The sequence below is a fragment of the Apostichopus japonicus genome, chromosome 3 (genome assembly GCF_037975245.1).
Source record: "Apostichopus japonicus isolate 1M-3 chromosome 3, ASM3797524v1, whole genome shotgun sequence".
NCBI lineage: Eukaryota > Metazoa > Echinodermata > Holothuroidea > Aspidochirotida > Stichopodidae > Apostichopus > Apostichopus japonicus.
Window position 1 is genome coordinate 5,050,433 of NC_092563.1, and position 62,068 is coordinate 5,112,500.

The 62,068-nt window shown below is 36.6% G+C and overlaps 4 protein-coding genes across 6 annotated transcripts in view; 1 reads left to right on the plus strand and 3 right to left on the minus strand.

Annotated features, from left to right (window-relative positions):
* LOC139961133 (organic solute transporter subunit alpha-like) overlaps positions 1 to 6,357 on the plus strand; it is a 15,482-nt gene extending 9,125 nt beyond the window's left edge. The window contains exons 6-8 of the mRNA XM_071960053.1: positions 364 to 475; positions 1,497 to 1,752; positions 3,098 to 6,357. Coding sequence (XP_071816154.1) covers positions 364 to 475; positions 1,497 to 1,752; positions 3,098 to 3,321 — 592 coding nt within the window. The 3' untranslated portion in view covers positions 3,322 to 6,357. The remainder of the gene's footprint in view (positions 1 to 363; positions 476 to 1,496; positions 1,753 to 3,097) is intronic.
* Positions 6,358 to 11,313: 4,956 nt separating this feature from the next.
* LOC139965135 (protein O-linked-mannose beta-1,4-N-acetylglucosaminyltransferase 2-like) lies at positions 11,314 to 12,705 on the minus strand. The gene has a single exon (XM_071967351.1). The coding sequence runs from the start codon at positions 12,703 to 12,705 to the stop codon at positions 11,314 to 11,316; it is 1,392 nt and encodes a 463-aa protein (XP_071823452.1).
* A 5,789-nt stretch (positions 12,706 to 18,494) lies between these two features.
* LOC139958371 (uncharacterized) lies at positions 18,495 to 29,070 on the minus strand. 3 transcript variants are annotated; one of them, XM_071955406.1, is made up of 5 exons: positions 28,918 to 29,070; positions 23,229 to 23,419; positions 21,707 to 21,844; positions 20,209 to 20,253; positions 18,495 to 19,121 (listed from the first exon to the last, which is right to left on the minus strand). In XM_071955406.1, the coding sequence occupies exons 2-5, from the start codon at positions 23,293 to 23,295 to the stop codon at positions 19,042 to 19,044; spliced, it is 330 nt and encodes a 109-aa protein (XP_071811507.1). In that variant the 5' UTR covers positions 23,296 to 23,419; positions 28,918 to 29,070; the 3' UTR covers positions 18,495 to 19,041. The 3 variants fall into 3 exon arrangements, with proteins under 3 accessions (XP_071811507.1, XP_071811497.1, XP_071811489.1); XM_071955396.1 differs by lacking the exon at positions 28,918 to 29,070 and adding an exon at positions 28,543 to 28,891; XM_071955388.1 differs by lacking the exon at positions 28,918 to 29,070 and adding an exon at positions 28,649 to 28,890.
* Positions 29,071 to 34,659: 5,589 nt separating this feature from the next.
* LOC139961142 (uncharacterized) lies at positions 34,660 to 60,482 on the minus strand. Its single transcript, XM_071960064.1, has 18 exons — positions 59,583 to 60,482; positions 57,564 to 57,793; positions 56,810 to 56,954; positions 50,773 to 51,063; positions 49,799 to 49,950; positions 48,616 to 48,780; positions 47,380 to 47,621; positions 46,534 to 46,584; positions 46,061 to 46,215; positions 45,102 to 45,224; positions 43,863 to 44,004; positions 43,308 to 43,467; positions 42,606 to 42,703; positions 41,560 to 41,643; positions 40,531 to 40,649; positions 39,565 to 39,711; positions 38,866 to 39,164; positions 34,660 to 37,686 (listed from the first exon to the last, which is right to left on the minus strand). Exons 2-18 carry the CDS (start codon positions 57,778 to 57,780, stop codon positions 36,866 to 36,868), a joined length of 3,411 nt encoding a protein of 1,136 aa, XP_071816165.1. The 5' UTR covers positions 57,781 to 57,793; positions 59,583 to 60,482; the 3' UTR covers positions 34,660 to 36,865.
* Between the last annotated feature and the right edge of the window lie 1,586 nt (positions 60,483 to 62,068).

Consider the following 62,068-nt stretch of genomic DNA (forward strand, 5'->3'; position numbering starts at 1 on the left):
CTCAAGTCTCTGATATGTTGAATTCTATACAATTGAGTAAATAAAATTAATGGTCATTATGTTTGTAACAGAGAGAGAGAGAGGGGAGGAGGGGGAGGGGGTTCTAATGGTCCTCCCCTGTACAATAAATAAAGTTTTAGAGGTGAAATGGTGCAATCTGAGGTAAATTTAGGATGTAATTAGGTCTCTACAAGGTTGTGCTCATAACTACTTATATTTTTTGTTGGTTTAAAAAGTGGGTGAGTGGTGTGGGGGAGGGGGAGGGGTGTCAATGGATCCACGCCTGCTATTGGTCTAAAGAAACTCCGATTACACTGACATGATTTGAGATCCTTTTCTATTTTCTCAATATTTTGCCTTCAGAAAAAACTTTCGCCGACTTAAAGCTGGTATTCTTCAGGTAGCAACTCTCCAGCCCGTAGTTCTATTTATTGAGGATATATTATGGTTAAACGGGACATACAACAGTAGTAAGGTGAGTCTACTCACTGAATGCTTGCGGAGAGTGACAGCGGGTGTCATTGTATGTTTAGTAACTGTCGGGTGGGGTCAACTGAATATCGTGCTAAGGGTAGACTGACGGCACATACGGAGCTGTATTACGAACAGCGAGGTTCGGAGTGCATGCTATGTGGTATATGGACAAGTGGGTAGGGTGGGGGGGGGGGGTCGGGTGGGTGGGGAGGGAGGGAGGGAATGGGGGAGGAAGTATCATTACTTAGAAGAGTAGCAATGTGGTTGCACATAATTTTGTGGGTTAAATGGGGGTGGGTAACAAGGGAGGTACATGCAGTTTGGTGAGTGAAGTGTAGGAACACACATGCCTACATGATAAACTAGCGGTCAGGTGGGCTAATGTGTAGGATGGAGTGGTGGGTCACGGTAGGTCAGAGACGTATACCTACGACAGAAGCAAGTCTGGTAAAAGAATGGGATTAGTGAAGCTTGGTAGTAATTGATTCTTATAATTATAAAACATGTATTCAAGTGGTAACTGGATAGCTGTTTTCGTCGGACTATAGTTCTGCGAAAACTGCTTCAAGAGTTACTGACAAAACTGATAATAGTGCCCAAATCGCGTTCTTATGACAACAAAACTAATTGTCGCACAAAGGTTTCTGGGTCAAATCTGCTAACATGAGATCACTAAAACCGTTACCAAAGAAACTGATAGAAGCCGCCCAGCAAATCTCAAAATACCCTTTGATAAACGTTCTGTCTTGATTCGCCCTGTTTAGTGTTCAGATTTAGTAAATAAACTCGATTTTTGTTGGAAATACTTGGAAACTCCCAAAGATAGCTTTTTAGTAGGCTGTTGTTATGACAATTCATAATGACCACATTTCCTGCCGCTAAGCGACATTAGCATTGATCTTTTAATTCCCTATTACGTTAGTTTGAACCATTAAGTGATCAATTAACCTAAAACATCGTGGAACTGGATTATTACTGTTGCTTGATATAGAATAGGCCATGTGTTTTTCTTGACTTTACAGATCACGTGGGATGATGCATTTCTGTATCTTAACAGCGTTGGTCTTCTATCGAGTGCCGTAGCTCTAGTAGCTCTCACTATAACATTAAAAGCATCGAAATCACATCTGCAGTCCCAGTTCTACGTCACACAGAAGTATCTCATTATCATACTAGCACTGATATTCGCAAATATGCAAATTACTCTCCTGCATATTTTAACCTTTGCTAACGTCATACCCTGCCGTCCACCTTTCAAGACAGAGCAGAGAGCAAATCGTGAGTATTAGAACAATTTACTGCAGCCTTTCTTTTTGTTGGGGGGGGGGGGTCTATTGGGGGGAGGCAAGGCTGGGAGGAAGAGGGATGATTGGAGTGTTTGGTTTAGAAAACTGAATAGCACATTATAAATAAATTTTGAAAGATTAAAACGTTTTTTTTAGTAGAATGAGTCCACGAGGTTGTAATTATCTGTGCGCTGGATCCTGTCGAAATTTCGTCAATTTAATGTTATGAGGGCATTCTGGCCTATACAGTTCTACTAACACAATAAATTCCATATACATTCCTTTCCGCAGGGAATCGTTAAATGATCACATGGTCAAACTTCCTAATTTAAGGCACCTAGGGTTGTGAATGAATCAAGTGGTTCAATTGTCGTTCCTAGGCTTTGCCTTGAGTACATTTGTTTAAATAGTTACACATTTGAGTGTAAGCATATGCAGAGGGCTCTCTTCGTGTATAGGAGGGAATTGGGAGGTGTGGGGGTTTCAATTCAGTTTCAGACTTTCAGTTCTATGCACTGTTTCTTAATGCGGTATCACATGTTGTCATATGAAGGGAGGACAGGAGGTCGGGAGGTGTGTTTAGAGCCGGGGATTATACTGAGGGGAAAAGTTGTATAGCCCAGCTTTTTTGGGGTCAATGTACGAAAATTACCCCCAGCACCGCCGGTTTGAAATTTGAATCAAACCGTCATTCATTTTAATGCGGAATCTATATACAAAAGATCCTTTTGGATTTTTCAGAGGGATTTTTGTCGTCACAAAACCTTTTCCCTACAAAAAGAAAGAAATGACTGTGTAATTATTCTGCAGTAAAGTTGTGATGCAACAATTCTGAGAAATGTACTTCAAATAACGTCAATTGGAAAAAGAAATGTTTATTATTTGCAACATCCTTCAATGTTCAGATCATGACATGCAAACGTGATTGTGTGGAGAAACGCATTCCCCATCAGTTCTTAGCAATCTTTCTGAGCCAACGAATCTATTCTCACGAGTGTATGAAAAACGACACCAGAACTTAATACCTCGAGGCTCGAGTATGACCTTGATTCAAGCTTGCCAGAACCGTGAGCTTGCATACATATAAGAATATATATATATATATATATATATATATATATATATATATATATATTTATATATATATATATATATGCTCGTTGTTTTTTCTTTATTAACCTTTTATCACTGTTTCGTTTTCTCAAATTCGCTTTAACAAATTACATGAATATTTCTATGGACTATATACTTTACTAATTTTGCTCATAGTTTTTATATTGACTTTCAACGTCTTTCTGAAGTTCCCTTCTTATTCTGTCTTTTTTTTGCATCAATAGGCTACCAATCCCTCATTCTGCTGATTGAGTCATTCTTAGTTTATCCACTTGCATTACTATATATTCGAACCAGGAAAGGTAATATTGTGGGTATTCTTGATACCAGGGAGTCCATCTTCCAGTACGACGTCACATCGAATGGATACGTAAAGAGCAAAAAGAAGCCACCAAAACGAGTCACTGACCAGAGAACCTTGCACTTTAACACGTATACAAGTATTTAGTTCAATCTGTGTAGCTCGCATACGCCTAGCCAGCACTGTTTACATATATACGCGCATGCGTTCTTTGATTTATTGCATCATTTATAAGTAAAGGACACTCCATAAATTTCCCGTTTTCAGCTCCAAGAAAATGGTACGACTACAAACATGATGTACTCGCAAATATCATGGTTTGCACAAAAGAGTGTATAACATTTGACTGCCATTTTGAATGAAAGGTATAGGCTACGTGTTCAATATGTAAGATAATTTATCCCATCCCATATACATGCGCACAGTTACTTTATGATATAAATAATTAAGATCGTATGTTGTGGCGTCTTGACAAAAACTTTTCATAATTCATCAAATGTAAGAGTGTATTATTTGAAAGTCACTTAATGTTATTTAAGTCAGATATCAAGTATAATGGGTATATGAGTGACTAGAGCTCGAGTAATCTCAAGTATAGGCTACTTTATGATATAAATAATTAAGATCGTATGTTGTGGCGTCTTGACAAAATCTTTTCATAATTCATCAAATGTAAGAGTGTATTATTTGAAAGTCACTTAATGTTATTTAAGTCAGATATCAAGTATAATGGGTATATGAGTGACTAGAGCTCGAGTAATCTCAAGTATAGGCATAGGCATAGGCGTAGGAGGCGTGGGCGGGGGGCCTGGGGGCTGCAGCCAACCAAAAAAATTTGTGAAAATTCGGGCAATATGCTGAGAATTTTTCGGGCACCTACCGAAAGAAAAATAACTTGCAATGTGTTTTTCAATGGTTAAACTGATATTATTATGATCATTATTATTGTAATGACTTCGCCGGCCAATAATTATAACCAATACAGAAGAGTAATAACACGGCAAATGATTGTATGTTATTGGCAATAACCCATGCATGCCTATATGATATGCACATTAACATGTTGAACGCGCGCGGAGCGCGTGAAAAATTTTGGATATATTTTTCGGGCAAGTCGTTACAGCCCACCCAAATCAAATTGGGCTCCTACGCCTATGAGTATAGGATTATCCTTAGTATGAGTATACGTTAGGAATGAGAGTATATATACAAACGAGTAATCGCGTAATATATACCAGTGCTAATTATGGCACAAGATTTTGTACTTACATCGCCAAGATGCACCGAGTTCGAGAGTGTATACAAATCTTGATGAATAGGAGTACAGAAAATGATTCTATAATATAAAAGTACCCGTATATATGAACTCACAACACTTCTGATATATGACTAAGCAAACTGTCTACTTGATACATCTTTACTGCACGCGATACTTAAAATAGCAACTTACAGTTTTATCCGTTTTTGTCCTATGGGTGCAGCTTCGCGGCTTGGTGGGTAGCTGATACCTGCATGCACAACAGTTTATTGATTGAACGAGAGGTGAAGTGGGTTGGGGGGGGGGGGGAGATTGTGAGGTGGTGTACAATAAGCTCAAGACTATGAACAGATAATACAGAGAAGCAACTCGTTGCAAGATATACCAGGACGAATTGTTACATACATGGGGGTATTATTTGACAAAGTAAATCGATCAATCTCACCTTAAACGATCTCAATTTCGAAGAAAACTGACGATCTTTTCTAATTTATATATATGTATTCAGTTTTATACTCTTAGCTAACAAAATTATGGATTTACGCCTGGACACAATCAGAGTGCTTTACAGATGTAATATCCATCCCGGGGATATGGACGGGTAAATTTGACGGATACACTTTCAGCTAAAGCGAGAGAAAGTGTTCTCTTTATACCCTGAGGAGAAACGGTATATATATATGCACGCTATGGGTTTCATTACTATTCGAACGGGTATAGGGTATAATATATACACCTGAAAGACTGTAATAAATTGAATGAAATATATGCGACGGACTGAGGTAGACGATCGGATTGTGTAGCATATCCCTGGTTTTTACCAGGGTCCTGCCAGCTGGATTTACGCACGTGCGTACCTCGAGAGGGACGAAAAACCATAAGGGAAAAATCAATCAATGCACCGAGGAACCATTGCGCACTTCGCTGTCATTATCGTTACTTTACGTGTTATGTGTCAACACAGACTATATTCCAGCGGTGAGATAAGCCCATAATTCAGTTGTATTCCAGCGGACCGGTGGGGATGGGAAGGGGAGGGAGCAGGTGGGGTACGGGACCGTGTGAGGTGGCGTTATTTAACTGTCAATGTTCTCTGTTTTGACAATTTAATAAACATGCATATATTTGTAGAAACATTACTTTCCTCTGTTGATAAACGTTTGAAATATTATTCAGCAAAAACAAATCATTTTCAGCTCAAATGGCCAAAATGACATCTGTCATTCTACTGTTGCCAGATGCATTAACAAACTATCACCAAATGTGAAAAATGTTCGTATCTCACGGTGATGGAAAATGCAACGAAGGTGTGGTTTTGACCATCATATTCAGTTAACTTCCAGCAATATTACCAAGCAATTTGTCCTAACCACAAGCAGATCCTTATAAGACAATTGGATTTTTGGTTTATTAACAAATTTTTTTTTTTTTTATATTCCTGAAAGAAAGAGAGGGTTAATAAATTTGCTTGATTTCCAGCAATCACATCGATATATTTCTTCATACGGCTCATAATCACAGATTGGAAAAATTCAAGCTTGTGACTTGTCGATCTATAACTTGTCGATCTTTAATTGGATTTAGTATCGAATCAAACCAAGAAATTAATTAGAAAATCGGTTCAAAATTATTATTGTTTAAACTCGGCATTGTTGGTACTGTACATGAATGACGTAGGTATACCTATATATTGGGAGGGATCTCTGTTTATAGCTCCATGCTCTAACCAATACTATACAGTTTTTATCTTTCACGAATACAGTCAATATATTTTTATGTATAATCCTGATGTACTTCTCATCGAATAAAACTAATTTTGCAGTCACTTTAAGCAGATATTTAGTAACTATGCAAAAATTCTGACGTCATGAATACACTGAATTGTCAAGGTAACACATTACGTTATCTTCGACGTTCTTCTTATATATCATGTTTTCTTCTTCTTCTCTCTTTCTCTCTCTTCCTTTCTCTGCCTTTTTATGGACATACTTAACTGTTAGACTTTAAGTCCAATATGTCTGAAATAAATCTCTTTTAAAGCCAACATTACACGAAAGGATTCTTTAGGTCGCTGTCGTTACGAAACTGAGCTTCTTAGAATCATTCGCATATATACATTCAAAACAAACTGAACGTCGAAGAAAAATAATTGGGAGGTTCACATGCAAAGTTGTCCGCTAGTATTATAGTGTGATATTTAGTCCATATAGGAGTGGAAGTATACCGTGTAGTTGCTTATTGTTGCCATTATTTGTCCTCTTATCGTTCACCCCCCCTCCCCCTCATAAGGTCTATGACATTTTTCTGCTAACTTGGTTACCTTACTTTCATTCATAAATGTCATTTTGCCACCACTCTTCCCCTGTTTTTTTCCTTGTTCAAAGTCTATATACTATTGTCTCCCCCAAAACTTAGCCCCACCTCCCCCCCCCCCCATTACCTCCCTAAATCAACACTGTTAGTCACAAAACTAAAAAAAAATCAGTTAAAATAGGAATCTTGTACGGCAAGGCTATAGTATAGCTATGAAAACATAACCTCTCCTTCCCCCCCCCCCCTTGCTCCACCGGCCAGGCCCCGGCCATTTCTCATCTTCATGGTTTACCCACACCAATGCAACAAATTTAACGGGTAAAAAATGACTCGAAAAGCAGGATAAAAATTACTGAAAATGTCAGAAAAGCCTCGTGCGCGGGTTTTTTTGCGTTAACCAATTATGGAGATGTAAACACGTATATGTTTTGCTCGTAAACCAGTATGATTTATTGCAGACGATAATTCACGCTGCCTGTATTTCTAATTACACTCAATATTTTTCCGTATCGAGAGGGGAAAGGGGGGGGGGGGGTTCTTTCCAACGCGCTACATCTTACATGCTTTCTTCCTTTCTTCTTCATTGTTAATTTATCCCGTGTTATCCGTACATTTTTTTTTATTTAACTATACATTTTATTAATATATATTGCGGCATAAAACACTTATGATATGTTTATATATAAATGCATATATTATCATATGGTTTTTTTTTTTAAATATTCATTGATATATGACATTCATATATGCTACGACTTTAATCTCTCAAAGTTCGGTTTGAAGTGGCTATATTTATCACACTCCCTTGTCGCACAAAGAGGAGACATATTAATATGTCTTTTGGTCTTAAAAACATTGACAGGTTGGTATATAGAAGGGCTCTTAAATTTGCCTTGAGTCGACAAAAAACCACACACACATACACAAAACAGCCAGGGTTGACATTAAGTGATTGCTTGCCACGTGACCTTTTCGTCAAATCGTCTCTGTATATACTGAAGAGGAAGTCCCTTGGAATGATGTATTCCACAATTTGACATTTGGTGTTTCATATACCCAGTGTGTAAAATATATGATTTTATTCGAAACCGATCAGAGGGCAAAATCACCTCCTCACTATAGAAGAGTCACCGTAGAAAACCAACCCTCGTGTACATAAATTTGTACTTTGAAAAAAAAAACTGAAAAAAAAAAACGGTTTTATCTATATGTGCATACCGTATTGCAGTAAATCCATATTTCCCAAATGAGCATTTATTATTTAGAGAGAATCAGAGAAAAGGAAAGGGTATAGGGGGTGTGTGTGTGGGGGGGGGGGGATTGGGGGCTATAGTGGGGAGGTTAATCTCCAAAATGTAAGGGTACGAATGGAAAGATATAATGTATTTTCAACTGCATGTTATATAAAAAAGTGTTATATAGTATCTTATGGAATTCATTTTGCATCTGGTGAGCAAGTCTCATACATTTTGTCAACGCTGTACTACATCTTACTATCATTCTAAATAAGATTTTATTGATCAAGCTAAGAGTATCTTCCACATTTTTTTTCTCCACATGAGCAGTTTTAACAGTAGTTTTAGCTGCATGCTATAGAGTGTGTTTGAAGTCTAGTGCTAACTGTTGAAGACTATACTTTTCCTCCATGAAAGGGTTAAAACTCTATTTCTATAATCGTCGCTGCAACAAACGTTAGAATCTGTTTGGTTTCTCAATATGTTTGAAAGATAAACACAACAACAGAAACAACAACAACAAAAATGGCACCAAAATATATTTTTAATTTGTTTTCCCGTAACATTTATTCCAAAACAACATTCATTTGTGATATGTGTCCATTAAGAAAAGAAGGAAAGTCTTTGAAATTCATTGTGAATTAGATTTATACAACTATATATCTTTATTTTTGGAAGTATACACTGATTTTGATGTCATCAAATTGATGATGATGATGATGATGATGATGATGATGATGATGATGATGATGATGATGATGATGATGATGATGATGATGATGATGATGTTGATGATAGTTATGATGATGATGATTATAATAATAATTGTAATAATAATCATAATAAGCATCATAATAATAATATAACTAATAATAATATAACTAATAATAATAATAATAATAATAACCTAGAAGAAGGAAGTTAAATCACAAAACAATTATAAGAAAATAAGCAAATTTATGAATTTGATTATGATGCATAATCTTATAAATTTATGAATTTGATTATGATGCATCATCTTATAATATTTAAAAATGTCGGTAATTGAATCATTAAAATATCATCTTATGTGAAAGTCATGATGTGAACAAATGTAAAATCAAATGATAACATCACGAATGTTTTAATGTCAACAAGTTCTCTCTCCTTTTCTTGACAATTGTGCACCCTAAATGATTTTATAACACATTGGAAACTAGAATTTCTGTCGGAACTCTGGGTCCTCCCCCCCCCCCCAAATAAGTAATTAGAGTTGTTAATAGTTAATGTTAATATTATATTCACTATTAAAGAGATTTTAGAATGTAAGTCTTAAATATGTTATAATCCCCAGAATTTTAATGTTAATCCATTGTTTTGTAAATTTTAATAACTCAACTAAAATATGTTCCTTTAAGTTAATTCAAACAACAGAGCACCACGTTCAACACCAGAATAATCCTTGATAAACATTTATTTTGTATTTCGGAGGACTAGAACTTGCTCTTGAAAAGTCCTCGTGAATGTTTCAACCCACTTTTAGGGCCGTAGAATGGGACCGGATCAAGGGGTGGCGTGGAAATATTGATAGTACATATATATACCTTTAAGTGCCTTTTCAAGTAATATAACTGTACCAAAAAATTTTCATTTCCGCCATTCTTGAAAGCAAAGACGTTTCTTAAAAGAACAGAAAGTTGTTTTTTATTGCTTGCAGGCTTCTACTCTCGTGTAAGATGTTCCTCGTGTTCTGTATACGTTCGTTAAAATGTATTGCTATTTATATACAGCTCTACTTTATATACAAAATCAGGCAACTTAATTAGGATATAGGAAAGGAAAAATATATATATATATACCACAGTAATGTTTATTTTGTGATGTGTCTTTGACGTTAATGCAGCCCCATCTGTTTAGTGTACAGCTTATAACATGAGACACCTATACATCTATATCATTGTTCAATATATGTACGTCTAGTGTGTTTTATATGGCATTTAACGCACACACACACACACACGCATATATATATATATATATATATATATATATAATATATATATATATATATATATATATATATATATATATATAAATATAAATAAATATATATTCACACTGCAGTGATATACATAAATACCACTAATTCAAAAGGGAAAGAACTGCACCAACAGTTTGAGTTGTGTAAGCCATTGTTCTTCGCAAAAACATATAGCGAGTGATATATCTATCAAAATAACATGTAGATTTACTTATATCTGTCTTCCTATTTATCATACATCTCAACTTTGAAAACCATATGGAAGCTGCTATATAGTTACATGTGATCAAAATCAAACAACGCTTACTAAGCATGAAAAAACAAAAACAAAATGGCTGCCAAAGGCTTTTGCAGCAGTTTTTACTGATTTGTCTGCATGTACAATGGACGCAGCTACTTGCCAAAATCCATTAATGGGATATAAAAATATAGGTAACAACATTTATGTATTTGGCTGTAATTTAGTTAGCATCAACATTGTAAGACATAACCGAAACCTGCCTGAAACAAGGGCATTCAGAACAGTGACCTCAGCACTTCGAGTCCTTCCTTCCTTCGCAAACTGTTCCCAAAATGTCAAATTTAACGTGTTGTTCAAATTGACCAGTCAGTGTTTGGGTATTTTCTGTCATATTCGTGATTGTAAACACGTTATAGCATAGTCAGTCATTGTCGACTTTGAACTTGGATTTTCCGTAAAGTATAAGGATGGTTTTTAGTCATGATTTCTTTGTTTATTCTGTAAATTTTGTTCAGTCAAGTTTCATTTTACCATTTCTAATTGGAAATCCGGTAAGTGTTGCTAAATATACAGATTGTTAACGTATAACGCAAGCTCATTTTATAACGTTCGTAGAGGACACATATGCACAGCCACTGTATTATGTCTAGTGTAAAAACAGCCCAAAAACCATTCTAATTAATTGTTTTTTCGCGTAATTCCATTAACGCACCACAAAGAAGTTCACCACGTAAGCACCATACGACAACAATGCACATCAAACATACACACAATGCAAGTAGTAACACCTTCTCAATGTAGAACGAATTCGAAGGCAATCATGGTTGAACCGTCCCTATATACTCTAAATCGAATTATATTAAAGCGGCGGTATTAAAGGGTATACTTACGGGTGTGTGTTTGGAGGGGCGCAGGGGGGGGGGGGGGGGAGGTATCCTCAATTGAAAATCAAATGTCGGTCTTAAATCGATACCATGCAAGTCGGTCTCCAAATGCGAGTCGAATTCAGCAAGGTCTTATACACCCATGAACTAAAGAGCATATTATATACGGTTTACTTTAAAAAAAAAAATTAGCTGACATTTGCCCGACGTCCTTGCTCCTCAAGTGCTCCTAGCAGAATCTCTATAACAGCTGGAATATCAACAATCGTATCTTGATTGAGACGAAATCTAAAAGCTGGATCAGCACAACAAAGATGAGGAGCTACTTCTTCACTCGCTAATATTTCCAGTCGCTTCTCTTCGGTTACCGTCAGACCAGGGTAGAGTCCTTCAAAAGAATGAGTAACAGTATTCGAGCGGTTTCTGTTTCTCCAAGAAACGTACTTTAAGTCCATCCCTTTGATTTCAACCCATGTTCGGCAGTGAGTATAATGGTTTGCATTGAGTGCATACGGAAACATTTCCAACAAGACACTGTTAGGTGGCAGAAATATACCCAGAATCAAAATGGACCCGTGCATACCAACGATAAATTTGGCGCACGAAACATTCGCAATAATTTCCTCCAGGCTGTTCTGCTCAAAACTAAGGGTTCTTATTGTCATTCCCGTCTGAGCGCTGATGGATTCTCGAAGCTTGATCTCATTTAGAATCACGCGAGTGGATTTCCTACTAAAGAGAATACCAAACTCATCTTTCTCAAGACATGCACTTTTATCATCGATATTTAACTTTTCCTTAACATATCCAGTAAAGTTTTGAAGATGCTTTGAAGTCACTTTTCTGTCATCTAAGGGTCCTTCCGGCTGACCGAAACCCCATTGATACCAAATGGTATCGTGGGATAGACCAATGGTAACATCTTCAAAACACACAAGCGATTCATCCATCATGACATCAAGTGAGAGCGTGGGAGGATACCGGGAGAACAAACTGTACAGAGATCTGGTAGAGGCTGTAATCGGCACAAGACCATAGATTAGTAAAGTACGAGATGGCTCTGTATCCAGCTGAAACTCATTTAGTCCAGTTAACGTGTTAAAGAGCGGTAACAGGAAATCATGTATATCGTGAGCGATGTTGTTGGGTGCAAATTGACCCAGTAGGTGATAACTTCCGAAGAACATCAGCTTCCTATAATGCCTCATATCTGTGAAAGTTTTCGAAGATAAATAGTAGTCAAATGTTGAATTAGATCCAACTACTGTTGTAAAGTTTACAACATTCTCAAAACGGACCAATTTATGGTGGTCGTCGTCGTCGTCGTCGGATGCCAGAAGGAATGAGTTGAAGACGTTAGAATAACACAGGTTTTTCAAGTGACATATTCGGTTTCCACTTTGTGAACCAACGGTAGAGCATGATATACTGCCGATTGGGACTTCGTATATTTCCTCGGAATCGGGTAACGCTGCAAATGGTAGCAATACATTGTGTCCAAACCAATTGACCTCGAATATAAAAAAATTCCAACCAATGGACAAAATAATAACTTTTGCAATGGTAACCAATGGCACCATAATGGCGCGGCTATAGCGAATCTTCTGTTTGGATGCAGGTGAATGCAGTCTGCAAGATTTCATGCAACTGTGAATGAAATTGGCCGTAACGGAATGAGCTGAAAGAAGTCTTTCGGCATGGATGAACAGACAGACCAACAGTTTACGCTACGCATTGTTGCTTTCCCCATTCGAATCACAGATATCTATTCATAAAAGCCATATCGCACCATGCTGACAACAATAAAGCTTTGCAGCAATATTTGAAGGTCGATCGAGTCATCTTGGTACACCCAAAGTAATGACTGGCGCAAAGGTTGCCTATGTTATAGTAGCACGTTAGGCCCTTAACTAGATATATACCGTAGGGTCACAAAGCCCAGACCGTCTATATCGTTCACTATGCTCATTTTAATTAGACCGAAATGTTGGGGGGGGGGAGACGGCTTTGGGCCCCTGGGGAGCAGGTAGTCCGAGTTGAAGGGGAACCAGCAATTTATAGACAGATTTTTTGTCCAAATTTAACAACAGTTCTCAAAAGTAGTTGAATAGTGTAACAACAGAAATTATCCTGGAAACCATGCAGTTACCTTAATTTTCCTTAGTTTCTATCTCCTTTCATAAAAATTCCTCTCTTTTGTTGGCAGAATCTGTCGTTGCATGATTGTAATACAGCTTGACTATATGTCAATATTATAATGTATGCACTAGCCACGTCTTTGTTATTAAAGAAAGACACTGCAGAATCACACTTTTCTTTGTCCTCGTTTTCTGTTCCGGTTTAACACCTTTGACAGTGTCACACTTTCAAATAGGCTCTGACTAAAGGTTATGCGGTGATTCAAGATTCTTTTGCACCCAGACCAAAAAGTGATCTATGGCAAATGGCGAGAATCCTTCACCGGCCATCCTGTCCGTAAGTGAACTTGCATGAGAGGCAAATGAGAGGGTGTGTGAGGGAGGGGGATGGGGCGGTGATAAGGGAGCCACTGAGGGTGCATGCACTCGCTACAGCTTTTACTATAGACTAAATGGTAAAAATGAAACAAAATAATATAATTGATATCCATCAGCAATTCGCTCCCGCAAACTGTATAAAATTGTTGACGTATCGCAAAAAAAGAAGAATGGAAAAAGAAGGCTTGAACTGTGATAATTTTGGCTTATTTTGTCAATAGCCTAGCTATATTATTTAGTAACTTCAGGACTAGACCTAAGAAAGTGTATGCCTACAGTGTGTCATACCCTTACTTAGCAAGACCCAGACCTTCGCTAAATCACGGGCGCTTCTACTTCTACCGAATGCGAGTTATTGTGGTGTATGGTAACTTCTGAGTGCACACCGGACGAAAGCCACAAATTTATACACAGCAATTTTTTACGCTTGGGTCAGCACACTTTAGACACTGTAGCTTGCCTTCGCTTTTAAAAAGACAAGGCCTGTAGCATCATCGAACCCGCACTGCAGTTTTGCTGTCTGGTTATATTTCAATTCAGGTCATTTTCCTGTTATTGATTTTCTCAACATACGTAGAGCTAGCAACGTCGCATGGGTTAACGACGCATATTCATGTATTTGAAAACGTTCACAAACCACAAGTTAATTCATTGTTATATACACGGCGTGTTAAAATATACATTACTAATCGCTGGTTAATTTGGATACTATTTTGAATGAATTAACCGTGGAGTATGAAATCATTTTTCCCTTCTATTTTCCATTTCTATATATCTTCACTCAGTCTCATCTTGGCAAGGGGTACTATAAAGAGTGGTAAAACCGCGTGTGAGTGAGAGGCCACTCAGGGGAGGAGAGGTGGGTAAGGGGCGGGGTGAAGTGAGTATGGGTTAAGTGATAGATGATGGTTTACCTGCATGCATAGGCCATATCCAAATATTTCAATAAGCGACATGTTGTTCCTGATATTCCTATTTAAAATTATCTTACGTAACCTTTTCAGTCTAATATACCCCCTTTTCTTTATTAAAGCAAACGGAGTAAAGCACATGCCCTATATATACTAATCGTCCTCATCGCAAAGTAAGCATATTACCCAACTGAGTTTATAACTATCCACGGGTATTAACAGTCTCCATCCTCTTCTTTTCCCCAATCTATTTCATCCTTTGCCTCTCATTCTATCAACCGTCGTTTATCATATCAAGATGGTAAAGTTCAGAAGGCAAAAGCTGATGAAAGCGTTCGCAAAAGGGCAAAAAAATATAAGAATAAACAGTTATTTGGTGACATTTTAAAGTGACGATTCGAAATGAATACTGACAAATTGCAATCAGATGAAAAGATTGTCTGATTCATCTCAGTTCTTCATGATATCGTATAGTTAAAGTGATATATAGTGAAGAATGGGAAAGATCAATATAAATGGGTTTCCATGTTCTGCAACTTCCAAAATCTCACAAAGATGTCAACAATACACTAAGCAGCGAGAAGATCACAGCTGTGGGTTCGATCATTGCTGGTATAACAGATATCTCTTGTACACTTTAAAGGGCAAGCGACACCGACAGCCGATTTCTTTTTAACTTCCAGTATACGTTCCTATCTACGGTGGCTTAATAGAAACATAGGAAGAAAAACAAGTGTCCCCATAAATTTTGACTTTTTTTTCTCAAAATTGTGACATTTTATCTCAAAAGTTTGACTTTTTATCTCAAAATTTGGAGAGAAAAAAAAATCAACATTTTGACTTTTTATCTCAATTTTCCTTTCCTATGTCCCTATTAAGCCACCGTACCTATCTATGTTACAAACTAACATGTCAATTATGAGACCTCGCTCATGCTTTACTTTGTAATGTTTTGATGCAAGTATAGGCGTATTTATGTTCGCTGCTCTGCTGCCTTCGTGTCACAGGGGTACTATACTCCCTACCAAAATGTAACGTAGCTAATAGCGACTGACATTTCTTGTGTTGGGGGGTGGGGTGGGGGTTTAGGGATAAGTAAACAAGTGTCGTCTGCTGAGAATGAGTATGCTATACGTGACAACCATATGTAGTTTGCTGGGCTTGTTTGTACCTCTGTGTTCACGATGTTAGGGCCGAATATCGATCCGTCACAAATTCCGACTGGCATTGCCCACCGGCCTTCTATTGGCCAAAAATTGTTCTTCCTATGTTAGTCTATCTAGCCTAGTGCCTACTAAGCATAATTTATGCTACACCTATGGGCCAACTTAGACTACGATTTACTTGCCAGTCTCAATTAAGTTCAGGCTTCGAGGAGCGTTCTTTTTCCTGCGTCCTTATCGGAACCAGCCTGACACATCCTGATCTTCGCTTGTTTCTGGCGCAAACATATATAGTCCATTGACCCCCACCCCAGCCCACCCCCATGTGTCCAATACTGGGCTAGTGTCCTTCAATCAGAGTCTGATATCAATGCCGGTAGCCATTATAATGTCGTTATCACACAGCTATTATAAACACTATACACGTGTACACTCATGATACGCATACTCTACGTAGCGTATACGTACGGCCCCGAATTCTACAGTACAGAGACAGTCAACAAAACGTGACGTCATTTGTTTACTACTTTCACCTGTCAGAAGCTGTCTAGTCGCTTGTAATGCAAGGTTTAACGATTGCTTGGGGAATGTTGTAGCCACTTACCGAAAACTATTTTCAATTTGTACATCTTTATTGTACAATAATTCTGTGACATTTTTGCAGCATTCTTTCAATCAAGCGTTCCTTTTATGACCTGTTCTTAGAGAGCTATTCTTCCTTTGGTTCGCAAAAGTTTCCATATGTAATGTATTGCGCAGAAGGTTCATTTTAATGGAGCTTGTGCCCTTGTGAAGTCTCAAGAATAATTGCGGAAAAGGGTAAAATGTCTATTTTCGTTCCTTTCTAAGTAAAAACTAGATAAGCTGATCGGTTATTAAGTATTCCAACTGAAATTATGAACAGTTACTGTTGCATATATATCGCTAGACTTTTTGTTGTTGTTGAAATGGGTGGGGGGGGGGGTGGCATGGGGGTCTATGAAATGGTGTTTTGTCTGCGATGACATAAAGTCAACGTTATTACTTTCAGATAATAACTTAAGGATGTATTAGCAAAATTTTGTGTATAAAACAGTATATGGACAATTTGACAGGTATCGTACTAAAACACCATACACAATCCCATGAATTGCTTAAAGGTAGTCTGTACTTTAATTGATCGCTTTTCACATTCAACGTACATGAAAGAAACAGCAAGACATGTGCTATAAGTTTTCGATGGTACTTATAATATAGAAAAGATAAAAAATTATTTCAAATAAATATGATTTTCTTCTTTTTTTTTCTTTTTTTTTAAATCAAATCATCAGCATTTTGTTATCCAACATTTCTCCCTTCCATTAAAATCCATTAGTATGTAATTTAATAACTCCAAATATGCTAGAACGTGAAATATTGGTCACGCTACTCATTGTTCAAACTTTACAAACAGCATAAGAGCCACATACAGAGCAGTTTTCCACAACCAACATAGCCAACCTCCAATCAGTAGATGAAAAGATTGAACAACAAAGGTACAAGTTCCTCGACAAGTGTACATCACCAACACATCATCTTCATCAGTTCATAACAAATCAACTTAGGAGATCCGCCTTCATCTTGGAATCATCCCCCCTCACCGGCATGGAAACAGAATTAGGGGCCCGCAACAAGCAGAGGAACCCCATTAGCTCATAGAAACCACACCGTCAGTGAAGCGTATCCCCTGTGACGTCCGTCTAGCATCCGAGTCCCTTCATCGCTCACATCGCCAAATCCAGTCTTCAAAGCCACCACCCATCACCTCCCTTAACATGCTTCTTTCCTACCATCATCCAGCCACGTTTCTCTCCGATCCGGCCCTCAAAGTTCATATTTACATAATTCCAAATTTTCAGTTCTCAAACCATGGAGCTCGCCTTACGGCGGAAACAGCTTTTTACAAGACAAATCGTATCGTATCGTAGCAGTTTCCGCTACAGATACACTTTATCATTTTGAAAAACAATAGCCATACACAGAGCAGTTTCCCCTCACAGAGACACTAAATCATCAGTGGTTTGTGGTATGTAGAAAGGTTCTGCAAAATATTTACTTTCCTATTACTGCTATTGAGTATAGTTTTAAACTAATAAATGCAGAAAATTTCGGCAATGTCAAGAAAAAAAAATCTTTGAAAATTCAACAATATGGAAATAATCTAAGGGTGGAAACGTTCAGGTAAAGATACTTTTGAAAAAATTCATTCTATGCTATAGAACGCTAAAGGTTAGAGACAATATTAACTGTTGTGGATGCCGGCGATGCTAAATGAGATTTAAAGCTATAAAGCGAGTTGAATCGAACGTTGAAATCGCATGTGTTATAATACTGTGTGGTGACATGGCCGTGCGGAGATCATCATAATCGTCATTTTCGATAATACACATTACAAAAACATTTATTTACACATATTTTTTAGTGTATTTTAACCGTTAAACAAATCAGCTATACATGAGTAACTTGGTTATAGTAGTAATTAATCTTGCCCAAGATATTCCAAACATTGACAAAGTTTCGAGTGGATGTTTCAGATCCAGCTTATTCTGAAAATCTAGTTGCATCGAATATAAAGTATAGATTCCTTTATCATTCTACCCCCCTCCCGCCCCCACACAACCACACCAGGGATATGATACGGAATTACATAACATTGTGTAGTTGCCCAACTTCATGTGTACCATGGAAACCCGAGAGGAACAGATGTATTTGGCGTCTCCCTAAAGCTTCCCCCTCCCACCCTGTCATTCCTCCCCTCACCTCACTCCCCTCTCCCCTCTCTCACGAAAACATAAACAAGCACATAGTGTATACTTTAGACACAGTCCCAGACCAGATTCACTGACATTGAGACTGACGTAAGCACGTGATCATGACGTATGATCCACTGGCAAAGGAACACACACTACACGTGAATATAGACGAGAAATGGTCGAAGAAGTGACTATAAAGTATAGGTTTGTTTATAAAATGGACTTTTGTAGATTACACCGAAAAACTTGTTTTTATTCCATCACATATTACTTGACACGTAAGCAATTTATACAAATAAACTCCATTAAGGAACTATAAGTATACTAGTATATAACCGAGGGAGCACACAACAACACAAATGTAGACTTCCTTTAAATGGACGTATACATAAACCCATCGCTTAATGACAAGTAAAGCGTTCGCTGTATCTCGCATTGATAGCCTATGTAGCAACAGGTTCCTTCTATATATATACAAAAGACGGGTTTGGTCGCATTGATATGTATAAGATATCTACAATCCAAGGCTTTTTAGCTGACAAAAATGTGACATATTCATATCAAATCATATACATTAATACATAAAATAACCAAAACTATCATTTCGATGAGAAAGGGTGCAGAACGTGTGTAACCTGGGAAAAGGAAACAAATAGGGAAGACAAATATTATGCGTTAAAGATGGCAGAGTTACTTAAACTAAACATTGAAATGGCAATGAATACGGTTAAATAATGTATTTGTACTACTAACCCCCCCCCCCCCCCCCCCATCACACCCATCCCAAATGGAATTGTGTTGCGTCTTTATGATTTATTTTATTATGTCCACATTTCATTTATTGAACTGTAAATAGCTTTCACCCTGACATAGCCAAACCAGACCATACGGTTCCCACGAAAAGTCAAAATTGCCCCGAGAGCCAGATCGTGCCTCGGAAACAAATATTTTACCTGGCCTATATATACTGCCCTATCACTTTTAAGGGTTTTTTTTGGGCCTCCATACGCATAGCCTCAACGATGGAAATGTCAACACACGTACTATAGTCTTTATCCCATATTTTCCGGGCCCCCTCCGTTTTTTCCCCACAAGACTCCTAATTGAATCAGGGCCCTGCATGAGCTGAATAGACAGCCATGCATGTTTTCATGAAACCGCACTCGGTTGCTTTAACACCCAATAAAGATATACATATAAAAAAACAATATATCTCTCTGTACAAGATCAACGCTCTTTTCATTTTATGAATGAAAGCGATAAGAACAAACTGTTTCAATCCGTAACGCTTAGTGTACGTCGTTATCAATTTAGCTTCAAGACACGAAGGCAAGAGAAGAAGAAGAAGGTGAAGATAAAGAAGGAGGAGAAGAAGATGAAGAAAGTAGACACAAAAAAAAAACGACTGAAATTTCAGTACTTATAGCTATGAAAAAAAAACTCGGCGCCAATTAATGGCACATAGCGTTTGTCTTTAATTAACTATTCAAAGGCTGTCCCGTTTTATTTGGGTCGGAGGCCAATCGTGGTCTTTGCCCATTCTCGATCGATTTGTAAGTTTCTATGAGGGTCTACACGTTAGATTGAATAGATAATTTTGAGCTGGATTCAACTTTATCCAGGCAACTTTCTTCCTTTATTCCTAGAGGCAAATGGAGGCCAACGTATGGGTTGATAATATTTCGATAAAACGCGCAAAGGCAGCGCAAAATAACTACTTACAGTTTGTCCCGTCGTTAGGCTCTGTAGTTTCTTCTACATTTGACTCTGTAGAGAATTAAAAACGATAGGCTAAAATATTAGCAATTTTGTAAAAAGGAAGATTTTTTTGTGCCTTTTATAACGATTGCAAAACATTTTTGCGAGAGACTTTTCTTTTTCATATTTATCTTTCAAGGATATAATAGCAGTGCCCAAAGAAAAGGTCTAGCGTGATTTGGTTAACAAGACATAACCCCTCGGGTAATGTTTTCTTCTTTTAACTTGCTATACAAATCTATTCAATGCTTGAGAGAATTTTTTTCCCTTAACTGCGTAAGTTTAAATATCTGTTTGTTACAAATTACAAGTGACCTTTTCATGGCGTGCGGGAGAATGAAAGGTGCAGGTTGAGAGAATATAGTTAAGGGAGAGTATTGGTGATTTAGATATGACAATCGACCTAGGTAATGGATGGCAGAAGGTGTTGAATCGTCATGAAGTTACATAAACCGGGGAGGGTATATCAGAAAACCGCTAAATCGACGGACTAGCGGGAAAGGGGATCACCATCACTATAAGCACCATCACTACCACCTCCACCATCATCGTCATCGTCGTCGTCTTCGTCATCATCATCATCACCAACATCATCACCAACATCAACACCACCATCACCACCACCACCATCATCACCATCACCATCACCATCACCATCACCATCACCATCACCATCATCATCATCATCATCATCATCATCATCATCATCATCATCATCATCATCATCATCATCATCATCATCATCATCATCATCATCATCATCATCATCATCATCATCATCATCATCATCATCATCATCATCATCATCATCATCATCATCATCATCATCATCATCATCATCATCACCTCTACCATCATGATCACAATCGCCACTATCATCATCATCACCACCATCACCATTACCACCATCATCATCACCACCATCATCATCACCACCACCATCACCACCACCATCACCACCACCATCACCACCGCCACCATCATCATCACAACCATAATCATCATCACCACCACCTCCACCATCACCATCGCTACCACTATCATCATCATCACCACCACCATCACCATCACTACCACTATCATCATCATCATTATTGTCATCACCTCCACCATCATCACCACCGCCACCACATTCGTTATCATTACCACCATATTGATCATCATCGTCATGATCATCATCGCCACCATCATCATCATCGTCATCGCCATCACAATCACCGACATCATAATCATCTTAATTTCTTCGTCGTCATCAGAAGAGAAACATTTTCTCTACAACAAGCATGTTATACTCACTCCAGCTTTTTGACTTTTGCCCCTCACCGCCTGAGATATGGCCCATAGCCCCATGCAAACGTTTGTTTATAATATATGTAAATTCACTAATAAACTGACGTAAAGAACACTTAGATAACATTTAAAAAAAATCATCTTACGAAAGCAGATTGCTGTGTGGACTTACCGGATGATACATGTCCGTCGCTATACGGAAGTTCCTGTCCCGGACCCCACATGACCCCATCATACCGAGGAGGGGGAGACCTCTGTAAGGTCATGTTCTCATTCTTCAGGAGTTCATTACGAAATTGACCCCGAGCGACTGTAAGAAAGATTTATTTAAGAAAATAAATAAATGAGAAAACTGATTTTAATTCTATAAATTAAAGAATATCAGTGAAGCTTCCTTTTGACATCAACAACTTTGTTATCATCTGAATTTAATAAAGTGACGTCATAAACGTACATTTTCAAAACAAATGTATTCAATATTTTTTTTTATTTTCTAAAACGATTGCTTGTTTGTTTGTTTTTTGTTTTTACAAATGACCCTCAAATCGGGTAGCATCACATAAAATCTGAAAAATAAAAATATCAATGGCAGATTAATAGATAAGCCACCATAGGTTTAGGAATAGTTTATGAAACGACATATATATGGATTTTAATAATAAGAAAAACGTGACATACTTTATAATCTATTTGATCCTTGATATATAAATGTCATATTATATAATATACAAACATACACATTACATATCATTCTGAACGTAGTTTTGATGTTCGTGACATGTCTCTACACTAAAGAACCACTGACTCCTGGAAATACTTTGGGAAGTTATCTGGGATCTTTTCTCTACCTTCCCTATAACAAGGGGGTGAGAGGGGGGGATGGAGTGATTTATATTCTTCTTCTTTATCAAGTATAAACTGCGTATGAATGAGATTTTTCCTTTCGAAATGTTGTTGAAATTTTTTTTGGGCCCGGGTCCTTACCGGGGAAGGGCGAATGACCGGCCACCCCATTGTCCCGCCTATTTCCTTCCATATATCATTCATCCTATACAAGCCGGACAGTAAACTATTAAATTTCCACAGAAAGGTTCAATATTAATTTTCTTTAGCACATGCACGAACAAATTATTAAATGTCTCTAAATGCAGACAAGAGTTATCACCCCAATTAAGTGAGTTCTAAGAAATCGTTTAAAATTGTTGTCATATAGATTTTCGTGACGTCACAATACATAAGGTCATGTTTTGCATAATCTGTGTACTGCTCCGGGATATATATTACACAATACATCCCCTATTAACACTGCCATACATGATACCGAAAACAAAAGTCCCTATATGCATGGACACTGGGATTCAGAATGAGGTCAATGGTATCGTCATGTTTGGTCTTCTTACGCAACTGATATCGATAGCATCAAAGACGGCAACGATCAACCCACGTTGTTCTCAGTAATTGTCTTATTTTAAAACACAAGGTTTTGGCTTAATATATCGTAACATGTAATAGCCAAAGCCGTAAAGAAAACTAGTTTGATCGTATATAAAGGCACGATACTATCGTCAATGGAAGAGGCAGCGAATAATGAATTATCGAACGATACGATCGATCAATCAATCGAAACATGATAAAGTTATTATATGATTCGTAAGAAATAAAGATGATCAATGAAAATGAGGTACTGAACATACCGTTACATATAATAGTCAAGGATGTAAGAAAAACCGCGATTATCGTTCGTAGGCTCGGTATTCTCATCTTGGGAAACGATTTCAGTTGACGTGCTATTAAATGACGTAATCGATCAACCTATCTGCCATAAGGAAAGCGCTTTATCTGTGATAAGACCTTCCCTGTGTAAGTCACGTCTTACACCACTCCTCTAAATGGAAGAGAAATATAACATATATATATATATATATATATATATATATATATATATATATATATATATATATATATATATATATATATATATATATATATATATATATATATATATATATATATATATACTATTCAGTCAAATGATTTTCCGGTAGAAAACTGTTATTTCACACTATCTCCTGCACAAACTTCTACATATAGGATGTAAATGTAAAACACACATCTTGATATGGCGTAGATATTAAATTTGATATTATTATGGGATATATGAATTTTCTATGAATACATAAATAAACTTTGTCAAATCGAGTGAGTGTAAACATAAAGTAAGATAAGCCATAACCGCCATTGGCTTTTTTCTCTTTGAAATGTGATTAATATTTTTGTAAGGGAAAATATTACAGGTTCTCAAGCAAAAGAAGACACAAAAACCGACAAATACACACACACACACACACCCATACACACCCGCACGCACAATATCCGAGGAGGTAGAAAGAATGGTTTGAAAGGGAAGAAAGATAGATCAATAGTCCTTCAAAAAACACTGATTACAAAATTTGTTAAGTAATCGTTATGTTTTTTTTCCACAAAAAAACCCCCCATAATAACTAGAAAAACATAATAATTTTAAAATAAGCAAAAATGAACAAATTGGCGTTCCATAGAGATTGGTCCTAAATTGCCGCACATACAGCAGCGACAAGGCGATAACTCGCTTGTTGAGAACAACCTTTTCAGCTAATGCACTCAAGCCCTCTTTGAAGTGAATGTCAAATCCTTGATTTTTATCCGTAGGAATTAAAACAAATGGATAGGAAGCCTCTGGCAAATCGATTTTGTCACCAAGGGTAGGCAGTAGTAGATGGCTTGACATGACTTAAGCGAATGGAAATGTAACGTAAAGCTATTACACGTTGCAACGTATAGTCAGGTATATAGTTGAGATTTGGCGGTTTTACGAGAACAGATCTTATTAAATGTTCAGAGTTTTAGAGTGAACATATGCAGCCCTCACGAATAAATCAGCGATTTCTAAAATAACCGGCGCAGGTAATGTGAGACCAATTTTTTGGTTTGTGAAAAGAGTAAAAAAAAAACCGGAAAGATTAATCGGTTACAAAGTGACATTCGTCTCAAGTGTTTGAAATATCTCTAAATTTCTGAAGACAAAAAGGTAAAATTAGTAGTCCAAAGTGATCAGAATTTTCCGCGAGGATTTTGCTAACGTCATATAGGACGAATGTTTCTAAAATAGTGTCGCGTATGAATGGCAGGTACAACAAAAATACACGTGATAAATAAATTAAGTGTATAGCATATATTGTTTAGGGTCACGTAATTACCTATGACACAAACCGTTCGATAAAAGTAGAAAATCAATCGATGTACTCATAATTTGTTAACGAATTTTAAATTGAAACAATAACTGAATCGATCGATATATCGTCTTTGGTCATCTTGTGTATCACGAGATATATTTATTCGGTGCACACCACGCGTGATAATAACATGAATGCTCTATTGTGGAGCAAGAAATTAGAACTTGGTGCAACTTAGATAATGTTCATTCGATGCAGCTAACCATTCATCAACTAATCATTCAAACCATACAGTAATCAATGATTCAACCAATCGAATTTTGATTCAAATAATTCAATCATTCAGCAAACCAATAAGTAATAAATTAACCACCCACCAATCAATGAATTTACCGTCCACCAACTAATCATTCAAACCGTACATTAATCAATGATTCAACCAATCGAATTTTGATTCAAATAATTCAATCATTCAGCAATCCAATAAGTAATAAATTAACCACCCATCAATCAATGAATTTACCATTCATCAACTAATCATTCAAACCGTACATTAATCAATGATTCAACCAATCGACTATTGATTCAATAATTCAATCGTTCAGCAAACCAACAATTAATAATTTAACAACCCATCAATCAATGAAGTTACCGTCCATCAACTTATCATACAAACCATACATTAATCAATGATTCAACCAATCGGCTATTGATTCAATAATTCAATAATTCAAGCGTTCAGCAAACCAAGTTACCGTCCTTCAACTAATCATTCAACTCATCCAGGATTCAATCATCCATCAACCTATCACTCAACCCATATATTAATCAATGATTCAACCAATCGAACTTTGATTCAAGCAATCAATCAATCATTCAAAACATCCATCAATTAATTAGTCACTCAATCAATCAAGCAATCAAGCAATCAAGTTAACTTCCATCAACTAATCATTCAACCCATCCATGCTTCAACTATCCATCAACCTATAATTCAACCCATATATTAATCAATGCTTCAACCAATCGACATTAGTTTCAACCAATCAATCAATCATTCAAAGCATCCATCATATAATTAGTCACTCAATCAATCAATTAATTAATCAATCAATCAATCAAATATTCAAAACATCCATCAATTAATTAGTCACTCAATCAATCAATCAATTAATTAATCAATCAATCAAGTATTCAATCAAGCAATCAAGTTAACTTCCATCAACTAATCATTCAACTCATCCATGATTCAACTATCCATCAACCTATAATTCAACCCATATATTAATCAATGCTTCAACCAATCGAACTTAGTTTCAACCAATCAATCAATCATTCAAATCATCCATCATATAATTAGTCACTCACTCAATCAATCACTCAATCAATGATGTTAACTTCCATCAACTAATCGTTCAACTCATCCATTATTCAACTATCCATCAACCTAAAATTCAACCCATATATTAATCAATGATTCAACCAATCGAACTTTGATTCAAGCAATCAATCAATCATTCAAATCATCCATCATATAATTAGTCACTCACTCAATCAATCAATCAATCAATCAATGATGTTAACTTCCATCAACTAATCGTTCAACTCATCCATTATTCAACTATCCATCAACCTAAAATTCAACCCATATATTAATCAATGCTTCAACCAATCGAACTTAGTTTCAACCAATCAATCAATCATTCAAAGCATCCATCATATAATTAGTCACTCAATCAATCAATCAATCAATCAATGATGCTAACTTCCATCAACTAATCGTTCAACCCATCCATGATTCAAGTATCCATCAACCTAAAATTCAACCCATACATTAATCAATGATTCAACAAATCGAACTTTAATTCAAGCAATCAATCAATCATTCAAAACATCCATCAATTAATTAGTCACTCACTCAATCAATCACTCAACCTAATTGTATCGGTGAAAAATAATGAAACAAAATACAGTCCTGATTGTTTTCCCTTTAGGACATCACAAATTATTACACAACGAGTATACTTATCCAAATCAAATGAATGAAACACAAAATTTCACGGAACAATTGAACAAGACTTAATCAAGACGGAAGTTGGACGAATATGCGCGTGTGTGTGTTTGTTTTCCCCATATATTTTACATCCTTCTGTCCATTTTAGAATTCGCTATCTGTGTTTATTGGTTTATTGTGTGCAACCTAAACACATTCACGGCACGTCTCCTCTTATAAGATAGTCATATAACATTACTACTCCTTATGGCATGAAACGTCGAAACATTTTGTTAAAAACACCAAACCCTTGACGTAAATGATTTCTTCAGACTATAAACTGCTCCATATACATGGAAAAAAATGGGTCTCGTTTAGATTTTACTAGATACTATATATATATATATATATATATATATATATATATATATATATATATATATATATATATATATATATATATATATATATACATACATACATATATAAATCGATCAATAAAATCGGAACAAGACCTATTTCTTCTGACCTAATTCAAACCTTGGAACAACCATCTAATGCAGATCTCACTCGATAAAAATTAAATTAGGGTAGATTTTATTTTGTGTGTGTGTTATTTGCATGTTGGATTATTTTGAAGCTGGAGTGGAATAGATTTCCACTTTTTTAAGCAGCTATTTTTGTATTTGGCTAGAAGTTTTACCAAACGTTCCGAGTATTTCTCAAATGAAGATGGCGATTTATCAATATATATATCACTCTCATCGATTACTTTTCATACAGTGTAAAACTTAATAAGGTTTCCCAATTATTAGTGAATATGAATCCAGTCTCAACATTTCGTCACACACATATTTTTCCCTTCCTATTAATAAAATAAGAAAAGCCCCTAGCCAGGCAAAACTTTACCAATTTTTCCCCCAAGTTTTACTTTATCATTTGAAATGTTAATGGAATGGAAATATTTTATATTTCAGTAAAGCAATAATATCATCAAAAATCAATCTTTTTGCTCTATGATTCCTAATGCCGGATCTCGAAAGAGATACTTTGAACAGACTTTATGTTAATGAAATGGAGGTAAACGACAAAGGCAAATGAATATATATAATTGAAAACGTAACGAGAAGGAAAATCCTTATATATATTAATATATATTAATATATATTAATATATATATATATATATATATATATATATATATATATATATATATATATATATATATATATATATATATATATATATATATTGATAAATATATTGATATATATATATATATATATATATATATATATAAATATATATATATATACATCAGTTGTAGAGACTGTTATAAAGATGAAACGAAAAAACACCCACACTTGTATTATATATATATATACACTCCCACGTCCACGCACACTCATATACTAACAATAAAGTTTAAAGTATTTTAACTCTGTACCCGAACCACTCTCTCGCTCTCTCTCGAGAGATATATTAAAAAATAACATGTAACACGATATCGGTATAAGACTAGGAGAGGTATGAGATTCAGGTATCAACTTTACTAAAGTTTCACTAAAATAAATCATGAGCACGATAACAATTACTTTTAAAAATCCGTACATCCACCAAAAAGAGAGATAAAACAAAACAACACATGTTGTAGAAAATATTAAAAAGAGGGTGTGAGCGAAAATACAAAATTCAACAATTGTTTTTAAGTATAGACAAGGTAGCGTCGAAATATTTGTATGTTTCGTTTAAGTCCTTGAAAAGGCGGGAAAAAACAATCACAGAAATGATTAAATGACGTACCTGTTCAACGTCGAGGCATTCACAAATTGATTAAAATAAGGTCTTTCAAAACAAGTCTATAACAATAGATAGTCCACAGAAAGTGAATAATAACCATTTTACTCACAGGCATACAGCTGCTCTCCAAACTACAAAACCGCCTCCTAGATTTGAGCTTGCAGAGAAAACAAGTATACAATGGATACCCACAATGGATGGTGAATTAAACCCATTTACTCACTGCAACAGCTCTCCAAACTCTACCGCCTCCTGGAATTGAGCTTGCAGAAGAATTTGGCAATAATATGATGCATTTCACGCAGAAAAAAAAAGAAGAAAAAAAGAAAGAAAGTAAGAGAGAGAGAGAGAAAGAGAAAAACCAAGAAAATGATTTACCGCTGTAAGATTGATGCTGTTGTTTGAATGTCTCACCAACGGGCAGAGACGTATGGAATTTCTAAGAGCACTTGAGAGAATTGTGGAAGGAAGGAATATCAGCAAAGTATGTTAAAGCCAGCGATATAAGTAATAACATCTCTATAGACGTATAGAGAAGGTCAAAATCAGTAAAAAATACCCTACAGTGAACTCTTATTCTAACGGTATAAAACCATACTGTTTACTCTTAAGGTATATTATATGTTTGTATATATATATATATATATATATATATATATATATATATATATATATATATATATATATATATATATATATATATATATATATATATATATATATATATATATATATATATACATATATACATATATGAACAAGTGTTATTTTTCGAGTTTTGCGCTATAGCCTACGTGTGTCTACGTATGTCGTATTCTGAGGGAGTTTTAAGATGTAAAGAAAAACTCTTTGTAGTTCCTAGTAAGGTTTTATGAACAGGAAAACAAGATATGTTTGATCTTTTGAGTTTACAATTTTCTTTGTCAAAAGTATATTTTTGTACATTTTCAGGCGATCAGAATATTACTAATTATAGCAAAATTTCAATTCGGCTGCGTGTTCAGTTTTAATGTTAGTGGTCGTGCGGTGCTTTTTAGTTTCATTTAATGACATTAACATAATCCTCACATGGTCAACCAACAACGAGATTATACGTATTAGTAACGGAATGGAGAGGCCAAGTGGAATTCTACTAGAGATACGTGACAGTGTATGTGGCGGGGGGAGGGGGGGAGGGGGGGCAAGCCTGATCGAGCCGTGCAGGTTAGAAAAAAAAAGATTGAATAAATAGACTAGCAATGTAAAAAAAAATCACAATATGAGTAAAAGAAGAAAAGCAAATCATTTTCAGATTGTAAGCGTTTACAGAGAAGAAACGATCTTACTGAAGATATAAAAACTTCTGTTGCAGTTTATACATTTTATACATAGTGGGAAAAAAAATAGATCTTCATCTTGGACAGCGACAAATGGGCTCAATAATATGTTTACTGTGAGTCAAATAGGAGAGGGGTATCAGGCGAAAACAACGCAACCCACCCCTCCACATCCCAACCCAATATGTACGAAAATGAAATTTTTCTTTCTACAAGAGTCTGGAGTGCAAAGAGAAGGGATTGGGGGCGAAACGAGAGTTTAACAGTTTGCATATGATTTCAGACATATCCTTATTGACATATTGAGTCTTAGTGTTCTGTGTTAGGTCAGCATACGAAATGGATTAATTAAGTTATCAAGTATGGTTCATGTTGATGACGACGCGATGGACGAGGCGTTTTGCGATTAGGGCTGTGCATATCACAAGATCCAAAAGAGTTCGTTTTGGCAAGCTTCGAAAACTGATGATACATTTTCGGAAGTCTGGAAATGTCCAACGACCCACTTTTGAGTCTCACCTGTCTAGATCATACTCTCATACAAGAATGTTCTGTGATTCATAAAGAGGATTTATTATCACGAATGCACCCACATATCATTCGTCATTACACGTGCTTTTAATCGGATCATGAATTAAGGTGTCACGTGATTTACTGAATTGTCATTAACTTGCTATGCTTTGTATATGTACCTTCGGGTGTTATGCGATCATTCAGCTAAATGTGATTTATTGTGATCCGTTGAATGTGACTTGATATGATCCCTGAATGTGGTTTAATGTGATCCACTGCATGTGACGGAATGTGATCCCTGAGTGTGGTTTAATGCGATCCGTTCAATTTGACGGAATATGATCCAGTTGATGGAAGTGAACTGTGGTGAGTTATCAAGGATCCTTCAGACAACAGTATAGCAATGAATTTAGTAGAAGGTAATCTATGTTGCACACCGGCGAAAGACTATCAGACTGGTACATAAAAGTCCTGTTCATCTTTAACGGTTGTTTTATATTTACGAGATACTTCTTAATCAGTCAGCTGGAGGAACCCAAAAGGAAGACCGTTGAATAAATGGATCACAGGAAAAGTGTTAAAAGACGTCAATAGCTCGCGCACAGAAGAAAAAGAAGAAGAAGAATAATAGGGTGGAGTAGAAGGAGGAGAAGGAGAAGGAGAAGGAGCAGCCTGGAGAAGGAGAAGGAGAAGGAGAAGGGGAAGGGGAAGGGGAAGGAGAAGGAGAAGGCGAAGGCGAAGGAGCAGCCTGGAGAAGGAGAAGGGGAAGGGGAAGGGGAAGGGGAAGGGGAAGGAGAAGGAGAAGGCGAAGGAGCAGCCTGGAGAAGGAGAAGGAGAAGGAGAAGGAGAAGGAGAAGGAGAAGGCGAAGGAGAAGGCGAAGGAGAAGGAGAAGGAGAAAGAGAAGGAGAAGGAGAAGGAGAAGGAGAAGGAGAAGGAGAAGGAGAAGGAGAAGGAGAAGGAGAAGGAGAAGGAGAAGGAGAAGGAGAAGGAGAAGGAGAAGGGGAAGGAGAAGGAGAAGGAGAAGGAGAAGGAGAAGGAGAAGGAGAAGGAGAAGGGGAAGGAGAAGGAGAAGGAGAAGGAGAAGGAGAAGGAGAAGGAGAAGGGGAAGGAGAAGGAGAAGGAGAAGGAGAAGGAGAAGGAGAAGGAGAAGGAGAAGGAGAAGGAGAAGGAGAAGGAGAAGGAGAAGGAGAAGGGGAAGGAGAAGGAGAAGGAGAAGGAGAAGGAGAAGGAGAAGGAGAAGGGGAAGGGGAAGGGGAAGGAGAAGGAGAAGGAGAAGGAGAAGGAGAAGGAGAAGGAGAAGGAGAAGGAGAAGGAGAAGGAGAAGGAGAAGGAGAAGGGGAAGGAGAAGGAGAAGGAGAAGGAGAAGGAGAAGGAGAAGGAGAAGGAGAAGGAGAAGGAGAAGGAGAAGGAGAAGGAGAAGGAGAAGGAGAAGGAGAAGGAGAAGGAGAAGGAGAAGGAGAAGGAGAAGGAGAAGGAGAAGGAGAAGGAGAAGGAGAAGGAGAAGGAGAAGGAGAAGGAGAAGGAGAAGGAGAAGGAGAAGGAGAAGGAGAAGGAGAAGGGGAAGGAGAAGGAGAAGGAGAAGGAGAAGGAGAAGGAGAAGGAGAAGGAGAAGGAGAAGGAGAAGGAGAAGGAGAAGGAGAAGCAGATGAAGGAGGAGAAGAAGAAGACTTTCCCCATTTGTAAAATGTCCGATCAATCACAAATCAAGGAATTTCCCAAAGGTTCACCATTTGTGTTTCTCAATCGAAAGGACAGAAATTGTAGCAGACACATCCAGCGTCATTTATATGTAGCATCATGATGCCTTGAGGCTTTATAGTACGCACACAATAAATTATAGTACAATAGATCAATAGATGCACACGTTATAACTGCTCACGCAAAGTCGTCAATATGACGTCACACGATTGCCAAGTGATCGTTATCAAAGTGTATAATATGCTATGCATTCTCGATTTCAGTCAACTTTGACGGAAAAAACAGGCAGGTCTTTACAAAAATGTGTTTTACCCGGAACACTATCATGCATACGGTCTGCCCGGATATCTGGCTTGAAAAATAGATTAAAACATAGAATAAATTAAAATAGGTTAAATAATTCTTGAAAATCAACGTCCGGACAACAGAAACGGAGTATCGAACGCTAAAACATGTCAGCTTATTCTACTGGCATCGCTTTGAGTTAGTCAGCAATGATATTTGTAATTGTGTAAAGCACACACCAACGATACAAATGTGTAGAGATACATAAAGACGACGCTTTTTATATAAATAACACTATACGTAGTAAAAGGAAGTTATAGACGTAGCAAAACAGTCGTTTTGAGCTATACATGAGCACATTTCTCACGATTTTTCTTGACAATCGTTACTCTAAGTATAAAACTAGGGTACGGTCACCATCAGTTGAAAACAAGAATAGAGCAAGCGATACAGTTTCTGTTTGACTAATTACTGCAGAATGTAAAAACCTCAATATAATGAAATGAATTTGTTAAAATTAAATCACACTGGCAATTTTAAATCAAAGCCTGAATCCTCCTTAAATTAATCTAACTTAATCTCTTGCCCGGCAAAGTCTTGCTGCTAGCATCCAATCAATTTTGCTTTGTGATTTTCAAACAAAAAATGCTTTTCTTGTAATAACATTTGCAAAATATTGCTGAAAAACTACGGTAACACACGAAGAAACGGAAATCATTATAAAATAACTGATCACAAATTCACGACACGTATTCATTCGCCTCCTGTTTTCAGTTCTTGTGCAAAAATGGGAGGTTTAAATATAGATGAGGCATACATATATATATATATATATATATATACATATATACATATATATATATATATATATATATATATATATATATATATATATATATATATATATATATATATATATATATATATATATATATATATATATGAATATTTATGAACTGGGAAACCTAGATGCTCACTTCACCTTTATTACATTTCTTTATTTGGGTTGTGCATCGATTGATGATCATGACGTAACATTTGCGTCAACAAATTCACGTCTATCGGAGAAGGACATGCGTGTGAAGGTTTTCCACACAAAAGGAGGGGGTTGGGTAGGGTCGTGTTGAAAATGGGATGGGGTGCCTTGTACACTCACGTTAACAGGATTGACTGCCGTAGTTCAAGATGATTAAAGACATAGTACCCATAATTCCTCACTCTGATTAAACCTTCAAAATTACTATGGCTTCTTGCAATTAGGATGGAAGAGTATTCTCGAAGAAATACTCATCGAAGAAATAAATAATAAGAAAAAACCCTTCTCTGACTATAAAAGTTACAATACGAAGCTGTTATATAAGATTAACTAAACGTTTGATTTTTTTGCAAAATAATCATTACGAATAGATCTCAAGTATACGTCACACACTATGTACCCACTCTATACTGCTATTAATATAACATTTCAGGTAGATAGATAGATTAATCCAAGTTTTAAATACTGTGTTGTGTTGTAGCATAAACACACGGTGGTGATAGCAGGATTCATCCCAACGAACATTGTCTTTTTCCCCAAGTGCTCGGCTGCCCTTTCTTTAATCCCTCCCCTTAATCCCCTTCCCTCAATCCCCACCACTGACATTAAACGCAACAAGACCCCAAATACCACACAAACACATTCTATACAAACACACCTTTGTGTATATGAAGAGTGTGATTCGCTCTACCTGACCCAACTCCCATGCACCTACCCCCCCCCCCCCCCCACTCCACCCACCCCTCACCCCAAGATCAACAAATTCCGGCCTAACGTTGCTCATGAAGAAACCCTAAGCTTGTATTTTATCAACGAGAGTATTGCAGTTAGTTTGGTAAGTATACGAGCATGCGTTCTTATATATGACAATGTTTCTATAAAAGCCCTAAAGCATCCATCACTCTAAAAGATGGCGTGTTCACCTTAAAAAAATGTTCAGAATGGCTTCCAATTTCATCATGTTTAAAAGTTTCGAAACCTTTTATTTGGGGGTGGGGGGGGGGGATACTTACCCTTCAAAGCTATTCCTAGATATTAAAAAGTTTAAAAACTAAGCAATCAAAACATGTAGATTGCAAGAAATCAAGGTAAATGTGATTGTAGTTGCTAGACAATGCTAGTTGACATTTGAACACGAGTGACCACTTTCTATAGAGTATTAGCTGGCTATACTGATATTGCGTAGTTTCCTTTCTAAATCAAAGAATATCGCTGCTGTATAAGCTATAGACACAAAGAAAGTTACAATATCTTTGTTAAAAGAGGTTGCAATTTCTTATTTTATTTTCCATTTTACAAAAGTACATTTATAGCTTTGAAACAGTGACTTATAAATGTTTACAGGCATATATCAATGTTTTTTATTTTATTTGTTTATTGAGGTTTCAAGGGTTAAACCATTATGAAATTGAGGGGTGTAAAAAAAGTCATCCCAAATAAAGCTTGAGGACGAAAACAACTTGAACCACTCTCAGTCCTGGTCCCTTTTAGTATCACACAACAATTAATTGCTCCCATTGGCTTACACACTAAACTTATCACTTTCCAAGACAGATAGAGCATAGATAAACGTTTTCAACTGACATATCCTAACCACCATATGATAGCTGATGGCCTGAGCTATCATAAAACATTCAACTTTTGCCAATACATGACTGTTTAGATTTTGAGCTAGAAGAGCTCAAAGTTTATCATAGTGCTCCCCTTCCCATCTGCCGGCTGTCGCTGTGGAATCTTCTTGTTTCACCCAAGACTTTCTAAAATACCTTAAATCACCTTCAAACCTCCCGATTTTTGTACCATCAATAGTTTATTTCATCCTCTTTAACATCCAATCATCAAAAAGAATGTTGATGTCGCAGAAAATGCCAAAAAAAAATCAATCAATATAGTACGTCACTTAAATTTAGGGCGACAATGTTAACCTCTCATGCGGACTTGCACTACTGTATAATTCTGGTGTGATACCTGTATACATTGATATACCGTAACCATATCATAATCGTGACTGTTTTCTCCCGGTGAAACATCACTAGTGATTTCGGGGTGACGAAGGTCAAGTGAAAAAGCTTTTAATTGAGTGAATCAATTTTATGAAAAAAATTAAGTGAACGGTATAGGCTTGTTGCATCGCATTAGTTGCAAGCGTAACCTATCAAAATTTATTTCTGCATATTAACAAGTCGTGTTTCTTGTCACGAACAGATCGTCAATTTTATATATATACAGCACCACTTGGCAATCTACGAAAGCCCATTGGCGCCATAATACAAAACAATAAAAGCCATGAATTATTCGTCCGAACGACTTAAATGTACATTCGAACGTAGTAAATAATCCGTTCAAACGAATTAATCAAAATATTTTTCTCTATCGAATGACATTTAGGGCTTTCGTAACAATCAAATTAAATCTCATCAATGTGATGCGTATACTGCTGTTTGCGGAGGGATGGGGTGAGGGGGGGGGTGGGGAGTGGCGAGGTTCTAGTTCATTGTAGCTTTGCTGTATCTATAGACATAATTAAATAACAAAAAAAGTTAAAACCTGTCCAATTCAGGGCATGTGGTGCCTCGAGCCGTAAACACATACAACCAATTAACATGGCATTATCAGATGATTGTTGTAAGTTATATAGATAAGAGTAAAAATCACCAAATATTGAATATCCGAATAAATTGCATTCTAAAATAATTAAGTTTTGTGGCCATTAATGTGGACGTCTACAATCAATTAACCAAATCGTTTCATATTTTCATATGTCAGTGCACTGGAAAATGTTTTTTGAAGTAAACTTAAATTTTGATACTTGTTGCCCATAAACTGGACTATACATATTTTCTCCAGCTAATATTATTCTCATTTCTAAGGCAACCGATATATATATATATATTTTTAATATTAAATAAACTCAAGGTGATAATCGTGAAAAAGATCGACTTTTAATCTTTCCTATCTGTTTTAATTTATTTACAGTCTCCTGAGCTAACTTAAAAGGGTGAAATTTTGAATTTTCTTTCACAATTGTTTTTATGTGCTTAATTTGTATCATGTGCTTTGTCTACATTTTCTTATCTATAGATTTACACTTGATATCAGCATAAAAATGATCTCTACCAGATTTGATCTAAAGTGCTTCCCGGCAGCCTTATGTCGAATCAATCATTGAGTCAAACAAATTCACGTAGTGTCTCCTTCGCTCAGTGTACGGACTCTCATAAAGGCCACGCCTCATAACCTTTAAAATGATAACCAGATATGACAATGGCAAATTGGCTTGGCTAAAATGCTGTTCAAAGACCATTTCCACAATCCTTAAAATCTTACTTTTCAAGTGTAAATCCTCATACATAATATATACATACATATATACATACATACATACATACATACATACATACATACATACATACATACATACATACATACATACATACATACATACATACATACACGCATACTAAGGCTAAGTTTCACCTATTTTCCTTTCTTTCCTTTACCCGACTTTCCTTTCAGATACTTTTTCTTCGGTGATGATGTTTTGCCCTTTCCTTTGGCTTCAGATTTGATTAAGCTCTCTTGAGAAGTTGTTCTCGTTTCGTCTCTGCTATCCTCACATGCAACGTCTAAATCTTCAATATCATAGACGGTGTGTGCGGCTTTGTATTCTTCAAACGAGATAGTCCTCTCATTAGCAGCGGTTAAGATAGATGTACCCTTTGGTAGACTCGGCAAGAAGTGGCCCTCCTTCACATCACTTCTTTCATTATCACCAGTTTCCAGCTGTTCATAGGAGATGCTTGGATTCTGCCGTAACATTTCTTTGTTGAAATGAAAATCTCCAGGGTCCTCTTCACCTTCACCTACCCCCTCGCCGTCCCCGTCCCCGTCAACATCACCATCTCTTTTATGCTTTGATTCACTCTTTCCTCGTCTCAGCTCCAAATTAGCGACACCAAATTTCCGCTTTTGTGTCCCATCAGCGTTTTCGACTGCACGTTTGCTATGCGGAAATACACGCATAACTTCTTTGTCGTCCCGTTCGTTACCGTCGCTGGCTGTGTCGTCACCGGCGTCGTATACGTGCATCACCGGTGTAGTCACTAGTCTGTCGCCTCTGTCGATACCGGCTCCTTGCGTCAGTCGTTTTTCAAAAGAATCTGAAAACGACCCCTCTCTGTCTTCAGAAGGATCACGCGACCGATGAATGATGATTGCGGGCTCCTGATTCTCGAAATCCGATCGTCTGGATTCAGACCCAGAGCCGCCATTCATGTCCGATGGGGACATCGTGTTCCCTAGAGGGGGAAAGACACATAATATAAACCGTCAGAGTAAAGATAATATAATACCAGAAAAGGAAAATTAAAATGTCTTTAGCCATGCACACAAAATATATTTAGATATATAACAGATCATGGAAAACAGCTATATAATCGGTCCAGCCACAAAAAATGTAAAACAGCTATGTAATCGGTCCAGCCACACAAATTGTATTTAAATATAAAACAGATCACGGAAAACAGCTATATATAATCGGTCCAGCCACACAAAATGTGAAACAGCTGTATAATCGGTCCAGCCACACAAAATGTAAAACAGCTGAATAATCGGTTAAGCCATAAAAAATGTATGTACATATATAGCAGCCCACGGGAAACAGCTATATAATCGGTTCAGCCACACAAAATGTATCTAGATATATAGCAGACCACGGAAAACAGCCATATAATCGGTCCAGCCACACAAATTGTATTAAGATTTAAAACAGATCACGGAAAACAGCTATGTAATCGGTCTAGGATATTTTCTATCAACTTTCGTTAGTTTGTAAGGCTATAATAACACTATACATATTCTTAATTCAGTAAAAGACTTACACTGTACTGATTAGTGTAGCACACAGCTCCTTAAATCAGCTCCCATAACAAACAGATATCAAAGGTCTATAGGAAAACATTGTACTTGTATTTCGGCTCTTACGTAGGGCTACGGCACGACACAGACAACACAACACCCCCGACCCCGCCACGAGACCCATCCCCTCCCCCGAGACATCAACCGTTGCTTTCCTCAACATATTATTCACCCCTGTTAATTCCCCCACCCCCTCCCACCAATAAAAAACATGTTAAGGGTCGAACAGGTACACATGCTGTTTCATTTCGTATTCATTGTACTTGTATGTGGTTTCGAAAATAACCTTTGCCGTCCTCTCTGCATTCCAGCTATAACACACTCATATCGTAACCCTCTACACCCCCACCCCCATCTACCCTCTCCTCTGTCTAGAACCTGATACCTGTTTGTTTAAAACTTTGTGAATCATTATCTGTTCAGGCTGGATAGAGGGGGGGGGGGGGTGGAATCGCACCAGGGACTTTTGCCAAACCCTATCGAACCCGTTGTTCTGTTTTGTTGTTGAAAACCTCCTTCCTTGTTAACATCCACATCATGCCCGTCTATATCAAACTCACCATGTCGTTCCTTACGCTTCCTAAAAGATCTCTTCTCTCTGGGCAAAAATTCATCATCTGATATATCGCTAGAGGAGTAGTGGAAAAATGTCGCTTCTTCGTCATCCGTTTTACTGTCGAATGATCCTCTCAAGATGGTGGCAGAGATGTGTTTGGATCTCGCTATCTCTAGGACAGCTTTAAAGAATTTAGATGGAGAGTTGCTGGGATTCTTGTTCAGGATTGATTCAGCGATTAGAGATTTACCTCTTCGCTTTTTCTTTAGACTGTCGCTACTCTCATTTTGCTTTAAAATTTCCCTGAAATAAAAGGAAAAAAAAACGAGAATTATAAAAAAATATATATAAATTTTTCTTTCAATGTAAAACATTCTATTATATATAGGCCAACTCTGAAAGTAAGACGATAGTGGTACGTAAAAAAATCCCGAAATGGGCTTCATTTCTCTGTTAATTTTTTTTTTGATTATTTTTTGAAATATATTTTCTCTACGCATCCTACCCAAAACGGTCTAAGATGCTAGACATAAAAATAATCATAATATACAGTTGAATTACTACTTGTTAATTATGAAAAATAGGTATAAAAAAATAGAAGAGAAAATAAATTACTAGAAACTTATTGATAAACAGCAATCATAAACATCCAACATAATTTTATTACAATATTTTGTTTGTTTTAAAATTTATAAATACTTACTTTGCTTTCTTCTTCAAGACCTCTTGTGCATCTGGATAGCTAACGATAACCTCGTGGAGTACCTTTTTATCCAAGACAAACAAATCCGAATAACCGGGAGAATGCACGTCGGCAGTTCGTCGGTTACCCGCACCGAGACTCAATAAGCTATAGCAGGAAAAAGAGAATGCAGATAACATTCGGTTAATTGAAACCGCACTGATGACAACCGGTTTCAATAATAATATGGGATGGTGCTGTTCATTGCACTTTCATTACTCACGCGTATTTGTCCCAGTTGGCTTGCCCAGTATTTCGTGACTGCTATACACAGGCAAAAGTTAGCAAATCTTCCTGTACGGGTGCTGCTGGATACCTTTTAAGAAAAGTCACCCCTGCAGGAAAGGACCCTGGGCAAGAAAAACCCGAACAACGAACCGAATGATCCGCTCTCACCCAGGCCCCTTGCATCGGGCCTGTGACTGTGTGATCAACGTCAAGTGTGTATCACGATTCCCTAGGAGGGGGGCCTTATTGCTTCACATGACCTTAGCCAAAAGGCCGGGGTTATTGGCTGATGAGTAAAGTTGAAATATTTGAAATAACGTGCTCAAGTGCTCACTATGCAGAACAGTGTATATACAAGTAAGTTCCTAGCGCAGTGTACATGGGGGGGGGGGGGGAGGGGACGGTACTGTGGCACTACTATGGAGGTAACGTTAACAGGTTACTTTTCACATTGTATTACCTCCGAGCGAGCGAGCTCTTAGCTAATATACACTATCTACAGTCACATTACGTGGAACCTCGAACGTCAATTACCTATCTGAGAGGTACAAGAATGCAACTGTGCCAATTCTGAAAGGGAGAATGAGCGACAGATTTGTGATTTTCCGGCAACATTTACCTTGTACCGCCGTCAAAGCAAAATTGGCATATATTTTAACGGAGATACGTTGACAGTACGAAATGATTTAAAACACTAACCTTATCTCACCAAATACACTACCAGCGTGTAGAGTTGCTAGGACCTTCTTGCCGTCATCTCCACCTAATACTTGGACCATTCCATTTTTAATGATGTACATCTCTTTTCCAACTTCTCCCTGGCAATACAAAACGATTTAAAAATCATGTTGTGGGGGAGGGGGAGGGGGGGAGAGGGGGTTGAAATTGATTATGATTATGTTGTATACCTGTCACTGATCTCTCCCATTCCCCGTAAAGAAAATCTTGATTGCGCAGTTGGCGTACGAAATTAAAGCAGGATGGACAACATTTCGAAGGACACTGGGACATGTGACTTTGATTTGAGGGGGCAAACCACAAAGGTCCCTCAAAACTTTCCGACAAAATGGATCACCTGTTCATTTCGTACCAAAATATTCAGTAGGCTATTTGATTATTTGATAAGAAAAGGAATTTTTGTTAGCATATGTTTTCTTTCAACAAAGCAAACAAGACACTGTTTGAGAACAAAATGAAGAAAGGGTACATTTTATTAAAGAAAGAAGTCAATTCTAATATACACGAGAGGGTTTACTTTTGAAGGGTTTCGCAAAAGCTGTGCATATGCCCCCCCCCCCCCCCCCTCATTGCAATTGATGTGAAAAAATGTCCTACAAATATTTTGTTGTTATAATGACGTCAAGATTAAAGGGAATGCTATTGTACAAGAACAGTGGTCAAAACATAAAGTGAAAGTTTAAGTCAATTTTAGGAACGTTTTAGTAATAGAGATTCCACTTTTACATAGTTTTCCAATATGTTTGAGCAGTATATCTTACACATTTTATATTTAATAGATTAATGTACATTCATATACATAAATATCCTGTTGTATATAATGTTTATGATAAAACAGTATTTCCGGTAAAAGCAAATTCAAAATTACGACTTCAAACAAACAATAACTTTATTCAATTTCGTCCATTAATAATTTTGTTTACACATTCGAAATACTGGGGCACTCTATACAGTTAACATTTATTGTTTTTAATGTGAAATAATGAGTACCTTTTTGCAAATGTAATCGCCAGGGAGGAAGAGAACAGGTCGAAGTTGCAGGACTAGGTCACGTAATAACATCTTGTCGCAATCCTGTAAAACAACAATAGGGCAACAATAAAGAGTATAAGGCTGCCATCATCTTAAACGAAAAATCCATGTTGTTATTGTAGTGCGCATGCGCGCTACTATATTGACATTGCTGCCAAGTGAACGATACCTACATGACTGGACGTTGAAACTTAAAGTTTCATGTAGTGTCTGTACAGTTGCAGTTTCAGAAGCTAGCTGCGTAGCCAACTTATTCTGAGCCTGTCACGGCACTCACAAGCGCCCTCGCTTTGTAGGTATACCTACATGACTATACTCCCTGGTGTGTTGTCCGCGGAAAAAACAAACACCATGAGTAAACGAAAAGTTCTTCCTCATAATGCAAGCACTCCACGTGCACTACAGTACTGCGTATTTGCAGGCAAATGCAATTCTATAGTATGCAGTTGGAGTTGCACCAGATTATACGGATCTTACCCACATCGCGAACATCCATAGATGTTATTGTTCTGTGGAGGATTCCAAGGAAATTCGTTCTTTTGTTTAACTGAAGTGCATTTTCCTTCTAATATACCCCCATATAATTATAGCATTTCTTCTCCAGTTTGTTTCAGTTTCATGCATTTTACAAATTTTATATCGTAGCGTACATTAATAACTGCTGCACTTTGATAATCAAGTTGCGATTGACTACAGGCAAATCTCTGTTAAATGACGTAGGCACCATTTTTGTATTAAAGGGAGAAGGGGGGGGGGGGGTTGGATGCTAAAATTCTACGCCGTCCTGAGGAGGGGTCCACTGGAGATTTTTTTTTGTGTAAAATAAAAAGGGTTACTTTAGACAATGGTGCTAGACTATGCAACTTTTAAAAACAAGGTTGAAGAATTTTTCGACTGTCGTATAGTTTCTACCGCAAATACATCGTGTATGTCACTTGTACTTGGACCATGAATTCCCCCGGCCCTCTCCCCGTGTTAGATCACTTTATTAAAAATAGACGCACCTGAAATAGGCTGACTTTGCTGAGAGTGTCCATATGTACGTGTATTGCCATATCTGTCTGCATCTTGATCGGCATCGCCTGGAGAACAGTCTGCTCATCTGCAAAAAAAAAAAATGTTAAGAATTACGCTAAAAAATAAGAAAGGTCAATTCGCTTTCAGTTACACTTTAGGGTATATAGCCTAGTTCTTTAAAGACATTGAAGACTCGCCCCAAACCGCGTGCCGCACTGTGAAGAAAAGTTAACTTTCCGTTGCTTGCAAGTGAAGTTTTTTTTCTTATCGCTACAAAATGCAGACAGTAATGAAACGTGATACCTTGTTATCTTTTATCTGGACCTGAGATTTCCATCGCTGCTATGTTCACTGTGTTGTGGGTATTGACCGTAGCTGTATGTATTGACTGTACACTATAGTGTCCCATTACCGACGGTAGCAAGTCTGTGTGTGTATTTTCAGGGATCGATGGTGGTGTCTAACACTTCTGTTACACCTCAGTCAAAACTAGGTCAGATTACCGGCATGAGACGTTTCTTTGTGCGCGAGTCTTCACACCCTTTACATGGTAGTAATCTTGCTAAGTTAACTTACTATACCGGCTTAATTCAAACCGATAGTAAGCTCCATACGATATTATTAGTGTCCCTTACTTGTCTCCTCACACCCACAGTACTATTTCTTCTTCTTTACAACAGTCAACTTACCCAGCAATTCACCTCTATCTAATGAATTCATAAACCACAGATTGACCCTCTTTTGGACGTTATCTGGAATTCCTCTATTTTTGAGGATGCTTATGGTGCTGTCCATTCGTTTTCGGAAATTATTCTTTGTGGCACTGGCTGATCCGACTATATCTCTCATCTGTGATATGAACAATATGAAAATTTAATATTTCTAGTTTGTCCGGGCTTATATTCACATCAATTTTTTCTTCTATATTTCTCTAGCAAAACCATTCATCATTTTATGAGACGCCATTTACTCGTTTTGCCTATTTGCGTGCCTGCTGCTCTAAATCTGACAAACTCAATGTATATTTAGACTTGATCTGTAGAGCAGTCCCGTTGCATTTGGCTATGAAGTCAGGAAAAATGACAATTGTGATCTTCATTGTTACATCACTTAACAAACAATTTTTCTTTGGAAAATTCAAAGTTCATAATAAGATTTATCAATTTGGTGAGAAAAAAACCCCACAATCTAATGCTTTTGAACCTCGAAATAGTATCATTTTTGTCTCTCACGGCGGTCCTTACCTGACCAATGATTGTAGCAAATACAAAGATGCCGATCATGAAATCTATGGTCATGAAAATGATCTCTGGAGTAGTAGTAGGAGCAGGGAGGTTGCCAATGGTGATGAGGGTCTTCGCGGCCCGATAAAGACACCTTACATAACTGAAAATATGATAGACCGACAAACAAGTAGATCAGTAGAGGAACAATCATGTTGGATATGATTCTGTCTGCAAATTGATTGGCTATGGAACGACAAATTATGCATGACGTCATAATTGCCAACGTTCATAACGTTGAGTACTGTCAGTGCAGAATCAAAACAGGTTATAGTACGGAGGTTTTGGGAAGTCATCATGTGAGTTATATATTTACTGTGTGACATTCCCACGGCATTTTCTGATCGATGTGCCGAAATTGAGTAACTTATATATCTTGACGAATATTTGTTGAAGTTATCAAGTTACTGTGTTACACATAACTTGACAAAACTATGATGATCTCTTGAACAAAGTCTGATTAATCGTTGAGGAAGTGTCTTGTTATGACAACACAGTAAGTTTGTCCATTCAAGACCACCGTAGGTTAGTGCACCTCACATATAATATGTTAGTTGTAGTGTGTGTCTTTTTCTCTAAAAATCCTACGGATATATATATTCAACAGTTGTGTAGTTTATAATAAATCCATACCCAGTTTTGGAGACATCGTTTCCCTATACTGTAGGTTCATACCATGCTTCAAAGCACTCGCAATGACAGTATGAGCAGCATGAATAACCCGTTTCTATCAGATTATAGGTAATGAACTGTTCATACTGTCAGTACGAGTTCTTTAAAGCATGACATGAGAGGACAGAATAGACTGGTTTTAGCATTGGCAAATTTTCTCAACTGGCTGCTTGTTTTGTTATGTTTTTCAAGATGCGTAAAGTGAATTTCTTGCTGAGAGAATCATACAGACATGGTTGGGGAAAAAATTGTCGACAAATCGCAAATAGCTGCTACATGACCTTGGCCACCCTTGACAAGGGTCAAGTGTTTTTCGTCTGTAGTGTATGATAAAATATATTCCATTATATAACTATTTGAAAACAATATATATATATATATATTTATATATATATATATATATATATACATAATAATATATATATATATATATATATACATATATATATATATATATATATATATATATATATATATATATATATATATATATATATATATATATATAAATAAAGAGATTTAACTCACGGGTCTCCTATACCGTCATATACCCATGCGGTTGAATTAACACCGGACAGTCTCGACATTGCAAAATAACAACAAGTATTTAAGTGTATCATGTACAGCAAGTAACCAACCATTCGGACCGTCCTGCAAACAGAAAGATAACATTAATGTTGTGTTGCTGACAAAGAATCGATTTAGAGATGTAAACTACAATGCATGATACGATAGTAGACAGTGTGTGTGTGTGTGCAGGCGCGTAGCCAGGAATTTGCCAAGGGAGGGGCGAACCTGTAGGCAAACTATCAGAGCCGTATATTCTGCATTGAAAACTATCTAAGCGTAGCGCCACCAAAAGTTGGCGCTACGCGTACAAGAATATTTTGGCTGAAAATGCCTCTCAGATCTCTGGAAATGGCACTCCCGTGCCTTGTAAGTTGCATCTAAGCTTGAAATTACCAGCGATATCATAAAAACAGAAAATAAAAATATGCTCAGCCTGGGGGGGGGGGGCGGTCGCCTCCTTCGCCACCCCCTTGGCTACGCGCCTGTGTGTGTGTTTTATTGGTAAAATCTAAAGGTAACATTAATTTTTCATTAAGTCTGGTAAAATAACTGTCGACTGAAGAAAAAACAAATGTTGTAATAAACAACGGGTAACAGTCCTGAAAGAAAGAAAGACAATGTTAAAAGTTGTTTTGATTCAAGTGAAAGGTGGATGGAAACCAACCAATGAATTATACATGGACGACTGTGAAGACATTGACATTGTCCACAAGGAGACATTTTCCTTAATTAGCAGTAATTAGCAGTATAAAACTATAAATATCCTTCGGCGAGGCATACAAAACTAAAATATGAAGAAAAAAGTAAAATCATAAAGTGTAAAACAATACCACATTATTAACAATAGAAACTATAACAATATAATCATGTTAGCAATACATTTTAGCAATACCTATTTGACTGCAGTTTTATCTTACCTAAAGATGAAAGCCATTCTGATTTTATTCTCAAACTTTGACGAGAATTCCACATAAACGTGGAATTTTAATAGTCTAGGAAATCTCAGGAGAGGTTGGACACCGTTGATCAAAAAGTAAAACAGATCAAGAGGCAGCAAGGAGAAGAGATCATACTGTGGAGAAAAGAAGATAAAGAAAAATGATCAAATTCGAGATCAGAAATAGAAGATTTTGATCAAATTATGCTAATCAAGCAAAGCAGGTAAAGGGTGAATAAGAGATGATTTTCAATTAATGTGTGAAACGTAAACTTACAGTGTGCTTCATATGCACGAGAAATTCGTGAAGAGAGTCAAAACCGACCAGGCAAATTTTTTGAAACATCTTTGATTTTGATTTTTGATTTGAAGATTTAAAAAAAAAAATTCATCCTAATTTTCATGAAAGATTTACCAATAATATTGGTAATTTTGTTTGACGTCACTCATTACCTTAAAGCGTTTACTCGTGAAGTAATTCTTACGCGTCAAGCTCAAATCTCTCTGCAAAAAAAAAAGGAGAAATAAGTTAAATATTGAAGGGATTATTTTAACAGTAAGAGACAGATTTGCAATGAGCCAGAAAACAATACTGAGGAGAAAACAGAAAACTAGAATATACTTCTTGATTGTGATACCCAAATGGCGTAATCCTCACAGAGTACGATCGGACGATATTGCCAGATGGTGACACCAGTTGGTGATAACCAGATGATGACACCAGATGACATAATCGTAATGGTCTATGACCAGATGATATTACCATGGTGGTGACACCAGATGGTGACACAAGTTGGTGATAGCAGATGACGTAATTGTAATTAATGGTATATTGCCAGATGATATTGCCAAATGGTGACACCAGAAAGTATAACACCAGACGGTGTTATTAGATGACGTAATGATCATGGTATTTGATCAGATGATATTGCAAGGAAGGTGACACCATATGGTGACACCAGATGCTGATATCAGATGGTGATAGCAGATGACGCAATCTTAATTAATGGTTTATCACCATATGATATCGTCATATGGTTACACCAGACGGCGACACCAGATGTCGACATCAGATGATATTACCAGATGGTGATACCAGACTGTAATACCAGACTATAATGCCAGATGACGTAATCTTATGGTATACATTGTGGGATATAGACTCCTGATGGCGTGATTTAAAAGATTAGAAGCGATTCCCCTAGATATGGATACAATGGATTACTATTGCCGGATGATATTGCCCTATTTATGATACCAGATGACGTCAAAATATGAAAAGTAAGTATCAAAACTTACTACAACTTGTCCAGCGGCGAAGTAGCCTAGATGTGATCCGAGATAGATATCCATAATATAGATGAAATCACAGGTGTAGTCGAAGAACAACCAAGCGGGTTGGACATTGGTCGACCCCTCAATGATAGAGGCAGTGTCGTTACCTCCTTGGACGTATGAAAATATTCCACGAAGAAATATCACCACAGCATTGTAAATGAAGGCTAGCGAAACGAGACCCATCCACGCGAGCCAGAAGTTACCTGAGACGATGCAGGGTTAAAAAAGGGAGAGAAAAAAAGATGGAGAAGATTATAAATATAAGAATATATATATATATATATATATATATATATATATATATATATATATATATATATATATATATATATATATATGTTTATATGTATATATATATATATATATATATAAAAGTATATATATATATATATATATATATATACATATATATATATATATATATGTATATATATATTTATATATATATATATATATATATATATATATATATATATATAGATATATATTTAGATATTATATAAATATAATACCGCTTTTGCGATATTTGCAATAAGATATTAACTGCGGAATGGTTGGTATAGGGTGAAGACATGATATGTAGTCTCTGAAATATCCACACTGCCGATAAGACCTTCTTAGTTTGTTAATCCTTCATTATGTTTCATACCCAACTCGTTTCATTGTCATTGTAACGTTGACAGATAATCCTATACCGTAGGGAACTATTTTAATTTAGCTGGTGAGGTTATAATAGCATCGACGTTATTTGGCAACTTATTGGGAAGGCTTTAAAGCCGAATTCCTCTTTGGGTTGTGAGTTTGTGTCACTTCGACAAAATAGGAATTAACAACCTATAACCTTCCTAACCATCATTCTATCTTTAGTTTATGAATTTATGCGGATTATATAAATTGGTTGATCCAATTAGTTAATTATTAATCCGTTTAATCTATTCATTTTTCATTTCTAACAAATTTAATTCTGTTGTGTTGATTCCTACATAAATCTCACGTCTAGTTCCCTTGTTCTGATGTGACGTGTAGTTTTGGTGGAAGAAAGTGACATCGAGTCCAGGTATATAAAAGGTGCTCCCTTTAACAGATGAATCATGGATATGCGTGTTATCACAAGATTGCAGAAAAACCTAACACAAACTGCACATTTAAAACAACATTCAACATTGACAAAAATCATGGAATAACATCCGTCTTTACCTGTTGGATCAATGGCACGAATTTTAAATGATTTCCATCCCCATTTCTTCATAGATAATCCACGCAGACGAGCTGTTTCATGTTGGTCTAGTATACTGCTAGGAGCAAACGAATCCAACCTCTTCCTAATGTTACCAGCTGTTTTGCCCTTGGGAACCGGCCTGCCTATTGGTTCATAGACAAAAGCAAAAGAAGAAAGCAATTCTTGTTTACTGGTGAAAAACAGTTGGTCATATTTAAGTAAGTAAGTAAAACTTTATTGATCCAATATGGAAATTCGTGTACTCGCACGTACTATAAAAATTCTCAAATGATAGAAAAAAAAAATAAAAAATATGACTGTACAGATAATATGGTAAGAGGGGTAAGAAATTAACGTTGAAGATTGCTGTTGAAAAGTTGAATTGCACATGGGATGAATGAATTGCGGTGTCTGTTGGTTTTCAAGCATGGGAGTCTCAGTCTCCCACTGCCACTACTCATGCAACTGTCATGGAGATGGTCATGGAGTGGGTGGGCACTGTCCCCCCACACAGTGTCGAGTTTACTCTGGAGTAAGCATTGATAAACTTCGTCTACCGTAGGCTGGGAAGTACCGATCACCTCCTCCGCTTTCTTTCTAATTCCATCGATACGATCTCTTTCCGAATTAACTACATTTCCACCCTAGCATATAAGACAATAACGCCAGACCCGACAAATTGTAGCATTATAAAATATTTCCAAAACTTCAGAGCGAACATTAAAGTTTGACATTTTCCTGAGGCAATAGGAAAATGTCACAATTTCAATTTGAAAATAACTTAAACAAGTATACTTTTCCGTACTCTTTTTGTCTTTGTTTCTGATATTCTTAAATTTGTTGTTGCTGTTCTTTTTGTTGTGAAATAAACAACTTTACATATTTTTTTAACCATCTTTGTCAGGCTTCACAAGTTTCCATGGTAACATAAGTAGACATTGCAAATTCTTCAAGGAATTTGTTAAAAGAGGAGCTTTTTTCTTTCATTCTTTTCTTCTAATGTTCGGCAAAAAAAGAAATTCTATCAGTAATTATCAGATGATCCTCACACAGTTGTTTCAATGATAGAAATATGTTTTTTAAATATCATATTGTTTGTGTGGGGTAAACTTCGATTCAGATATGATTATAGGTCTATACATGACGTCAAGATATAGTTACCTGGCGGTTCTGGCGGTGCTAGCAGATTTGGTGAGCTTGCCATGGCCGGCCCGACTTTGTTCTTTTTATTCTTTTTTACCTTCCTGGCGACGGATTTGACCAAATCTTGTAATCTTTTAGACCGAGCGCTAGAATCATCTGCTGGTTCACAGCTAGCGAAGTGGATGGGAAAAAATATATTATGATGAATAACGACGACATTACGACGTATGAGTAGAGAGGTCGATATTTTCAAAACCGTTTGGTCATGGATGCCTGATTCACTCGCGGTCAATGTGCCCCTCGCGAGAATTCCAATATCATCTGAAGTTAAGGAAACTAACTCTTTAGCCTAAGACAGTTTGTGCACATGATGGTCCACATATAAATATATATATATATATATATATATATATATATATATATATATATATATATATATATATATATATATATATATTTCCTTTGGTTAGTACAAGATCCTTATATATTAGTGAGGTTCAATTGTCACTTGAAGGTCAACAGAGTTGAACCTAGCTGAGGTCCATACCTATAGTTTGCGGGTGTCTGTTAGTATATAAGTTTAAGGACCTTTCAACTTTTGATGGCGTCTACAAGGCGTCTACTGTAAGAAATTAACCTAAAATATGACACACGGACTTAAGTTTAAACTTATGGAAGTGGCGATCGTCTTTACTTGTAAAACAGACTTATCTAAGTGTTTTTCATGATAGAGACGGCTCAATATCCCCTTTTGCCATGACAAGTGAAACCTCAAAGCTTGATAAATAATGTGAAATTTTCTTTTCAATATATACCTGCTAATAAATAATTTTCCATCACTAACACTACTAATTACACTGTCGTCTGGTTACTTTAGTTGAAACCATTTTCTCGGGGGGGGGGGGGTTGATATCCGCTTTTGCCGTGGCATGAAACCCCAAAGCTTGATAAACTAATGTGAAATATTCTGTATCTTCTTTTCAAATATTTACCTGTTACTATATAAGCTTCCATCACTAACACTACTAATTACACTGCCGTCCGATGACTTTCGTTGAAACCATTTTGCCCATGGGGATGAAAGACCTTTCATTGGTGATGAGACTTGCGACATGATGCTGGCGCAACTGCTGCCGAGGAAGGAAGTCGATCCATTCTCATTCGAGATCGTCTGCCCGTTGGATCCCGCCACTGAAACGCCATTGGTCGGAAGACTGTGACGTTTCTGCGATTTCTTGAAGTTTGGTGGCATCAGCATGTCTGATAATGACATGGTGTTATGTCTGTACAAAAGATACAAATAAATAAATATATCAATTAATAATTAATTAAAAGAATCAGATATTTTAGAGATGTTAGTTGTAGTGACATCTTGTTTATCAGTTTAATACTAGTTTTTGCTATGATTTTACCGAACTTGACCAATTATTTCAAAAGATTACAAAGGATCGAACTGAGAAACTGTATAGCTAAGTATATTGTTTTAATCAAATAGTAGCTAAATTAACAAAATAATAATGATGCTATTGGATGCGATGAGATTTTATAGAACATTCGTCACCATGACAGGACATTTTTTGCACATTAGTATGTTCGCATGCAAAAGCAAGTATAAAATGTTTCTAATTTTCTGTTGGTTTCTCTCTCTCTTCAGGTTTTGAAGTGAAACTTGACAACAATGACACTGCATATCAGTGGCGGCGGAACCGGGGGGGGGGGGGCTTGGGGGCTCAGCCCCCAATGAAAAAGTTGAGGGGGCAAATGCATGATAAGCCCCCCCCCCCCTCAATATTTACCAAGGCTCCGAAACGTGCATCTGCCCATTTTTCAATGCGTAGTTGTCGATCTGTCCGATGCATACGTATTCTTTATAGGTGTAATAATTTTAGTAATTGCTGGGGGACCCTCGGCCCGTCCCGTCTCGCCCCGTGAAAAGTGGAAGCAGTGAGTGTGAGTACCGGTAAGCGTAAAACAACTTCGTCTTAGGCCAATGACTTGCCTCATTTCAGCCAGTTCTCCAACATCCCCTTACTTAGTGGCGGAGCGTCCATATATACAGTCAGGGGGCGGATGCCCCCCCCCCCCTGACGGACTCAAATGGACTGCTGGCGCCATTTTCAGCCTTTCACTACTTTTTACTTATTCGCGATTATTGACTATTTTATTGCGCTCTCATATACCTATTGACATTTGTCATATTCTGTTGGTGTAATTTTCCGACAAAATGGCGACGACACCTATTTATTCTCCGTTTATCTGCAAATTAGCAAGGCCCGGAAAGGGTCATTTCCTGCAATCTAGGGATTATCTTTACTCAAAAATTTTCTGTACGCTCCGCGCCAACCTGTGGTGGCGCTCCGCTTAGATAGTGTCGAAAGCGCCCCTACAGACCATTCTTGCCCCCCGACCAATACTCCTAGCTCCGCCACTGCCCTTACTACACTCAAAAACGTCTTTGCGAGTACACTACACAGAAAACAAAAAGTACTCATTGAGAGTAAATTTACTTAACAAATGAGTGTCAAAACTATTATTCGTTCACATATTGTGTGTTTGAACGAGCTTGCTTAGGTTTGTGTGAGTATTTGTACCATCATGCTTTAATTTACTCATTCGTCTACGCAAGAAACGTAGAATTAGAGCTTTAGTGGTATTAATACTAGCTTCAAATGATAAAACTATTCGCACATCTAATTTTACCCTTGACCATGGTAAATTTACTCAATCGCTTCAGAGATGTCTTACAACAACGAGAGTTGAAGTACACGTTCGTGTTTAACTTTACTAGTATTAGAATAATCTCACACGCCGTTTTCAACGACTACTACTTCGTACGATGAATACGTCACTTTCACGCATACTACCTTATACCCGGCTCTCACGAAGTTACACGTTACTCAATCCGTCCTCACTTCTTTTGGTGTGGGTGTTTCGTTAAGCATCTAAGAGTAAGTATTTTATTGAAAAGATGATCCAACAGCACTGGTCGTGGACTATACCTAACTTTTCATTATTATATCAACTCATTCAGCTACTAAACTGATACGTACAGTGACAGTTACCTGCAAGGTTACTTGTAAGTTGTAACGTTAGGATAGCATACTTGGGCAGCGTTGTCCCGTAGTCTTTTTAGGCTAGGCCTACATTTACGTGTAAGTAGGCATAGACTAGGCTAAAAGAATTGATAATAGGCTAGGCATATGCCATCTGAGTTGACGTTGACTTTGTGAACAGCAGTGTGGCAGTTGTTCAACTAAGAAATGACCCGCATATGCTACTACTACTATTGTTCCACTTAGCCGAAAGTTTATGACGGCAATGATATGTGGTTCTGTGTAGTCCAGCCTTACTTAGTCCTAACGAGTAGCAATTTCATTGTGTTTGTGCAGGCCCTAGCCCTGCCAAAGCAGAGTGGGGCCGGGGGGGGGGGGGTATTAACAGTAGGCCCTATAGGGTAATATTGTGAAAGAGATCATACTTGTTATAACTTGAGATGTACTGTTAAAAAAAAAATAATAATGGGGGCCTAGGGCCTATATAAGAACATGAACAACCAAATTACCATGCTACATGGAAGTTGGAACATCATCTAGGCTACCTTATTATAGGGTACATGACTCTTAATGTAGTAAAGGTCGGGTGAGAAGCAGAAGTAGCTTATCATTGGGTCAGCAAAGGTAGAAATATACTATTTAAAAATGTGAAAGTCAGGCACTATATACCTAGGTATTTGAATAAAATTAGGCCTAGCCTTTATGCCTAATTTCATTCAAATTATATAGGTCTGCCATTGTTTATACAAACCCCTTAAACTAAAAGCCTTCATTATTCTTGCAGTAACAATAGACCACAGAAGTCAATACACAGGCCGCTTAGTTGAATCACCATTGCTACAAAATCCTTCACTAAAATTCATAAGTGTACCAGTATGAAGTAGTTGATCATAATGAACTAGGCTGGATGAAATTTAGTGAGAAACGTACATCAAATGATAAATTGTCATATTCTGATGATAAGGAGGGAAGAATAATAAATTATTGATTGAAGTCAAAGCTCTGTCATGTCCTTGATGTTATAAACAGATGCTGATCGATGTCTCAGAGTTTTAAAATGCATATAGGCCTAATTTACAGCAGTTAATAGTTTCTCCTTTTTTTGTATTTAATTCAGACTACTTTATTCTTCTCAAAGACTGAAAAAAATTATAATATTAATGTGAAAATCAACGGACAATTTCATTGCCTAAAATATTCATAAAGTGCTGCAAACGTTGATGAATATTGAGTACTTTCAAAAGTCTTACTTTTGTCCTAATTTTGGGCTACAAAATTCTTCTTTTGTCCTGTTTTATCGATGATTTTGATCCTATACTTCTACTGTATCATAGACTTTCACCATAGTCCACTTGAAAGCATGCTCTGTTCAACAGGTCATTGTAGCCATCAGTAAAGAAAACTGCCTTGAATCATGATTTTGAATTTAATGGTTGTCGATAGCCATTAGTCAAATATAAGCCCATTGATGCTTATGCCTAAATGTGATTTTATAAATGTTTTAGGCCTACATAGAAAGGTGTTACTGGATTACACCAAGTTACATTTAATCAGTCAGTAATACAGTTATACTGCTATCGACAGTATTATCTTTAAATAACTGGAAAACATATTTCGTACGCACTTTACTGTATAATGATGTTTTGAAATGAAATGGTTCTTTTTCATTTCAGATTTTCATAAACACTGCAGAACGACAGTCCTGAAAAGGAGTCAAACATACGCAAAGTAAGCATGGCAGAAAATAGGTGGAATTTAAATTACCAATGCCCAAAATGTTTGGTCTTTTGGACAGGAAGGCTCAACAAACTCTTAGAACATTTACACCTCATTCACTCTCATGAGCAACATTTTTCACTTAGATGCGGAATAAAAAATTGTGAAAAGACTTATGTTAAAATTGATTCATTTAAGAAACATCTGAAAAGGGTGCATAATAATTGTCATTTGGATGAAACACTGGCTATGTCTGAGGAAGCAAACATGCAAATCGATGTTAGATGCTCTTTGTTGTCTAATTTGCACATACCCTGCCTTTGATATGGAATATCCAAAGGAATGTAAAAATTCCTTGTTGCTGGCAGAAACCATGCTTGGAGCGAAGAATACAACAACACGAGGTGCACAATCACTTATTCAAAAGGTACTTTCATGTACCTCCAAAGTGCAAAACACCCTGATTTGCACTAACTTTGATATTGAGTATCGAAGATATGTTATATACAGTAATCCATTACTGCTGGCTGAAACAATGATATTAGTCCAGAACAGAAAAAACACAAACTATGTAATTACTGATTCAAAGGACCTTCATATAGCTCTGATGTTCAGAACTTTAATAGACTAAGAGTTCCATACAATGGAAAACTAATTGAAAGCAAAAAAGTGTAAAAAGTATTGTTATTCTGTTTCTCAAAGTTTAGGTGTATGTTTTTCTTCATTTTATTACCAATGCAAAGAAACTTTTGAAAAAACAAAGGTTTTGACTGTTCTCTTCCATTTTCTTTCTTATAAATTATTTATTCTTCATAAATAATTGCTGCATGGGCTGAAAAAGTTCTGGTCTGCACTTGCAAATCCATGTTTGATGCACTTTGATTTATAATTGTTAACCCTTTCCAATGAATGATCATCATTTCAAGTTTATGTCAACCTTTCCATGATGATATTAAAAGTAAATCACTTAAGTTTCATATTAGAATTTTGTATCATAACAATGTATTTATATGTAAAATATTTCAACCCGTTGAGATGTACACATGCATGGGCGGGAGAAATCTAAAAAGTTTAAAGATGTTTGGTGTTGATTACATCCTAAAGCAGAGTTTTTTGTACTACAAAAACAAATAATCGTTGATGTTTAATTGATTTGAAATCAATGGTGTTTATCGTTCTCGTCATTATATCTGGTCATTTTATAAGTCATAGCATATATACATAAAGTTAATTAGCCAAAGCATATCTTGCAAAGAAAAATATGTGTTTTTCATGAACGGAAAAGATTGATCAAAGTCATCCGCTTTTTACGTATTTTCAAGGAAGATATCGTTTTAACAAGTCTTAGAATACTTTTACTGTTTTATGAGAGAACATGTGTTTAGTGTGCCTTCTTTTGGTATGTTCTGACGCGTTTGATTTGATACGTATTTGTTTCAATAAAACATTGACAAAACTACAATATGTTTTCTCAGCTTTCATTTCTTAAGATTAAATAAATGGTTTAGTGAATAGTAATTTTACTCATGGGTTGAGTATGTTTATGGTTCGAATAGTAAATTTAAACAAACTTCCTGGTAGTTTTCGAGATGTAACTTTACGAGGCTTATATAGTAACTTTACTACCAGCACCATTTAAGAATACTCATAGTGGTCGTAAATTTACTCGCATTTGCCTAGTAGAACTGGTGATGTAACTTTACTCGCACTTGGAGTAAATTTCGTTTTCTGTGTACGAGTAATAGCTACTCTCTTAAAACACCATCGAATATACAAATTACAATGTTTTTACAGACTTTTACGTGCAATCTGAGAAATTGCAGGCTTGAGACCCATATTTTAGGGCTAGGTATTCGCAGCATAAAACACTCGGGAAGTGCCGTTTCCGGCCATCTGGGGGTTTGAAAAAACCCAAAATTTTCTTGTACGCTCCGCGCCAACCGATGGTGGCGCTCCGCTTAGATAGTCTCCACACATTAGCCCCCCAATAATTTTTCCGTTCCGCCGCGCCTGCTGCATATCATTAACATATATGTATATGTAGTAACTCGTGTTTCTTTATTATTTATAAATCGCTTTAAATCAAATTTCAATAATTCGAGTATACTCGCTGTTTACTGACATAAGTACTGATTTTTCTATCAAAACAATATAACATATTTTACCGTACTTTTTTTTTTATCTAGAAGGGCTCATATAAGATTGTCAACTATAGCCTAAATAAGAAAAGACGTTTCTTGCTAAATCAAATTTGTTGTACCTTGTTCTGTTGATGCCATTGAGGTGTTGAGGTCCACCTGTCGACGATTCGGTACTGAGATTCAAACTGTTTGACTGTTCCAGAGACGCAGAGAAGACGCTGGCGTTATCTTCTACAAACTCATCTGTTGAGATGATCCCTTTATCTGTAGCGACAGAAAAATCCATCCAAAATGGATTCAAATTATTAGGAATGAGCCAACTAAAGATAAAAGTACAACCCCTCCCCCACAACCCCCCCCCCCCCGCCAGCCACCAACGGCTGTATTTGGAACTTCATACTTGTCTTTTTGTTCATTTTTGTATTGCTCTCAAGTTTTATATTGTTGTAGTTGTTTTGAGATATCTCTTTAAGGGGTTCGACATCGGACAAGTGAAATAATTATCCTGTTAAATTTAATTTCCATGAGTCAAAAGACATCAAAACTGAAAGTTGTTGAAGTGAGACGGATGGGGTGGGGAGAGAGAGGAGAGGAGAGGGAAACGGAGAAATAGAGGGGAAGGGGAGATGGATGGAAGATGGGAAAGGGGTGGAGGCAGACGGAGAAGGGTGCCCGGGTGCAGGAAACAAAATGTTCAAATAGTTGAAAATTATGATGTCACAAGTGATTTCATTTCATTTTTGTTTTTTTTAGCAAACCATTAACAAAAATGTTTATTCTTGTGTCCAATAAACATTATGAAAATGATGTCTTCGGAATTCTATAATTGGAAACTACTATTTGAATTGTTTGACAAATAAACTTTTGACTTACCTCTCGGTACAAAAGATTTCGAAAACAAAGGTTCTTGATCTCCGACAAAAGCTGGATTATTAATGCCTTCTGAGATGGTTGCTGGTTCATTATAATCCACATGATGTGGAGTGGGCGGTTCTGAAAGGCGAATGGTCGGTGTGAGGGGTATCGTGGCTGGAGGTCCCGCCCCTCGCCCATTGTTCTTAGATGGTGTCAGAGCATTCAGTTCCATCATGTTAGGCTATCCTCTGAAATCATGAAAAACAGTGTAAATATAGCCTATACATACAAGAATGGGGATTACAAAATGTCAACAACGCGTGCACCAATTTTGGAAAGAAAGCTGTTGCCATCAATGGCACTAAAAACGAATAATCCGCTGATCCATAGATATAGGTTTAAACTCTAAACATTCTTTGTGTAATTAGAAAATCAAATTAAGATAAAAACACAGACAACCAAGAATTACAGAAGAAATAAACAGCGGATTAAAACAGAACATCATCATAAAAAACAAAAACAATAACAGCAACCTCCCCCTTCCCCTCCCCCTCCCCTCAAAAAATATCACAAAACTGTGATCGTATCTGCGACGTACGTAACACCTTACATGAACAGGCATATGAAATCGATATCCTTCAGAACTCTCTCCCCCTTTCAGAAAATAAATATATAAAATGCAAAATGGTGGACAATATAAGACATAGCCCTACTCGCAGTTACGTGAATTGATGTTGGTAATGTTTCTCTCAATTTTAAGGATTTTATACTCCACCGCAGCCGCTTAAAAGTTAGAGACAAACGCCTAGAAGCCTTTTTTTGTAACCGTAACAATTTCGTAACACTGAATGTTTTGCCTCAAATTAACACTTTTGGAATGATAATGCCTTGTTGATTTATTCATTCTCAATATAAATTAACACAGTTTTCAAAATTCTTTAAGACAACAGATCTAGGGTAAAAGTGATGTTGGTAAGTTATTGTCATAACATAAGTTAGCCCTCTTTAAAACAATTAAGCTATTATTATTATTATTATTTAAAATATTAGAATCTGACTGTTTCTCTCAATTTGAAGGATTTCAAACTCCACCCTAGCCATTTAGAAGTCAGAGATAAACGTCTGAAAGGCTGGCATCACCGCATATATTATTTTTTTTTATGAATATTCACCACTTTCAGTGTAAGCCTAAATAGTGATATAGCACATACTATAACAGATTCGCTACGAACCTATCAAACTATGTTTAGTATAGGTTATAACAGTTGATATGATTTTTAATATAAATGTAAAGACCTGTACTAGAATTGTAGATTTTATGCCAACAACACATTCAAGGTAGAGTAGATACATATGCATTTCACCGTATACTTGGTATATAAGGTTTGAGGTGGAATCTGTTTTAAGCTATTCAGGGAGGTGGAATTCTTATCATGATGATTGCCTGTATTTTCGTTAAAAGAAAGATTTACTGCAATCATATGGTTCATTTCTTATTTCATTTTTGAGATAAAAGAGTATATATCGAGCAGTTTAAGATGTCCTTTTTGTCAAGGAATGAGGAATGCGGAAAGTAACTTTTCTTTCTTTAGTTATCCTCAAATTCGTTGAAACATTTATGCTTTAGGCCTAAATATTTCTCGTAGAACCATTTACTTTAAAGTAACATATCTGCATAATCTGAATGAATAATTCATTCACTTTACATGAATAATTAAGAAAATACGTCATTTGCATGTAGCACAGAGCTGGGTATACAAACATGTTATCATAAATATAAACTAGTATTGTTGTCCTATGCGAGCAATTAGAACTTACTTCCGCAAACCCGCTTGCAAATCTATACGCTATAATGAACACTGAAATATTTTACGTAATTTCAGGTCTTAAATTCAGGCCTCCTCACACTCAGATTGGTACATATCAAACCACATAGACATGCTAAATAGTTTACGGAATGTTTGTGTGTAAACCTATACCCCAAAATGGCGTCCTTGGTCAAAATAATAAACAAGTAAATCCCATGAATGTACTTACAGAATAAATTAACTTTGCCTGTTGGGGCCTTGGATCGCACAAATTCTGGTAAGAGACTCCAAAAAAAGAAACAAGACAACAAAAAAACAGCTTCGAAAAATTTTCAGCTGTTAATATCCATATTTGTTTTACTTCTTTTCTTTCTGCATCTTGCCAAGATTTTCTAAAATATTTTCGATTGCAGATTTCTCATACTCTCTATCGTGACTGTGCTTGGTCTGTCTTCCTATGCACTTGGTCTTACGTACGACTCATCACTTGAAAGAAATTAAACGGTTGTCATGACAACGATTTAGAGCGCACGCATGAACTTAAAACTCATTATTCCAGACTCACTTGTTCTCCGTAGCAACCAATACGAAGAGCGCTGCATAAATCTTATCTATACACACACTTTAACGTACAAAGTGTATATACACGGATGAGACTGTTAATAGATAAATGGTTTGAGTTACATATATATAAATCTATAGCTGGACAGCATCTCCTTCTTGATTGGAAATCACGTGACAACACCAGATTAAATTTAACGATTATATATACCTTACTAGTATAAAAAATGTAAAAAATCAAGAAACGAGACAAAATCGATAAGAAATTGGAGAGTGAATGAATGTTTGGTGTAAGTTTAAAACCAAAATCAATCAGTGTTACGTTTGGTATCATGGGGATGTGTATACAGACGTGTTAGCGTACAAACGGCAAGGTTTCACAGGCAGCTAAGTTACTATTGACATAATACATAGCCTATATATAAACTGTATCAGTTTATCATAGAACCTATACGCCAACATACTCTATGACATGAATTTAACGGTATAAAGCAGGTCTATTCTCGTATCACTTTCTCGTCTCTTAAAGCAGTTCAGTGTGGAAATTCGGTGTAGAAATTATACAAATATTTGGTATAAAGTGGTTTCGAGTGATTTTGTTTATAACATGATGTACAGTAATTATAAATCGATAAATTAAGCCTGTATAATTATCATGGATATTGTTTAATCTATCAACGAAAGTCAGGTGGAGGATTAAATTCAAGTCCTCAAAATTTGTGAGAATGCAGCTATTGGATATAATGAGTAAGCACTTATGATGACGATTATTGGTGTTACGTGTAAAATCCCAAAGGAAGAGTGAACGACAAAAGTAACTGATAGAATAATTGAAGTGTGTGTTTTATCTAAGGAACTTGGAAATAAAATATAAAAATGAGGGACATCGTTCAAATCTGTATTTTACTTTAGACGGTCTTCTGTATAGTTGCTCCTTTTAATGCGACAAGTGTCGTATTACTCAGATTAAGATTGAAACGAAAACAATTAATGAGGTAATTTTTCCTTTTTTTGTTTTGTTTAATGAACAATTAATTAATGATTTCACTTGGTTCTAAAAATCCCGTCGCCCGGACACTTCTTAATATGCCGTATTTATTGATAACTTCTAAACAGCAAAATGTAAAGATATTGAGAACGTTTTAACTGTTACTTCCTTATTTAAAATGCACCTTTAATATTCAAGTGTTGCAGTCAAGTACTTCTATCCGAGTACTTCCGAGTACTACTTACTAGTGTCCGAGTACTGCTTTTTAGGATCCGAGTACCAGTGTCCGAATACAACAATTAATAATCAGAGTACGAGTACTTTTTATCCGAGTACTAATTACTAGGGTCCGAGTACTGCTTTTTAGGATCCGAGTACCAGTGTCCGAGAACTAACTACTAGTGTCCGAGTACGGCTTGGTAGGATCCGAGTACCAGTGTCCGAGAATCCGAGTACAAGTATTTTATATCCGAGTACTTGAGGGCCCAAGTACATAAGTACCAGTGTCACAGCACTGTTTTATAGGATCCGAGTACACCCTTTTAGAATCCGAGTGCCGAGTACAAGTACTTTTTCATCCGAGTACTTTTCAAGTACTTTTGATTAATAAATATACAAGAACCTTAAATGTTTGTGACCACTCCCTGATGATCACTATAACAGTTGAATGTGATAACCTTGCCCGGATCTTAATATTAATTGGCAAATTCAGAATGACTAAATATTATCACACAGTTTCTGATATTTGAATGACACAATGCACAGAATTCCAAAGAGCATGCGTGGGGTGGGGTTATTCCAAATGTTCACGGACTGATTTTGGTAGGGGCATGAACCTTTATGGAGGGGCTATAATGGGATGAAAATGTTACCCAAAATGGGTGTGGCTATTGAATACCACTGTTGTAGAGGGGTGTGGGAGAGGGGTCCTCCCCAAGAATAAAAAAGGCACACACAAGGTTAGAATTCAAATGGTACATTCTGATGCATATTAAGACAATAAATTAGGTCCAAAGTTAGGTGTAAATGCTAATAAATACTTTTGAAGTTTGAAAAAATCTCCAGACTGAATGTTTTCCCCCGACTAAATAATGGAGGCGGGGGTTATCACCCCTAGCTCTCCCCTTTGCACTAGCCAGTGCAACATTGTATTCCTTTAAAGATAT

Coding starts and splice junctions, on each gene's coding strand:
- LOC139958371 (XM_071955406.1), bottom strand. CDS start 23,295: ATGAGAATACCGAGCCTACGAACGATAATCGCGGTTTTTCTTACATCC. Junction 21,845..23,228: donor CTTGACTATTATATGTAACG/GTATGTTCAGTA, acceptor TCTTTCTTACAG/TCGCTCGGGGTCAATTTCGT. Junction 20,254..21,706: donor CGACGGACATGTATCATCCG/GTAAGTCCACAC, acceptor AATTCTCTACAG/AGTCAAATGTAGAAGAAACT.
- LOC139965135 (XM_071967351.1), bottom strand. CDS start 12,705: ATGGTGCCATTGGTTACCATTGCAAAAGTTATTATTTTGTCCATTGGT.
- LOC139961142 (XM_071960064.1), bottom strand. CDS start 57,780: ATGATGGAACTGAATGCTCTGACACCATCTAAGAACAATGGGCGAGGG. Junction 44,005..45,101: donor TATGACGGTATAGGAGACCC/GTGAGTTAAATC, acceptor TCATATTTTCAG/TTATGTAAGGTGTCTTTATC. Junction 43,468..43,862: donor TTGCTACAATCATTGGTCAG/GTAAGGACCGCC, acceptor TTCATATCACAG/ATGAGAGATATAGTCGGATC.